Genomic DNA, 72,089 nt, shown 5'->3' on the forward strand with positions numbered 1-72,089 from the left:
CATGTTACACAGGACCCTTCTCTGATATCACCTGCACAGCACAAGTTACATGTTACACAGGACCCTCCTCTGATATCACCTGCACAGCACAAGTTACATGTTACACAGGACCCTTCTCTGATATCACCTGCACAGCACAAGTTACATGTTACACAGGACCCTTCTCTGATATCACCTGCACAGGACAAGTTACATGTTACACAGGACCCTCCTCTGATATTACCTGCACAGCACAAGTTACATGTTACACAGGACCCTTCTCTGATATCACCTGCACAGGACAAGTTACATGTTACACAGGACCCTTCTCTGATATCACCTGCACAGCACAAGTTACATGTTACACAGGACCCTTCTCTGATATCACCTGCACAGCACAAGTTACATGTTACACAGGACCCTCCTCTGATATCACCTGCACAGCACAAGTTACATGTTACACAGGACCCTTCTCTGATATCACCTGCACAGGACAAGTTACATGTTACACAGGACCCTCCTCTGATATTACCTGCACAGCACAAGTTACATGTTACACAGGACCCTTCTCTGATATCACCTGCACAGGACAAGTTACATGTTACACAGGACCCTTCTCTGATATCACCTGCACAGGACAAGTTACATGTTACACAGGACCGTCCTCTGATATCACCTGCACAGCACAAGTTACATGTTACACAGGACCCTCCTCTGATATCACCTGCACAGGACAAGTTACATGTTACACAGGACCCTTGTCTGATATCACCTGCACAGCACAAGTTACATGTTACACAGGACCCTCCTCTGATATCACCTGCACAGCACAAGTTACATGTTACACAGGACCCTCCTCTGATATCACCTGCACAGCACAAGTTACATGTTACACAGGACCCTTCTCTGATATCACCTGCACAGCACAAGTTACATGTTACACAGGACCCTTCTCTGATATCACCTGCACAGGACAAGTTACATGTTACACAGGACCCTCCTCTGATATTACCTGCACAGCACAAGTTACATGTTACACAGGACCCTTCTCTGATATCACCTGCACAGGACAAGTTACATGTTACACAGGACCCTCCTCTGATATCACCTGCACAGGACAAGTTACATGTTACACAGGACCCTTGTCTGATATCACCTGCACAGCACAAGTTACATGTTACACAGGACCCTCCTCTGATATCACCTGCACAGCACAAGTTACATGTTACACAGGACCCTTCTCTGATATCACCTGCACAGCACAAGTTACATGTTACACAGGACCCTCCTCTGATATCACCTGCACAGGACAAGTTACATGTTACACAGGACCCTCCTCTGATATCACCTGCACAGCACAAGTTACATGTTACACAGGACCCTTCTCTGATATCACCTGCACAGCACAAGTTACATGTTACACAGGACCCTTCTCTGATATCACCTGCACAGCACAAGTTACATGTTACACAGGACCCTCCTCTGATATCACCTGCACAGCACAAGTTACATGTTACACAGGACCCTCATCTGATATCACCTGCACAGCACAAGTTACATGTTACACAGGACCCTCATCTGATATCACCTGCACAGGACAAGTTACATGTTACACAGGACCCTTCTCTGATATCACCTGCACAGGACAAGTTACATGTTACACAGGACCCTCCTCTGATATCACCTGCACAGCACAAGTTACATGTTACACAGGGCCCTCCTCTGATATCACCTGCACAGCACAAGTTACATGTTACACAGGACCCTTCTCTGATATCACCTGCACAGGACAAGTTACATGTTACACAGGACCCTTCTCTGATATCACCTGCACAGCACAAGATACATGTTAAACAGGACCCTTCTCTGATATCACCTGCACAGGACAAGTTACATGTTACACAGGACCCTCCTCTGATATCACCTGCACAGCACAAGTTACATGTTACACAGGGCCCTCCTCTGATATCACCTGCACAGCACAAGTTACATGTTACACAGGACCCTCCTCTGATATCACCTGCACAGGACAAGTTACATGTTACACAGGACCCTTGTCTGATATCACCTGCACAGCACAAGTTACATGTTACACAGGACCCTCCTCTGATATCACCTGCACAGCACAAGTTACATGTTACACAGGACCCTCCTCTGATATCACCTGCACAGCACAAGTTACATGTTACACAGGACCCTTCTCTGATATCACCTGCACAGCACAAGTTACATGTTACACAGGACCCTTCTCTGATATCACCTGCACAGGACAAGTTACATGTTACACAGGACCCTCCTCTGATATTACCTGCACAGCACAAGTTACATGTTACACAGGACCCTTCTCTGATATCACCTGCACAGGACAAGTTACATGTTACACAGGACCCTCCTCTGATATCACCTGCACAGGACAAGTTACATGTTACACAGGACCCTTGTCTGATATCACCTGCACAGCACAAGTTACATGTTAAACAGGACCCTCCTCTGATATCACCGGCACACCACAAGTTACATGTTACACAGGACCCTTCTCTGATATCACTGGCACAGCACAAGTTACATGTTACACAGGACCCTTCTCTGATATCACCTGCACAGGACAAGTTACATGTTACACAGGACCCTCCTCTGATATCACCTGCACAGCACAAGTTACATGTTACACAGGACGCTCCTCTGATATCACCTGCACAGCACAAGTTACATGTTACACAGGACCCTTCTCTGATATCACCTGCACAGCACAAGTTACATGTTACACAGGACCCTCCTCTGATATCACCTGCACAGGACAAGTTACATGTTACACGGGACCCTTCTCTGATATCACCTGCACAGCACAAGTTACATGTTACACAGGACCCTCCTCTGATATCACCTGCACAGCACAAGTTACATGTTACACAGGACCCTCCTCTGATATCACCTGCACAGCACAAGTTACATGTTACACAGGACCCTCCTCTGATATCACCTGCACAGCACAAGTTACATGTTACACAGGACCCTCCTCTGATATCACCTGCACAGCACAAGTTACATGTTACACAGGACCCTTCTCTGATATCACCTGCACAGCACAAGTTACATGTTACACAGGACCCTTCTCTGATATCACCTGCACAGCACAAGTTACATGTTACACAGGACCCTCCTCTGATATCACCTGCACAGGACAAGTTACATGTTACACGGGACCCTTCTCTGATATCACCTGCACAGGACAAGTTACATGTTACACGGGACCCTTCTCTGATATCACCTGCACAGGACAAGTTACATGTTACACAGGACCCTCCTCTGATATCACCTGCACAGGACAAGTTACATGTTACACAGGAGCCTCCTCTGATATCACCTGCACAGGACAAGTTACATGTTACACAGGACCCTTCTCTGATATCACCTGCACAGCACAAGTTACATGTTACACAGGACCCTTCTCTGATATCACCTGCACAGCACAAGTTACATGTTACACAGGACCCTTCTCTGATATCACCTGCACAGCACAAGTTACATGTTACACAGGACCCTTCTCTGATATCACCTGCACAGCACAAGTTACATGTTACACAGGACCCTCCTCTGATATCACCTGCACAGGACAAGTTACATGTTACACAGGACCCTTCTCTGATATCACCTGCACAGCACAAGTTACATGTTACACAGGACACTTCTCTGATATCACCTGCACAGCACAAGTTACATGTTACACAGGACCCTTCTCTGATATCACCTGCACAGCACAAGTTACATGTTACACAGGACCCTTCTCTGATATCACCTGCACAGGACAAGTTACATGTTACACAGGACCCTTCTCTGATATCACCTGCACAGCACAAGTTACATGTTACACAGGACCCTCCTCTGATATCACCTGCACAGCACAAGTTACATGTTACACAGGACCCTCCTCTGATATCACCTGCACAGGACAAGTTACATGTTACACAGGACCCTCCTCTGATATCACCTGCACAGGACAAGTTACATGTCACACAGGACCCTTCTCTGATATCACCTGCACAGCACAAGTTACATGTTACACAGGACCCTTCTCTGATATCACCTGCACAGGACAAGTTACATGTTACACAGGACCCTCCTCTGATATCACCTGCACAGCACAAGTTACATGTTACACAGGACCCTCCTCTGATATCACCTGCACAGGACAAGTTACATGTTACACAGGACCCTCCTCTGATATCACCTGCACAGGACAAGTTACATGTTACACAGGACCCTTGTCTGATATCACCTGCACAGCACAAGTTACATGTTACACAGGACCCTCCTCTGATATCACCTGCACAGCACAAGTTACATGTTACACAGGACCCTCCTCTGATATCACCTGCACAGCACAAGTTACATGTTACACAGGACCCTTCTCTGATATCACCTGCACAGCACAAGTTACATGTTACACAGGACCCTTCTCTGATATCACCTGCACAGGACAAGTTACATGTTACACAGGACCCTCCTCTGATATTACCTGCACAGCACAAGTTACATGTTACACAGGACCCTTCTCTGATATCACCTGCACAGGACAAGTTACATGTTACACAGGACCCTCCTCTGATATCACCTGCACAGGACAAGTTACATGTTACACAGGACCCTTGTCTGATATCACCTGCACAGCACAAGTTACATGTTACACAGGACCCTCCTCTGATATCACCTGCACAGCACAAGTTACATGTTACACAGGACCCTCCTCTGATATCACCTGCACAGCACAAGTTACATGTTACACAGGACCCTTCTCTGATATCACCTGCACAGCACAAGTTACATGTTACACAGGACCCTTCTCTGATATCACCTGCACAGGACAAGTTACATGTTACACAGGACCCTCCTCTGATATTACCTGCACAGCACAAGTTACATGTTACACAGGACCCTTCTCTGATATCACCTGCACAGGACAAGTTACATGTTACACAGGACCCTCCTCTGATATCACCTGCACAGGACAAGTTACATGTTACACAGGACCCTTGTCTGATATCACCTGCACAGCACAAGTTACATGTTACACAGGACCCTCCTCTGATATCACCTGCACAGCACAAGTTACATGTTACACAGGACCCTTCTCTGATATCACCTGCACAGCACAAGTTACATGTTACACAGGACCCTCCTCTGATATCACCTGCACAGGACAAGTTACATGTTACACAGGACCCTCCTCTGATATCACCTGCACAGCACAAGTTACATGTTACACAGGACCCTTCTCTGATATCACCTGCACAGCACAAGTTACATGTTACTCAGGACCCTCCTCTGATATCACCTGCACAGCACAAGTTACATGTTACACAGGACCCTCATCTGATATCACCTGCACAGCACAAGTTACATGTTACACAGGACCCTCATCTGATATCACCTGCACAGGACAAGTTACATGTTACACAGGACCCTTCTCTGATATCACCTGCACAGGACAAGTTACATGTTACACAGGACCCTCCTCTGATATCACCTGCACAGCACAAGTTACATGTTACACAGGGCCCTCCTCTGATATCACCTGCACAGCACAAGTTACATGTTACACAGGACCCTCCTCTGATATCACCTGCACAGGACAAGTTACATGTTACACAGGACCCTTGTCTGATATCACCTGCACAGCACAAGTTACATGTTACACAGGACCCTCCTCTGATATCACCTGCACAGCACAAGTTACATGTTACACAGGACCCTCCTCTGATATCACCTGCACAGCACAAGTTACATGTTACACAGGACCCTTCTCTGATATCACCTGCACAGCACAAGTTACATGTTACACAGGACCCTTCTCTGATATCACCTGCACAGGACAAGTTACATGTTACACAGGACCCTCCTCTGATATTACCTGCACAGCACAAGTTACATGTTACACAGGACCCTTCTCTGATATCACCTGCACAGGACAAGTTACATGTTACACAGGACCCTCCTCTGATATCACCTGCACAGGACAAGTTACATGTTACACAGGACCCTTGTCTGATATCACCTGCACAGCACAAGTTACATGTTACACAGGACCCTCCTCTGATATCACCTGCACAGCACAAGTTACATGTTACACAGGACCCTCCTCTGATATCACCTGCACAGCACAAGTTACATGTTACACAGGACCCTTCTCTGATATCACCTGCACAGCACAAGTTACATGTTACACAGGACCCTTCTCTGATATCACCTGCACAGGACAAGTTACATGTTACACAGGACCCTCCTCTGATATTACCTGCACAGCACAAGTTACATGTTACACAGGACCCTTCTCTGATATCACCTGCACAGGACAAGTTACATGTTACACAGGACCCTCCTCTGATATCACCTGCACAGGACAAGTTACATGTTACACAGGACCCTTGTCTGATATCACCTGCACAGCACAAGTTACATGTTACACAGGACCCTCCTCTGATATCACCTGCACAGCACAAGTTACATGTTACACAGGACCCTTCTCTGATATCACCTGCACAGCACAAGTTACATGTTACACAGGACCCTCCTCTGATATCACCTGCACAGGACAAGTTACATGTTACACAGGACCCTCCTCTGATATCACCTGCACAGCACAAGTTACATGTTACACAGGACCCTTCTCTGATATCACCTGCACAGCACAAGTTACATGTTACTCAGGACCCTCCTCTGATATCACCTGCACAGCACAAGTTACATGTTACACAGGACCCTCATCTGATATCACCTGCACAGCACAAGTTACATGTTACACAGGACCCTCATCTGATATCACCTGCACAGGACAAGTTACATGTTACACAGGACCCTTCTCTGATATCACCTGCACAGGACAAGTTACATGTTACACAGGACCCTCCTCTGATATCACCTGCACAGCACAAGTTACATGTTACACAGGGCCCTCCTCTGATATCACCTGCACAGCACAAGTTACATGTTACACAGGACCCTCCTCTGATATCACCTGCACAGGACAAGTTACATGTTACACAGGACCCTTGTCTGATATCACCTGCACAGCACAAGTTACATGTTACACAGGACCCTCCTCTGATATCACCTGCACAGCACAAGTTACATGTTACACAGGACCCTCCTCTGATATCACCTGCACAGCACAAGTTACATGTTACACAGGACCCTTCTCTGATATCACCTGCACAGCACAAGTTACATGTTACACAGGACCCTTCTCTGATATCACCTGCACAGGACAAGTTACATGTTACACAGGACCCTCCTCTGATATTACCTGCACAGCACAAGTTACATGTTACACAGGACCCTTCTCTGATATCACCTGCACAGGACAAGTTACATGTTACACAGGACCCTCCTCTGATATCACCTGCACAGGACAAGTTACATGTTACACAGGACCCTTGTCTGATATCACCTGCACAGCACAAGTTACATGTTACACAGGACCCTCCTCTGATATCACCTGCACAGCACAAGTTACATGTTACACAGGACCCTCCTCTGATATCACCTGCACAGCACAAGTTACATGTTACACAGGACCCTTCTCTGATATCACCTGCACAGCACAAGTTACATGTTACACAGGACCCTTCTCTGATATCACCTGCACAGGACAAGTTACATGTTACACAGGACCCTCCTCTGATATTACCTGCACAGCACAAGTTACATGTTACACAGGACCCTTCTCTGATATCACCTGCACAGGACAAGTTACATGTTACACAGGACCCTCCTCTGATATCACCTGCACAGGACAAGTTACATGTTACACAGGACCCTTGTCTGATATCACCTGCACAGCACAAGTTACATGTTACACAGGACCCTCCTCTGATATCACCTGCACAGCACAAGTTACATGTTACACAGGACCCTTCTCTGATATCACCTGCACAGCACAAGTTACATGTTACACAGGACCCTCCTCTGATATCACCTGCACAGGACAAGTTACATGTTACACAGGACCCTCCTCTGATATCACCTGCACAGCACAAGTTACATGTTACACAGGACCCTTCTCTGATATCACCTGCACAGCACAAGTTACATGTTACTCAGGACCCTCCTCTGATATCACCTGCACAGCACAAGTTACATGTTACACAGGACCCTCATCTGATATCACCTGCACAGCACAAGTTACATGTTACACAGGACCCTCATCTGATATCACCTGCACAGGACAAGTTACATGTTACACAGGACCCTTCTCTGATATCACCTGCACAGGACAAGTTACATGTTACACAGGACCCTCCTCTGATATCACCTGCACAGCACAAGTTACATGTTACACAGGGCCCTCCTCTGATATCACCTGCACAGCACAAGTTACATGTTACACAGGACCCTTCTCTGATATCACCTGCACAGGACAAGTTACATGTTACACCGGACCCTTCTCTGATATCACCTGCACAGGACAAGTTACATGTTACACAGGACCCTTCTCTGATATCACCTGCACAGCACAAGTTACATGTTAAACAGGACCCTCCTCTGATATCACCGGCACACCACAAGTTACATGTTACACAGGACCCTTCTCTGATATCACTGGCACAGCACAAGTTACATGTTACACAGGACCCTTCTCTGATATCACCTGCACAGGACAAGTTACATGTTACACAGGACCCTCCTCTGATATCACCTGCACAGCACAAGTTACATGTTACACAGGACGCTCCTCTGATATCACCTGCACAGCACAAGTTACATGTTACACAGGACCCTTCTCTGATATCACCTGCACAGCACAAGTTACATGTTACACAGGACCCTCCTCTGATATCACCTGCACAGCACAAGTTACATGTTACACAGGACGCTCCTCTGATATCACCTGCACAGGACAAGTTACATGTTACACAGGACCCTTCTCTGATATCACCTGCACAGCACAAGTTACATGTTACACAGGACCCTCCTCTGATATCACCTGCACAGGACAAGTTACATGTTACACGGGACCCTTCTCTGATATCACCTGCACAGGACAAGTTACATGTTACACGGGACCCTTCTCTGATATCACCTGCACAGGACAAGTTACATGTTACACGGGACCCTTCTCTGATATCACCTGCACAGGACAAGTTACATGTTACACAGGACCCTCCTCTGATATCACCTGCACAGGACAAGTTACATGTTACACAGGACCCTCCTCTGATATCACCTGCACAGGACAAGTTACATGTTACACAGGACCCTTCTCTGATATCACCTGCACAGCACAAGTTACATGTTACACAGGACCCTTCTCTGATATCACCTGCACAGCACAAGTTACATGTTACACAGGACCCTTCTCTGATATCACCTGCACAGCACAAGTTACATGTTACACAGGACCCTTCTCTGATATCACCTGCACAGCACAAGTTACATGTTACACAGGACCCTCCTCTGATATCACCTGCACAGGACAAGTTACATGTTACACAGGACCCTTCTCTGATATCACCTGCACAGCACAAGTTACATGTTACACAGGACACTTCTCTGATATCACCTGCACAGCACAAGTTACATGTTACACAGGACCCTCCTCTGATATCACCTGCACAGGACAAGTTACATGTTACACAGGACCCTCCTCTGATATCACCTGCACAGGACAAGTTACATGTCACACAGGACCCTTCTCTGATATCACCTGCACAGCACAAGTTACATGTTACACAGGACCCTTCTCTGATATCACCTGCACAGGACAAGTTACATGTTACACAGGACCCTCCTCTGATATCACCTGCACAGCACAAGTTACATGTTACACAGGACCCTCCTCTGATATCACCTGCACAGGACAAGTTACATGTTACACAGGACCCTCCTCTGATATCACCTGCACAGGACAAGTTACATGTTACACAGGACCCTTGTCTGATATCACCTGCACAGCACAAGTTACATGTTACACAGGACCCTCCTCTGATATCACCTGCACAGCACAAGTTACATGTTACACAGGACCCTCCTCTGATATCACCTGCACAGCACAAGTTACATGTTACACAGGACCCTTCTCTGATATCACCTGCACAGCACAAGTTACATGTTACACAGGACCCTTCTCTGATATCACCTGCACAGGACAAGTTACATGTTACACAGGACCCTCCTCTGATATTACCTGCACAGCACAAGTTACATGTTACACAGGACCCTTCTCTGATATCACCTGCACAGGACAAGTTACATGTTACACAGGACCCTTCTCTGATATCACCTGCACAGGACAAGTTACATGTTACACAGGACCCTCCTCTGATATCACCTGCACAGGACAAGTTACATGTTACACAGGACCCTTGTCTGATATCACCTGCACAGCACAAGTTACATGTTACACAGGACCCTCCTCTGATATCACCTGCACAGCACAAGTTACATGTTACACAGGACCCTTCTCTGATATCACCTGCACAGCACAAGTTACATGTTACACAGGACCCTCCTCTGATATCACCTGCACAGGACAAGTTACATGTTACACAGGACCCTCCTCTGATATCACCTGCACAGCACAAGTTACATGTTACACAGGACCCTTCTCTGATATCACCTGCACAGCACAAGTTACATGTTACACAGGACCCTCCTCTGATATCACCTGCACAGCACAAGTTACATGTTACACAGGACCCTCATCTGATATCACCTGCACAGCACAAGTTACATGTTACACAGGACCCTCATCTGATATCACCTGCACAGCACAAGTTACATGTTACACAGGACCCTCCTCTGATATCACCTGCACAGCACAAGTTACATGTTACACAGGACCCTTCTCTGATATCACCTGCACAGCACAAGTTACATGTTACACAGGACCCTTCTCTGATATCACCTGCACAGCACAAGTTACATGTTACACAGGACCCTTCTCTGATATCACCTGCACAGCACAAGTTACATGTTACACAGGACCCTTCTCTGATATCACCTGCACAGCACAAGTTACATGTTACACAGGACCCTTCTCTGATATCACCTGCACAGCACAAGTTACATGTTACACAGGACCCTTCTCTGATATCACCTGCACAGCACAAGTTACATGTTACACAGGACCCTCCTCTGATATCACCTGCACAGCACAAGTTACATGTTACACAGGACCCTTCTCTGATATCACCTGCACAGCACAAGTTACATGTTACACAGGACCCTCCTCTGATATCACCTGCACAGCACAAGTTACATGTTACACAGGACCCTTCTCTGATATCACCTGCACAGCACAAGTTACATGTTACACAGGACCCTTCTCTGATATCACCTGCACAGCACAAGTTACATGTTACACAGGACCCTCCTCTGATATCACCTGCACAGCACAAGTTACATGTTACACAGGACCCTCCTCTGATATCACCTGCACAGCACAAGTTACATGTTACACAGGACCCTCCTCTGATATCACCTGCACAGCACAAGTTACATGTTACACAGGACCCTTCTCTGATATCACCTGCACAGCACAAGTTACATGTTACACAGGACCCTCCTCTGATATCACCTGCACAGCACAAGTTACATGTTACACAGGACCCTCCTCTGATATCACCTGCACAGGACAAGTTACATGTTACACAGGACCCTCCTCTGATATCACCTGCACAGGACAAGTTACATGTTACACAGGACCCTTCTCTGATATCACCTGCACAGGACAAGTTACATGTTACACAGGACCCTTCTCTGATATCACCTGCACAGGACAAGTTACATGTTACACAGGACCCTTCTCTGATATCACCTGCACAGCACAAGTTACATGTTACACAGGACCCTTCTCTGATATCACCTGCACAGGACAAGTTACATGTTACACAGGACCCTCCTCTGATATCACCTGCACAGCACAAGTTACATGTTACACAGGACCCTCCTCTGATATCACCTGCACAGGACAAGTTACATGTTACACAGGACCCTCCTCTGATATCACCTGCACAGCACAAGTTACATGTTACACAGGACCCTTCTCTGATATCACCTGCACAGGACAAGTTACATGTTACACAGGACCCTTCTCTGATATCACCTGCACAGGACAAGTTACATGTTACACAGGACCCTTCTCTGATATCACCTGCACAGCCCAAGTTACATGTCACACAGGACCCTCCTCTGATATCACCTGCACAGCACAAGTTACATGTTACACAGGACCCTCCTCTGATATCACCTGCACAGGACAAGTTACATGTTACACAGGACCCTTCTCTGATATCACCTGCACAGGACAAGTTACATGTTACACAGGACCCTTCTCTGATATCACCTGCACAGCACAAGTTACATGTTACACAGGACCCTCCTCTGATATCACCTGCACAGGACAAGTTACATGTTACACAGGACCCTCCTCTGATATCACCTTCACAATTCTTGCATCCATTGAATTTGTGAGAATTTGGACAGTTTCTGCTTGAATATCTTTGCAGGATGTCCGAATCGCCTCCCAGAGCTTCTGTTTTGATGTGAACGGCCTCCCACCCTCATAGATATTTTGCTTGAGGATGCTCCAAAGGTTCTCAATAGGGTTGAGGTCAGGGGAACATGGGGGCCACACCATGAGTTTCTCTGCTTTTATGCCCATAGCAGCCAATGACACAGAGGTATTCTTTGCAGCATGAGATAGTGCATTGTCATGCATGAAGATAATTTTGCTACGGAAGGCACGGTTCTTCTTTTTGTACCACGGAAGAAAGTGGTCAGTCATAAACTCTACGTACTTTGCAGAGGTCATTTTCACACCGTCAGGGACCCTAAAGGGGCCTACCAGCTCTTTCCCCATGATTCCAGCCCAAAACATGACACCGACACCTCCTTGCTGACGTCGCAGCCTTGTTGGGACATGGTGGCAATTCACCAACCATCCACTACTCCATCCATCTGGACCATCCAGGGTTGCACAGCACTCATCAGTAAACAACACGGTTTGAAAATTAGTCTTCATGTATTTCTGAGCCCACTGCAACCGTTTCTGCTTGTGAGCATTTTATAGGGGTGGCCGAATAATAGCTTCATGCACACTTGCAAACCTCTGGAGGATCCTACACCTTGAGGTTCGCGGGACTCCAGAGGCACCAGTGGCTTCAAATACCTGTTTGCTGCTTTGCAATTGCATTTTAGCAGCTGCTCTCCTAATCCTATTAATTTGTCTGGCAGAAACCTTCCTTATTATGCCTTTATCAGAATGAACCCGTCTGTGCTCTGAATCAGCCACAAATCTTTTCACAGTACGATGATCACGCTTAAGTTTTCTTGAAATATCCAATGTTTTCATACCTTGTCCAAGGTATTGCACCATTTCACGCTTTTCGGCAGCAGAGAGATCCTTTTTCTTTCCCATATTGCTTGAAACCTGTGGCTGCTTAATAATGTGGAACGTCCTTCTTAAGTAGTTTTTCTTTGATTGGGCACACCTGGCAAACGAATTATCACAGGTGTCTGAGATTGATTACAATGATCCAAAGAGCCCTAAGACACAGACACTATACCATCCATGAGTTTCATTGAAAAACGAATAATTAAATGTTTATGACACTTAAATCCAATGTGCATAATAATTTGGAACACGGTGTATATATATATAAGCCATGGTACGACACGTGGGCATTAACCCTTTCTTTTATGCATGCTGTCTCCCTGCTGGCCTCTTAAACCTGTAGTGAAGAAGAGACATGAGGATGATGATATCGATATCATGACATGGAATGGACGTGTATTACATGTTGTATCAGAAAGTGACTAGATCCGTACATTAGTAACGCAGAGACTCATAGACGCCAGGCTGTGGTTGATGGCGCTGCGCCATTTCATGACTCTTTGTGTACACAGCTCCTCGGTGGATTACATGTGGGAACTGTCATTAGTGTTTATCTAGTGATATAGAGACGGATACGCTTCTTATATTTGGGAAGTAGAGAAGGAAGCGATATCCATCCCAAACCGCATTCTCAAGGATTGCACATAGGCGAGTCGTGCTACACTGCCAGAAAGTGAGACCTTACACGTACGTATCTCTGGAAGGTTATACCAATATGAGGGTGACCTGGGGGAGCACTAAATACTAACGGCAGGCAGAGGGGGCTGTAAGGGAAAGATTAGGATGAAGCCAAATCCTTGCACTGACTTATGATGCCGTAATCCGCTGACCAACATAAGACCTGTTTCCTATTACCCTGGCCAAGGCGGAGTGGTGTGTCGATGCCCCCTGGCACTCAGAACCGGGTGCACATGCCCAGCTAACACCCCCCACTCCAGTCCATAGGCCAATAGCAGCATCATGGACTGTCACTAGGGTCCCTACATAAGGATTTTTAAGATTTTTTTTATTGTTTAGATTACCCTCTCCTTGGGGGCAAACATTGTTTTCCCCCCAAAGTACATGTCCACCTTTGAGCCCCATTTTACAGTTTACACATAACATTGATCTACATAAAAGTGACTTTCTAAATAGAATACATAACATATCTTATGCTACTCCAACATTCCCTGCTTGTGCACTGTTTGCTAAATCTGTTAGGGGGTGTCTGTCCACCATTTTGCTGACTGTCTCCAATAACAACCCTGAGTATAATACAGGATAAGTAATGTAAGCACACAGTGACTCCACCAGCAGAATAGTGAGTGCAGCTCTGGAGTATAATATAGGATGTAACTCAGGATCGGTACAGGATAAGTAATGTAATGTAAGCACACAGTGACTCCACCAGCAGAATAGTGAGTGCAGCTCTGGAGTATAATACAGGATGTAACTCAGGATCAGTACAGGATAAGTAATGTAATGTATGTACACAGTGACTCCACCAGCAGAATAGTGACTGCAGCTCTGGAGTATAATACAGGATGTAACTCAGGATCAGTACAGGATAAGTAATGTATGTACACAGTGACTCCACCAGCAGAATAGTGAGTGCAGCTCTGGAGTATAGTACAGGATGTAACTCAGGATCAGTACAGGATAAGTAATGTAATGTATGTACACAGTGACTCCACCAGCAGAATAGTGAGCAGAGCTCTGGAGTATAATACAGGATGTAACTCAGGATCAGTACAGGATAAGTAATGTAATGTATTATACACAGTGATTCCACCAGCAGAATAGTGAGTGCAGCTCTGGAGTATAATACAGGATATAACTCAGGATCAGTACAGGATAAGTAATGTAATGTATGTACACAGTGACTCCACCAGCAGAATAGTGAGTGCAGCTCTGGAATATAATATAGGATATAACTCAGGATCATTACAGGATAAGTAATGTAATGTATGTACACAGTGACTCCACCAGCAGAATAGTGAATGCAGCTCTGGAGTATAATACAGGATATAACGCAGAATCAGTACCGGATAAGTAATGTAATGTATGTACACAGTGACCCCACCAGCAGAATAGTGAGTTCAGCTCTGGAGTATAATACAGGATATAACTCAGGATCAGTACAGGATAAGTAATGTAATGTATGTACACAGTGACTCCACCAGCAGAATAGTGAGTTCAGCTCTGGAGTATAATACAGGATATAACTCAGGATCAGTACAGTATAAATACAAAGTTACTGATTTGTTCATGCAGATTTATTCTATAAGTGAAATGTAAAATGGAGTTAAGGTGTGAACACTCCTTCAACAAAAATATCCATGGTAATTTCTGCAGTTCTATTTCCTAGAACTGTCTCTATTAGAAATCAGATACTGCATTGCGGAGTATTGTAGACATTTTTACATGGTTATTGGGGTGCGGTAGTGGAACGGTTACCTGCTCTTAGTGAATATTTCCTGTGATAAAAGTTGACATTAGATTATAATTGAGTGGGGGTGGGGCGTATAATGTTGACACTTTTTTCTTACTTTTATTGCTTCATTAATTACTTCAAATAAATGTAATCAATTACTAAGAACCATCCGTCAAGAAAGCACGCAAGCGATGCCTGGAATTATTAGAGTAATAAATGACATGCAAATCACTCGTCTTCCTTTAATGAAACAAGTTGCACATATCAATTAAAGCTCAATTACCGGCATGAGGATCAGTTCATTGTGCACATAGTTTTCTTATAACGTGACGGCCTCGGGGGATCTGATATTTCCTTTTCATTACTCATGAGAGCTTTGCCGGAGCTCTAGAATATTAATCCATTAGATTAAGGGCTCACGGTAGAAAGTCTTGTATTGTACAGTAGTGTGGGTTCTGCACAGAAAATCTGCAACAAATACGTCACATGTGAACGTGGTCTTAATGTTCTCTTTATCTAGAGGGACTTAGTAGCAGTTTATCCAGTTTCCCCTATCATAGGTATCCTGGAAGCTGAGATATGGGGGGCTGTTTGTAGGGTCCTCACACTATAGAGCTGCTGTACCTACCTGTGACATGGGGGGAACAATGTGGCCACCACTGAACTTTTATCCTTTCGTTAGAAAACAATGGCTTTGCAAGGTCCATAAAACAATTATTTTTTTTACCCTATACAGCAACTTGTTTCTTGGGAAATTAAATTCATTAATGACCACCTTGTTCCTTCCATGTCGCATGCAGCACAGGGACAACTAAAGCATCTCTATAGTGTGAGGACCCTGCAAAACCATACTTGCCAACTGTCCCGAATTTGCCGGGACTGTCCAGAATTTACAGGGACAGTACCGCCAAATTACTGTCCCGGGACTTGTCCTGGCAACTGCTACATTCAATTGTATCTGCATCCTCAGGACACAGATACAATTGAATACTATGGCAGAGCTGGAAACTTTCCGCTTCCTGCTCTGCCATTCACTCCTCCTGGAGTGAAATCCCCGGCTTGGGCATCAGCAACGCTTTGGCCGGGGATTCCGGGGCTCCAGGAGTAGCCCATGACTTCACTGTCATTATAAGGGCAGTGACATCATGGACACCACCTGCAGCGGAATCACCGGCCAGAGCCACTGACGATTTACCTGTCCATATATGGACAATTAAGTCAGGGGCTCTGCCTGGAGCGCCGTAATCCCCAGCCAAAGCGTTGACAATGCCTGGCCGGGGATTCCGCTCATAGAGTGAGCCCATGACTTGACTGTCCATATAAGGGCAGTGACGTCAGGGGCACCTCCTGCAGGAAAATCACCGGCCAAAGCATTGCTGACTCCTGGGATTTCGCTCATACAGGGAGCCACAATAGCTCTATCTATGGGGAAGGGTGAGTATCTGCAGGGGGAGTATGTGGCACTATCTACAGAGGGAGTATGTGGCACTAGCTACAGGGAAGTGTGTGGCACTATCTACAAGAGGTCTGTGTGGCACCATCTACAGGAGGTCTGTGTGGCATCATCTACAGGGGATCGGTGTGGCATCATCTACAGGAGGTCTTGGTAACATCTGCAGGGGGGCTGCATGGCACTATCTACATAGGGCATTGTGGTATAATCTACAAAGGGCAGTGTGACACTAGCTACAGGGAGAAGTGTGTGGCAATATCTAATGCGGCAGTGTGGAGCACCATCTACAAGGGGCACTGAGTGTGGCACTATCTACGCTGGTTTTTACGCTACCAGTAGTAGTCAGCACATATCACCTAGTCCTAGTGATAAAGTGAGACATCACCTGCATGTAAAAAAACAGATAACCAGAAACATACCGGCCACCATAGTAGTTGTCAGCCAAACTACTGCAGACATTTTGTTTGTTTTCTTGTATACAGAAATTCTGGAAAGCCATGCCCCACTAGCCACACCCACCAGATGAACCACGCCCATAAGACACACCCACCAAAGACGCCACACCCTATGTGTCCCTGGAAAAAAAAATGAAATGTCGGCAACTATGCAAAACAGCTCCTTGTATCTCAGCTTCCTGGGCCATCGTGATTTTCTTTTGGAGGGAAGGGGAGATTTTGGAGTTCAGTGCACCCACACTATGAGTTTCAGACTTTGAGTGGAGTTAGACTTTAAAGGACATGTAAACCTATGAAAAAGATTATTATTATTATTATTATTATTATTATTATTTTAAATAAAAAGGCCAATCATTGTGTTTGGTGTAACTTTATAAATAGTTTTTATTAAAAATTATTTTTACTTTTTGAGATACAGCTGCTTTGTATCCTGTATATAGAGCAGCTGTATCTTGCGCTGAATCCTGTATCCGTCAGGTCAGCGGGACTGACGGGTTCAGTGTCAGCGGGTCCTGAGAGTCTCTGACAATTCATAACTCAGATGTGATAGATAACAGATGGATCCTGCGTGTCGACCCGCTGACACTGATCATGTCAGTTCCGCGGGATTGACGGATTCAGGTCATAGCGAATGATACAGCTGCTCTATATACAGAATACAAAGCAGCTGTATCTCAAAAAGTATTTTTTTTTTTAATGAAAACTAATTATAAAGTTGCACCAATCACACTGATACACCTTTTTAGGGAATATTTCCGTGAAGCTGACCTGAAGACGACGCATGCAAATGACGAGCAAGATGGGCATTTCTTGGATGCTTTGTGGACATTCCTGGGTGGAGCAATTCTCGGACTCAGATATAATAGGAGGAGTAGCCTATAAATATCTAAGAAACAATTCCCGGTTATCTTATAACCCTAAGCTCGATGGCACCATCTGCGGGAACGAAGGTGTAGATGAAAGCGGCCGGTAGCATCAATTTATTGTTCACATTGACAAACCTTGGCAGCAGGAAGAATAATACATGAGTCATTGGGAAGAAGGTGATCATATGGGAATGTCGCCAGAACAGTCCGTGAGGTATAATTCTCTGCTCCGTCCTGGAATAAACTCCTCCATAGAACTTAATAACACAGATAATAGCCGGTTCTTAATAGCATAATAACAGATACATCATCACACGTAGATTATAATATTCCCATAGGGAGATCGCCCGGTGAAAGGATTTCTATATTTTATGTCCTGATATCATGTAATACATACAGGAATACTGAATGCAGAACAAAATCTACAGCAACATAAAATCCATGGAGATAGTTCTGATCCGGACCATTTGGCCGGTCCGTGGTTGACGTGAATGTCCAGGTTGTCTGGGACGGACCGAGAATATTTTTTGGCCCAAGGTCAAAATATACTTTTTGTATTTTTTTTTTTTACATGGGCCCTTTGGGAATTGCCCTAATGGTCAGTGGTCTTCATTCTTCAAATTTGGCCTGATATCCTATAAATGTTGATTTTATTTGTCAACCGGGATTTTAGGGAATAAGAAAATGAATCCATAACGTGATTTAGTAAAATTTGAGACATTGCATTTGGTCTTAACCTGGCAGGTCAAACTGATGCTATGGGGAAATTCATCACCCTTTCTGTTCCCCTTGGCCATGAATTCTTTTAATGTACGGTCCCATTCTTCCTCTCTTTCTACATGCCCTATTAGGTTATATGGAGCTAATAGAGAGGGTCCCGTTAATCAGGCCCCCCTCCTTTATTAGCCTGAGTGGTGAGCCGCAGCACACAGAGGCTTTTGCTGTATATGGATTAGACGGACCACCGCTGATTTTATATGGTGCCATGTAATGCTGCTGAGAAAGTGATCACTCCCCCGAAGATCCTGCTGATTACAGGGGGACCCAGCAGCTCCCCGCATTTAGCGAGCACCAGGGAACCTGCTCAACAAAAATGCCTTGTCTGAACCTCAATAATATATGAACCCCGGCCCCTAATCTGTACAGTTCATAAATGTGTGTATTTTCACTGATGTCCATCGGGGGTGCTCTTCTTGGAAGAACTCTGTGGAGGAGACTCTTCTGCCTCCCTAAGAACTTCCAGTGACCACCACATGGGCTGACGGAGTAGTCACCGAAGACCTGCGTTAATTAGGCAAACTGAGAAGCTGCAATTTAATACTAGAAAAAAGCTTGAGACGATAAGGAGATAAAATCATAGTGAAATATATTACGTATTATAATTCATTTAGTTGAGTAAAGTGCCGTGATCCTTTAATTGTATGTAGACGCCAAATCCCAGGTGCCTGGTAGCGAACGTTCCTCTACAATTATCCCTGGCACCTAAGTTTTAGTTCTTTTGAAGTCGATGAGACATAAGGACTCCTGACTCCTGAGTGATTGACTGGCTCCTGGGATATGAACTATACATTACACTTGGTCTCCAGGTTCCCTCCTTGTTGAGGCTCATTCCCCTCAGTCCATGTGTAGCAGTTACCGGATAATCTTCTTTTTCACTGGTAGTCCAGATGTGGCTTTCAGACTACCACGGACTCCAATAGACAGTGCAGCTGAGCCGGAGTCACTGATCATCCTAATGGAACAGAGCTAAACCAACACTGAAGATAATGAATGGCAGGTCGGGTTTAGCTTCACAGCAAAAAATAAAGCCTAGGGCTCAATGGGGACATTTGGTCATCCGTGAGTCTCGGTAAAATGACGGCATTACCACGCTTTATCTGTAACATCAATGCTCCTTTATAAGGGTAACAGATGCAGGCAGTGCAACTTTTTCTTCCATTGGGAAACATTAAGGTCACATGTGAGTTTCATCGTTTTCATGTGTGCCGAAATCTTTGATGGTAGAATTTAAAGGGGAAGTACACTTTTAATACTTAATAACCTGGGCATCTGAGGTAGCTTCTAAGCAGGATCGCCCAGAGCTTCTTGTCTGTGGGTCAGGTTCAGTTGTGTGTTCTGATCTGTAGGTATATCATTTACCATGAGAGCTGCATACATGGACGTGGCTATGTACACAAATCCCAACTAGAAAACAAGTTCCATGGCAGTGGCAGGGACACATAAAACTATAGCAGAACTCAATGTTTCCCTAAGGACTGCTGCCTGACATAACGCTGAGAATCAATACAATGAAATAACACAAGGCTATAACTTCTAGAGTCAAAGCTTTACAATTGTGGACAATTGGCAGCCAACGCTTAAGGCGGTGTTCACACGTTGCAGTCATATCGCAATTATCTGGAAATTTTCTCAAAAAACGCTATATGATTGGGACCGATGAAGGTGAGGTTGAGTTCACACGTTGCAAACTCCATAGAAGATAAAGTAATTTCCACTTAGGGAGTGTTAGAAGTTTGTATTGGCGGTGGTCTATAAGACTGAACTACCACCACCATCATTGCTCCCCTTCGTTTTTAGTTTGGAGATCTGCGGACCACGAGCTAGTATTGATGGTCTGACCATAGGCTTCAATGGGACTCCAAAAATTTACATTTCAGTGTCTGACCTGACAACACAGAGAACCGATGATGTCCAAGCCAACAGTCAAAAGAGCATAACACTGGGACGTAGTTATATACCGCAATGTTTTTTAAGCAAAGATACAAAAAAAGAAACATATACATTATGTGAGTATTTGACGACTGCTTCAGGTAATAATATCAGCAGGTTTAGACATAAAACTGTGAATATTCACTTTTAAATATCATGTTGTTTTTAGATCCAACATTCTGTGCTTTATAGTCAATGGTCTATTTTTCAGATACAGAGCTCCAAATCCCCTGCATAGACAGAGTTAGATGGTAAAATTCTGTTTTCCTGCAGCCACCACTAGAGGGAGCTTAGGAGCTCATTTCAGACTGGTTATTCATTGATCTCAATAATATAACTGTATGTTCCTAAGCTCCCCCTAGTGGTGGCTGCAGGTAACTCTATGTCTATGCAGGGGATTTGGAGCAATATATCAGAAAAATGGAGCTCTGAGTGCTATAAAGATATATTAAGAATTAAGATGAAAAATCACAGAATTTTGCACTAATTTAGATATAAAAAAAACAAAAGGATGGACATGTAATTGCTATGGTCATTGTGCAGTTAACAGATATTACTTGAGTAAATGACCGCGTTGTTCCTGCTCTGCACAATCTGTGGTAACGAAGCAGCGTAAAAGTTATGCGTTCCTCGTCCGTTTTCTATCGTAATAAGAGTCGCAGAATTTGATTGCTTCATCATTTCTTTATTAATATCGCAATAAATAAGATCATTTAGCGTAAATCTCATACGCAAAACCTAAAAAGCATTCTGCATTTTTATGCATTTGCATAAACTGAATCATAAAAAATAAAATCATCTCATAAAAAATAAATTAGAACATTTACGTATGAACAGGCCGCTAGGGCGTAAGAAGGCGTGCGCGTGATACTTATCAACATTTGGGCAGTATTGCTCTCTGTAAACAGCGTATATGACTGATGTGTCCAATGGGCTGTTACCCTCTCGTGACACATGGGGGCGCTATTAGTCCCATCAGTTCCCATTCACATCAGGGAAGGTTTTCAGTGCAAGTCTCTTATATAAAGACACCCGATAAGTCAGACTCTCGGCAATAGGGGCTGTCCATATTGTTTGCTTCGTTAGGAGTACGTCTTCATTGCACGTGTCTCTTGGGCGAAGTGTAAACAGTCAAATTACTCAGTAATTTTCTCTCTTGTCTGAATCGTCTTCTTTTCTTGTGGCCACCTGAAGGATTTACATCATAAGAACCTCTCTGTAAGATTAATAACAACAAAGTCAGTAAGGTAAATGATCATGTCGCTCTCTGTACTTTAATGGGCCCTATGAAATAATGGTTTTCCTTGACAGGCAGAGCTGCAGTGTAAAGTATGGAGGAGGGACAGGGAATTCTGAGCCAATGATGAGACAGAAATTGGATTTCTGACTCCCATAGACTCCAATAAACGTTATAGCTAAGCTGGAGCCACTGATCACAGCGGCACTTATAATGGGGCAGAACTAAAAAGAAGCCAAGATACATAGAAAGTAAGCAGTAAACTGAGGTGTCTTTATTTGGTGTTATTGTCCCTTTAAGCAGGAATTTAGCTTATGTTCTAGAAAACAATCTCTCTTACCTTGGCAGTCGGCATTTGCACCCCAACATTTCGGACCCGCAATCCGGACTCTGGTACATCATATGCTGGAGCCTGAATACCCGGATAAGCTACTTGACTGCACAACCCCAGTCTGACAGCCTGGGGGGAAAAAAAAATCAAGCAATGGAGTCATGGAAAAGGGGAACAGCGAGACGTTTCTGCTGCTCGTCCCAAACAAAACGCTTCATCTAGATAAAGTCATCCAAGGTTAGAATGACCTTCAACTTGTTAAAAAACGCAGGAATCACAAGAAGTTGTATATTTATTACATGGCAGTATTACGTGGGGTGTGTATGGTAATGTTATTTTTACATTGTATGACACTGATATATTCACTACATGGCGGTATTATGTGGGGAGTGTATGGTAATGTTATTTTGCACTGCATGGCACTGTTATATATTCACTACATGGCAGTATTATATGGGGAGAGTAAGGTACTGTTATTTGTGCACTGTATGGCACTATGTGTTATAACCACCTCTATATATGGCAGTATCATGTGGGGACAATACGGTACTGATATTATGGTATTCTAAGTGTTCACTATATGTCAGTAACGTTGGATTAAAGACTTCCTAAACCGGTCATTTTGCAGAAATATATAAAAAAATCTGTGTTACAGTTAAATTGTCCTGTTCATTTATCTGGTGACAGATGCAGCATTAATGGCAGGCAATGAGTTAATTGTTGGGACATCTGGTAATCCGCTGTCATGTATGGGGGAGACAAGGCCCTCCAGTGCAGGAGCAGCTCTTCACTCTGGCTGACACTTAGGCTCCATTCACATCTGTGCTGGATTATAATTTAATTGGTTCCATCGGGTGTCATTGGTATTCGTTGTGCGAAGGATCCAGCAGAGCATTGTGTCTTCCATTATGAATGGACGACACAACACTAGCGTGAACATAGACTTAGACAGCCCCTTTGTATACTACTATATACTGTATATGATTTCACCTTTGCAAATATTTTCCTATCAGCATTTACTTACCATGAAAATTATTAACGGCAACAAGAGAATTGCCACGCTGATCATCACAATCAAGGCAATGGCAAAGGCAGGGAAGTTCGATACAGCACCAGCAACCGCAGCAAGACCACCAGCTGTCCCTAGACGTGGAGAAAAGAGTTGTGCTTGATATAATAACTGATACAGACAAATGAATGAAGATATGAACCCAATCCTCCGATGATTCACTTGGTATAAGTCAAACTATAACCTTGGAACGCACAAAGTGAATGCCTAAAATCTGGGAACGAGAGGCTACTGAGCAACGTCTTTCCCAGAACCACCACCCGGGCTTCTCTTGTCACCGCTCAACCAAATTCTGCTGCCTCACACCTGCTCTGTGAATGTTAGTAATTATTATTCACCATCATTAGTTTTACTGCCAAAAAATACTATCCCCCCCCTCCACTGTCTTCATAGGGATTAACATTTTTGGAATATTTCATGAATTACCTATTTACCTTTACTGATAATAAGATCTGTGTGCAATGATGAGAGAAGATGGATGTTGGGTCCTAAGAATAATTTCTTCCTGTTGGCCTATTGCCTCAAAAATTCTCCCATATTACACCTGGTCTGCCCCTTTCTACCAAAATTTCAAACATTGACCATGTCTACATTGATTGAAGCTTAGCATTACCTGAACCTGAAGAGGAGAGGATACATTGTGATTCTGATTGTTAAAGTCACCACAAGAGATACATTGTGATACTGATTGTTACAGTGACCACAGGGGGAGATACATTGTGATACTGATTGTTACAGTGACCACAGGAGGAGATATGTTGTGATACTGATTGTTACAGTGACCACAGGAGAAGATACATTGTGATACTGATTGTTACAGTGACCACAGGGGAGATACATTGTGATACTGATTGTACAGTGACCACAGGAGGAGATACATTGTGATACTGATTGTTACAGTGACCACAGGGGGAGATACATTGTGATACTGATTGTTACAGTGACCACAGGGGAGACACATTGTGATACTGATTGTTACAGTGACCACAGGGGAGATACATTGTGATACTGATTGTACAGTATAGTGTCCACAGGAGGAGATACATTGTGATACTGATTGTTACAGTCACCACATGAGGTGATACATTGTGATATTAACTGTTACAGTGACCACAGTAGGAGATTCATTGTGAAACTGATTGTTACAGTGACCACAGGAGGAGATAACTTTGTATCTTGTTAGAGAAAAATGCTTCTTTCTCCACTTATCAGATGCCTCTTTACCCCCATATCTTGCTACTGCCCTGTGTGTAACTGCTTAGAGTTTCTGCACTCACTGAAATCCAGGACAACTGTAAGGCATGAAAATAAACTGAGGATGATATTACACTGAGCAGTGCTGCTGAGCTTTGTGTGAGAGCTAATAGGGACTGCCGGCATAGATACTGAGACTGATCAAAATCCTCTGCTAGTTCACTAGAAGCAGGCACAGAATTGTGGGCTGAGGGTGCAGTGCTTCTGAGTGTGGGAGAACATGATAACAGGTAGAATCGGCCCCTTCTGGAGCTGAACTCAGGAGAAGCGGATACAAAATTACAAAATGGCAACACATACAGTTCTATCCTAACAAGTAATGGGTAAAAATGATATAACTCTTTAAATTATTAATGAATTGGTAGGGACAGGGTTAGATTGACACTCCTGGTGCGTGTAGGGACATCCGCTGACCTATAAATACTCAAGTCTTGGGCAATGGTATGTTCATTTATGCACTACATAAAACACATAATATAACATATGAACATATAAATCTATACGGTACCTGGCATGTTGGTAAGTGGCATGGTGGTGACCTCAGGTGTTGTGGTGACACTTGGTGTGGTGGTGATCAGAGTAATAGGATCTGTAGTCGATTGTACAAATAACACTGTACCTATAACGGAAAAAAAAATTATTAAGTGTTGTAGTGCAAAAACATTCTCTCCAAATAGGAAGAAAGGTCCACTGCACACACCCTATCGAAAGTAGTAATTTCACTTTATGTTAACATCTTCATGAAGTTGCACACAGGACACAAGCACACAATAACTGGCCAGTTAGTATGTTTGTAGGCATGGCGTATAGCCGCTGGGCCTGAGACTGTAGCAGGAGGGGTTACGTTTCAGGGTCCAATTGGTCCCTGGTCCAATTGCAAAAGCCTGTTCTTTTTAATAACTAGAGGGCTTTCCTAATTTTGGTGGGGTATATGGGAAGGGGCTCCCTGGGCCTTCTTTGACCGCGGTACTTGTTCCCGCTATCAGAATGTATTGGCAAGAGATCAAACAGGTAAGTAGGCTGCGTCTACAGTATCAGGGTGCCGTCTGGCTAAAGCCTCTGCTCCAGGAGACTACTGCGCCATGTCCCTCCTCATCCACCAGCTTACTTGCCTGGCGTTCTGCTCGGCCGCCCACCTCCCTCTCTCCTTCTGCGGCTGTGAGTAAGCGATCCACGGCCTTAAGGTTGCGTCGGATATGTCCCTCCCTCCCCCGACCTTCTATGCTTTGCAGGCTCCCACGTTCTCTGCTGATGCGGCGCCGGAGGCCGCATCCTCTCAATTTATCCCTCCATACCACGGTTTAAGTGCTCCCTCTGTAGTCCGCATGGAAGCCCAGGAGCTCAGGCTTCCTCTGCGGCCTCTGTACTCGCTGCCACCACTTTTGCGAGTTCTCGGTCTCATCACAGACGGCTGTCGCGTCGCACTGGACCATGCCATTTTTGTCATACACGAGGTCCATCCTCTTCCTCTGTTTCTTCTGGGTCGGCTATGTGGAGTTCCTTCACCGGCTCCTCCAGCAGTTCTCAGCGCGGTCACGGCTAGCGGCGGTGTCACATCAAGTCTTCTCGGAGATCCCGGAGGGTATCGGCTTGTTGAGGCTTCCACTTCCACATCGATACTTTCTTGTCTGGTATTCAATATGGCCATGGCATAGAGCAGGCCTTGTTTTTGTTGGCTGGGGCTCAGGGAATCGTGTAAGTAGGAATACACGTCCTCCTTGTGGCGGGTGGTAAGGAATTTCCAGTCTTACCTACATGCCCATTCAGTTGATAGGTCGGCATTCGGGTTCATTTGACCTATTGTTACTTGGTTTATATTGGCGTTTTATGTCAATACAAGTTAAACTAATTGTTAAACTAAATTATTAATAAAGCTGTGACCGACCCCGAGCCTACCCACGTGCAGACAGTCGCCTATGTCCCGTGTATAGCTGCATGAACATGGCGAAATAACGGAAAATTACTACTTTTAAGAAGGTGAGAACGGTTGATCCCTTTATCCTGTTTTTATATTATCTATGCTGCTTTCTCTTTCTGACGCTGAGCACCACCCTTATGCAAAATACTAGCAGGAGCCTATATCCAACTTGAAACTCCTGCGAGTCTGGTCTAGTATACCACGGGAATTTTGTTTCCAGGCAGAAAAGCCAGGACAGATTGAAGCCATCAGAGGAGAATGTGCCCAAGATCATCCCTTTTGTTCATCTCAATAAGCGAAATCAAATGTATATGGATTCCCAGGTCCTAGATGTAGAAGCTATAACTGGCCATCTACCCAACGCCAATGACATGGATCTAATGATGACAAGCTATATGGAACTTTATACAGTATATAATACATGACTTTATATAGTATGATAGCGCCGTCCAGCAACATTGACATTTTTTATTATTGAGCAACTAGGATAAGCCATTGCACCACCTTCCTCTAATCCTGTTTTCTTATGTGGCTGGGTTAGAGATCTGTTTGAAGTTGCTACCTCTGCCATCCCTATAGTGATATCACTGTGTATAAATTCTGTGCGACACTATTCCTACTTACTTGTAGAAACGGTGCTAATTCCCGGCTCAGTGCTTCTTAACGGCTGTGTTGTGGTGGCACTTGGTGTGGTCATGACCTCAGATGTTGTAGCACTTGGTGTAGTGGTGACTTTGGGTGTTGTAGTAGTTACTTCAGGTGTTGTGGTCGCACTTAGTATTGAAGTGACTTGAGGTGGTGTGGTGGTGACTTGAGGTGTTGTAGTGACTTCAGGAGTTGTGGTGAGACTTGGCGAGGTGGTGACTTGAGGTGTTGTGCTCACACTTGGTGTAGTCTTGACTTCAGGAGTTGTGATGGTGACTTGAGGTGTTATAGTAACGACTTCAGGTGTTGTGGTCGAACTTAGTGTAGTGGTGACTTCAGGTGTAGTAATAGTGACTTCAGGAGTTGTGGTGGCACTTGGCGTGGTGGTGACTTCAGGTGTTGTGCTCGCACTTTGTGCAGTTGTGACTTCAGGTTTTGTGGTGGCAATTGGTGAGGTGGTGACTTCAGTTATTTTAGTGGCAATTGGCGTGGTGGTGACTTCAGGAGTTGTGATCGTGCCTGGTGTAGTGGTGACTTCAGGAATTGTGGTGACACTTGGCGTAGTTGTAACCTCAGGTGTGGTGGCACTTGGTGTGGTGGTGACAGCTGGAGTTGTGGTGGTGACCTCAGGTGTTGTGGTGACACTTGGAGTGGTGGTGATTTCAATTGTTGTGGTGGGAGTTCGTGTGGTGGTTACTACAGGTTTTGTGGTGGTGTTGACGTCAGGAGTTGTGGTGGTGCCTAGTGTAGTGGTCACTTCAGGAGTTGTGATGGTGACTTGAGATGTAGTAGTGACTTGAGGTGTTGTGGTTGCACTTGGTGTGGTGGTGACTTGAGGTGTAGTAGTGACTTCAGGAGTTGTGGTGGGACTTGGTGAGGTGGTGACTTGAGGTGTTGTGCTCGCACTTGGTGTAGTCTTGACTTCAGGAGTTGTGATGGTGACTGGAGGTGTTATAGTAGCGACTTCAGGTGTTGTGGTCGCACTTGGTGTAGTGGTGACTTCAGGTGTAGTAATAGTGACTTCAGGAGTTGTGGTGGAACTTGGCGTGGTGGTGACTTCAGGTGTTGTGCTCGCACTTTGTGCAGTTGTGACTTCAGGTGTTGTGGTGGCAATTGGCGAGGTGGTGACTTCAGTTATTTTAGTGGCAATTGGCGTGGTGGTGACTTCAGGAGTTGTGATCGTGCCTGGTGTAGTGGTGACTTCAGGAATTGTGGTGACACTTGGCATAGTTGTAACCTCAGGTGTGGTGGCACTTGGTGTTGTGGTGACAGCTGGAGTTGTGGTGGTGACCTCAGGTGTTGTGGTGACACTTGGAGTGGTGGTGATTTCAATTGTTGTGGTGGGACTTCGTGTGGTGGTTACTACAGGTTTTGTGGTGGTGTTGACGTCAGGAGTTGTGGTGGTGCCTGGTGTAGTGGTGACTTCAGGAGTTGTGATGGTGACTTGAGATGTAGTAGTGACTTGAGATGTTGTGGTTGCACTTGGTGTGATGGTGACTTGAGGTGTAGTAGTGACTTCAGGAGTTGTGGTGGGACTTGGAGAGGTGGTGACTTTAGGTGTTGTGCTCGCACTTGGTGTAGTCTTGACTTCAGGAGTTGTGATGGTGACTGGAGGTGTTATAGTAGCGACTTCAGGTGTTGTGGTCGCACTTGGTGTAGTGGTGACTTCAGGTGTAGTAATAGTGACTTCAGGAGTTGTGGTGGAACTTGGCGTGGTGGGGACTTCAGGTGTGGTGGCACTTGGTGTGGTGGTGACAGCTGGAGTTGTGGTGGTGACCTCGGGTGTTGTGGTGACACTTGGAGTGGTGGTGATTTCAATTGTTGTGGTGGGACTTCGTGTGGTGGTTACTACAGGTTTTGTGGTGGTGTTGACTTCAGGAGTTGTGGTGGTGCCTGGTGTAGTGGTGACTTCAGGAGTTGTGATGGTGACTTGAGATGTAGTAGTGACTTGAGGTGTCTTGGTTGCACTTGGTGAAGTGGTGACTTGAAGTGTAGTAATAGTGACTTCAGGAGTTGTGGTAGAACTTGGCCTAGTGGTGACTATAGGTGTTGGTGTGGCACTTAGTGTAGTGGCTTCAGGTGTTGTAGTAGTGACTTCAGTAGTTTTGGTGGGACTTGATGAGGTGGTGACTTCAGGTGTTGTGGTCGCACTTGGTGTAGTCTTGACTTCAGTAGTTGTGATGGTGACTGGTGTAGTGGTGACTTCAGGAGTTGTGGTGACACTTGCCGCAGTTGTAACCTCAGGTGTGGTGGCACTTGGCGTAGTGGTGGCATCTGGAGTTGTGGTGACACTTGGAGTGGTGGTGATTACAAGTGTTGTGGTGGGACTTTGTGTGGTGGTTACTACAGGTGTTGGGGTGGCAACTGGCATGGTGGTGAGTTCAGGCATTGTGGTGGTGCCTCGTGTAGTGGTGACTTCAGGAGTTGTGGTGGCACGTGAAATAGTTGTAACCTCAGGTGTGGTGGCACTTGGTTTTGTGGTGACATCCGGACTTGTGGTGGCACTGGGCGTGCTGGTGACCTCAGGTATTGTGGTGACACTTGGTGTGGTGGTGATCACAGTAATTGTTGGCGTAGTCGATTGTACAAATAACACTGTACCTATAACGAAAAAATATATATTATTTATAGTGTAAAAACGTGCTCTCCAGATAGGAAGAAAGGATCCACAGCGCTCACCCCATTAAAAGCAGTTAACATCTTCATGCAGCTATACATGGGACATAGGCACATAACTGGCCAGCTGTTGTGTGTGTATGCCCGTGTACACCTGCATGAAGATGGCAATGGATACGATCTATACTGCGTTTTCTGTTTGACACTAAGCACCACCTGTATGCAAAATACTAGCAGAAGCCTACAGCGAATGTGAAACTCTGGCTGGTTTGTTCTCGTGTTTTGGGCAGTGCCAACCAATATCTCTACAGAAAAAACCAGGACAGAATGAAGCGATCAGAGGAGAATGTGCCCAAGATCATCCCTTTTGTTCATCTCAATAAGCGAAATCAAATGTATATGGATTCCCAGGTCCCGGATGTAGAAGCTATACCTGGCCATCTACCCAACGCCAATGACTTCCCATGGATCTAATGATGATAAGCTATATGGAACTTTATACAGTATATAATATATGACTTTATATAGTATGATAGCACCACCCAGCAACATTGACATCTTTTATTACCTTCCTCTAATCCTGTTTTCTTATGTGGCTGGGTTGACTAAGGAATCTTCAAAGTAGTGGAGATTTGGTTGAAGATGCCACCTCTGCAACCCCTATAGCGATACCACTGTGTATATTTTTAATCTGTGGGATACTACCCCTACTTACCATTAAATGTGATACTAAGGACCTCCACTACAAGATCTCCGAGAGTGGCTGATTGTCTCACACCCTCAAACAATTGTCGAATTTCATCAATATTCACAGGGAGAGTGGTGTTATCCGGCAAGATGATTAGTAAGGAAACAAACACTGACCCCAGGCTGTAGGAACAATGAATTATTATATACGTAAAAAGAGGCAGCGACACATGGAGTCACCTACATAATTCAACAGCCTAATTAGAAACTGGGTGGTGGAATCAAGACTTCTACAGGATGATGGGCCGCGAGCCGTCATAGACAACATGTAGTGGTTCAGAACGCACAAGATCCGGTAGGTGCACGAATAGGGTCCCAACCCAATTACGTAGTAAAGAAATATTCGGCACACAAGGTGATGATTTTAGCAAATCTTTCAGTTTTATTTTATCAAAAATTGATGCCAGAGGTTTAGTGCGACGTTTCGGTCGTATATTAGACCTTCATCAGGCACTTGTACCTCCTGGTGTCTGGTTCATCCAGTCGTTGGCGCTGCCTGTATTAGTAGCAGTTTACTGCTTTCTTATGGCGCCATAAGAAAGCAGTAAACTGCTACTAATACAGGCAGCGCCAACAACTGGATGAACCAGACACCAGGAGGTACAAGTGCCTGATGAAGGTCTAATATACGACCGAAACGTCGCACTAAACCTCTGGCATCAATTTTTGATAAAATAAAAACGAAAGATTTGCTAAAATCATCACCTTGTGTGCCGAATACGTCATACACAACAGTCCACCAAAGGGCTGCTCTTCAGACTTATATAAAATATATTATTTGTATGGTATAGCGCCATCCTGAGACCAGTAAGCACTTGATTCCAGCTCCTGCACATCCATCATAAAATCAGTCCACTCTCCATCCATAGCATCAATATATAGAGCGCAGAGCCCCTAAATACTGTACAGCAGAGTTTGTTATCAGATGGTCCTGCATTGGTTTACACAGGGGTGCACCTTTCTGCTGCCCGAGGCAAACAGTGAAACGGCATCCCCATGCTCCATATAGATAGTGCCAAACCCCCCTGTATATAGTGTCACACTCCCTGTAGATAGTGCCACACCCCCCTGTATATAGTGCAACATCCCCTGTAGATAGTGCCACACCCCCCTGTAGATAGTGCCACACCCCCTGTAGCTAGATAAAACCACACACCCCAGCTGTAGATACTGCCACTAATTTTTTGGGTCAGAGGGACATTTGGACTCCCTCAAGCACCAGGGCCATAGTATGACTGCGACCACTGCAACCCCTATTGCTATGCCCTTCATGGGTGTCCACTTCTTTCACTGAATATCTCAAGTCCTCTTGACTAAGGGCCATAGTCAACATAAAAGAAAATGTTTTTTAAAGGGGGGTCCTAGGCCGGGGACCCTTCTTTATTAGCTGAACATACTCAGATGTTGTTATTTAGATAGTTCTACTCACCTAAAGCTGACCACAGTTGTCACCGTCTTTCCAAACTTTCTTTCTAGGATTGTATTTATCTGCGTGGAGAAAAGATGTGAGATCGGTTGCAGTTCTTCTATCCAGTATGTGGACTTTACACATAAACAGAAACGTCTAATGTTCCTTTGGTCACCATCATCCAAAAATGTTTATTAACCATCTGATCCAGGGCTGGACATAAACCAGAGGCTGGGTGGTCAATACATCTACAATATCCTACTGAATTATTAGGGAGCCTTCTCTTTTGGTCTAACTTACCCCTAAAGTCTATAGCATTTTGTTCACCACCTGATTTCAGCTGATCCACAGTCAAAAAGACTTATATAGTAATCTATACATAGCAATTGGATGGTATAGATGTGATTGCATTACCAGTGATTACCTGATTCTCTATATCTGCTTTTAGTGTTTGATATCTCATTGTGCGATTGTCGTATAAATCGTCTGTGAATACTTCCTCGGGTAGTAAAAAAGTCATATTCGTTATGATCTGTTTTCCAGGACCCCCAGTAATCACTGGTGCAGACCTTACTGTAGAGGTTGTGGTAGTCATTGTGTCTATTGTCATTAAGGTGTTGGTTGAAGGCTCATAATTAGTTGTAGGAACGGTGCTAATTCCAGGCTCAGTGCTTCTTAAAGGTTGTGTTGTGGTGGCACTTGGTGCAGTCATGGTCTCAGCAGTTGTAACACTTGGCGTAGTGGTGACTTCGGTTGTTATATTAGTGATTTCAGGTGTTTTAGTAGAAGCTTCTGGTATTGTAGTGGCACTTGGTGTTGTGGTAGTAAATTCAGGTGTTGTGGTGGCAACTATAGGTGTTGTTGTGGCACTTAGTATAGTGGCTTGAGGTGTTCTAGTAGTGACTTCAGGAGTTTTGGTGGGACTTGGTGTTGTGGTGACTTGAGGTGTTGTAATGTTGACTTGAGGTGTTGCAGTAGTGACTTCTGGCATTGTGGCTGCACTTTGTGTAGGGGTTACTTTAGGTGTTGTGGTGACTGGTATGGTGGTGACTTCAGGAGTTGTGGTGGTGTCTTGTGTATTGGTTACTTCAGGTGTTGTGGTGCCTGGTGTTGTGGTTACTTCAGATATGGTAGAACTTGGTGTTGTGATGACTTTAGTTATTGTGGTGGCACTTGGAGTAGTGGTGACTTCAAGTGTTGTGGTGGGACTTGGTGTGGTGGTTACTACAGGTGTTGTGGTACCTGGTGTAGTGGTTATTTCAGGTGTTGTCGTGCCTGGTGTAGTGATTAATTGAGGTCTAGTCATGCCTGGTGTAGTGGTTACTTCAGGTGTTGTGGTGGCACTTGGTGTGGTGACTTCAGGTGTTGTGATGGGACTTGGTGTGGTGGTATCTTCAGATGTTGTAGGAGTGACTTCTGTTATTGTGGTGGCCCCTGGCATGGTGGAGACTTCAGGAGTTGTGGTTGTGCCTGGTGTAGTGGTTACTTCACGAGTTGTGGTGCCTGGTGTAGTGGTTACTTCAGATGTTGTGCTGGCACTTGGCGTGGTGGTGACTTCAGTTGTTGTGGTGTAACTTGGTGTGGTGGTGACTTGAGGTGTTGTAGTAGTGACTTTTGGTGTTGTGGTCGCCCTTGGGATTGTGGGAACTTCAGGAGTTGTGGTACCTAGAGTAGTGGTAACTTCAGGAGTTGTGATGCCTGGTGTAGTGGTGACTTCAGGAGTTGTGATGCCTGGTGTAGTGGTGACTTTAGGAGTTGTGGTGCCTTGGGTAGTGGTTATTTCAGGAGTTATGGTGTCTGGTGTAGTGGTGCCTTCAGGAGTTGTGGTGCCTGGTGTAGTGGTGACTTCAGGAGTTGTGTTGCCTTGTGTAGTGGTGACTTTAGGAGTTGTAGTGTCTGGTGTAGTAGTGACTTCTGGTGTAGTGGTTTCTTCAGGAGTTCTGGTGCCTTGTGTAATGGTGACTTCAGGAGTTGTGGTTCCTAGTGTAGTGGGGACTTCAGGAGTTGTAGTTCCTTGTGTAGTGGTTACTTCAGGAGTTGTGGTGCCTGGTGTAGTGGTGACTTCAGAACTTGTGGTGCCTGGTGTAGTGGTGACCTCAGGAGTTGTAGTTCCTTGTGTAGTGGTTATTTCAGAAGTTGTGGTACCTGGTGTAGTGGTGACTTCAGAAGTTGTGATGCCTGGTGTAGTGGTGACTTGAGAAGTTGTGGTTCCTAGTGTAGTGGGGACTTCAGGAGTTGTAGTTCCTTGTGTAGTGGTTACTTCAGGAGTTGTGGTTCCTAGTGTAGTGGGGACTTCAGGAGTTGTAGTTCCTTGTGTAGTGGTGACTTCAGGAGTTGTAGTTCCTTGTGTAGTGGTTACTTCAGGAGTTGTGGTGCCTGGTGTAGTGGTGACTTCAGAAGTTGTGGTGCCTGGTGTAGTGGTGACCTCAGGAGCTGTGGTGCCTGGTGTAGTGGTGAATTCAGAAATTGTGGTGCCTTGTGTAGTGGTGACTTCAGGAGTTGTGGTGTCTGGTGTAGTAGTGACTTCAGGAGTTGCGGTGCCTGGTGTAGTGGTTACTTCAGGAGTTGTGGTGCCTGGTGTAGTGGTGACTTCAGAAGTTGTGGTGCCTGGTGTAGTGGTAACTTCAGAAGTTGTGGTGCCTGGTGTAGTGGTGACTTCAGGAGTTGTGGTGTCTGGTGTAGTGGTTACTGCAGGAGTTATTGTGCCTGGTGTAGTGGTGACTTCAGGAGTTGTGGTGTCTGGTGTAGTGGTGCCTTCAGGAGTTGTGGTGCCTGGTGTAGTGGTTACTTCAGGAGTTGTGGTTCCTTGTGTAGTGGTTACTTCAGGAGTTGTGGTTCCTATTGTAGTGGGGACTTTAGGAGTTGTAGTTCCTTGTGTAGTGGTTACTTCAGGAGTTGTGGTGCCTGGTGTAGTGGTGACTTCAGAACTTGTGGTTCCTACTGTAGTGGGGACTTGAGAAGTTGTGGTTCCTAGTGTAGTGGGGACTTCAGGAGTTGTAGTTCCTTGTGTAGTGGTTACTTCAGGAGTTGTGGTTCCTAGTGTAGTGGGGACTTCAGGAGTTGTAGTTCCTTGTGTAGTGGTTACTTCAGGAGTTGTGGTGCCTGGTGTAGTGGTGACTTCAGAACTTGTGGTTCCTAGTGTAGTGGGGACTTGAGAAGTTGTGGTTCCTAGTGTAGTGGCGACTTCAGGAGTTGTAGTTCCTTGAGTAGTGGTTACTTCAGAAGTTGTGGTGCCTGGTGTAGTGGTGACCTCAGGAGCTGTGGTGCCTGGTGTAGTGGTGAATTCAGAAATTGTGGTGCCTTGTGCAGTGGTGACTTCAGGAGTTGTGGATTCTGGTGTAGTGGTTACTTTAGAAGTTGTGGTGCCTGGTGTAGTGGTTACTTGGGGAGTTGTGGTGCCTGGTGTAGTGGTGACTTCAGAAGTTGTGGTGCCTGGTGTAGTGGTGACCTCAGGAGTTGTGGTGCCTGATGTAGTGGTGAATTCAGAAATTGTGGTGCCTTGTGTAGTGGTGACTTCAGGAGTTGTGGTGCCTGGTGTAGTGGTGACTTCAGGAGTTGTGGTGTCTGGTGTAGGGGTTATTCCAGGAGTTGTGGTGTCTGGTGTAGTGGTGCCTTCAGGAGTTGAGGTGTCTGGTGTACTGGTGCCTTCAGGAGTTGAGGTGCCTGGTGTAGTGGTGCCTTCAGGAGTTGTGGTACCTGGTGTAGTGGTTACTTCAGGAGTTGCGGTGTCTGGTGTAGTGGTGCCTTCAGGAGTTGAGGTGTCTGATGTAGTGGTGCCTTCAGGAGTTGTGGTGTCTGGTGTAGTGGTGCCTTCAGGAGTTGTGATGCCTGGTGTAGTGGTTACTTCAGGAGTTGCGGTGTCTGGTGTAGTGGTGCCTTCAGGAGTTGAGGTGTCTGGTGTAGTGGTGCCTTCAGTAGTTGTGGTGTCTGGTGTAGTGGTGCCTTCAGGAGTTGTGGTGCCCGGTGTAGTGGTGCCTTCAGGAGTTGTGGTGTCTGGTGTAGTGGTGCCTTCAGGAGTTGTGGTGCCTGGTGTAGTGGTTATTTCAGGAGTTGTGGTGTCTGGTGTAGGGGTGCCTTCAGGAGTTGAGGTGTCTGGTGTAGTGGTGCCTTCAGGAGTTGTGGTGTCTGGTGTAGTGGTGCCTTCAGGAGTTGTGGTGTCTGGTGTAGTAGTGCCTTCAGGAGTTGAGGTGTCTGGTGTAGTGGTGCCTTCAGGAGTTGAGGTGTCTGGTGTAGTGGGGCCTTCAGGAGTTGTGATGCCTGGTGTAGTGGTTACTTCAGGAGTTGTGGCGCCTGGTGTAGTAGTGCCTTCAGGAGTTGTGGTGTCTGGTGTAGTAGGGCCTTCAGGAGTTGTGATGCCTGGTGTAGTGGTGCCTTCAGGAGTTGTGGTGCCTGGTGTAGTGGTTACTTCAGGAGTTGTGGCGCCTGGTGTAGTAGTGCCTTCAGGAGTTGTGGTGTCTGGTGTAGTAGGGCCTTCAGGAGTTGTGATGCCTGGTGTAGTGGTGCCTTCAGGAGTTGTGGTGCCTGGTGTAGTGGTTACTTCAGGAGTTGAGGTGTCTGGTGTAGTGGTGACTTCAGGAGTTGTGGTGTCTGATGTAGTGGTGCCTTCAGGAGTTGTGGTGTCTGGTGTAGTGGTGCCTTCAGGAGTTGTGATGCCTGGTGTAGTGGTGCCTTCAGGAGTTGCGGTGTCTGGTGTAGTGGTGCCTTCAGGAGTTGAGGTGTCTGGTGTAGTGGTGCCTTCAGGAGTTGTGGTGTCTGGTGTAGTGGTGCCTTCAGGAGTTGTGGTGTCTGGTGTAGTGGTGCCTTCAGGAGTTGTGGTGCCTTCAGGAGTTGTGGTGCCTGGTGTAGTGGTGCCTTCAGGAGTTGTGGTGTCTGGTGTAGTGGTGCCTTCAGGAGTTGTGGTGCCTGGTGTAGTGGTTATTTCAGGAGTTGTGGTGTCTGGTGTAGGGGTGCCTTCAGGAGTTGAGGTGTCTGGTGTAGTGGTGCCTTCAGGAGTTGTGGTGCCTGGTGTAGTGGTGCCTTCAGGAGTTGTGGTGTCTGGTGTAGTAGTGCCTTCAGGAGTTGTGGTGTCTGGTGTAGTGATGCCTTCAGGAGTTGTGGTGCCTGGTGTAGTGGTTATTTCAGGAGTTGTGGTGTCTGGTGTAGGGGTGCCTTCAGGAGTTGAGGTGTCTGGTGTAGTGGTGCCTTCAGGAGTTGAGGTGTCTGGTGTAGTGGTGCCTTTAGGAGTTGTGATGCCTGGTGTAGTGGTTACTTCAGGAGTTGAGGTGTCTGGTGTAGTGGTGACTTCAGGAGTTGTGGTGTCTGGTGTAGTGGTGCCTTCAGGAGTTGAGGTGTCTGATGTAGTGGTGCCTTCAGGAGTTGTGGTGTCTGGTGTAGTGGTTACTTCAGGAGTTGCGGTGTCTGGTGTAGTGGTGCCTTCAGGAGTTGAGGTGTCTGGTGTAGTGGTGCCTTCAGGAGTTGTGGTGTCTGGTGTAGTGGTGCCTTCAGGAGTTGTGGTGCCTGGTGTAGTGGTGCCTTCAGGAGTTGTGGTGTCTGGTGTAGTGGTGCCTTCAGGAGTTGTGGTGCCTGGTGTAGTGGTTATTTCAGGAGTTGTGGTGTCTGGTGTAGGGGTGCCTTCAGGAGTTGAGGTGTCTGGTGTAGTGGTGCCTTCAGGAGTTGTGGTGTCTGGTGTAGTGGTGCCTTCAGGAGTTGTGGTGTCTGGTGTAGTAGTGCCTTCAGGAGTTGTGGTGTCTGGTGTAGTGGTGCCTTCAGGAATTGTGGTGCCTGGTGTAGTGGTTATTTCAGGAGTTGTGGTGTCTGGTGTAGGGGTGCCTTCAGGAGTTGAGGTGTCTGGTGTAGTGGTGCCTTCAGGAGTTGAGGTGTCTGGTGTAGTGGTGCCTTTAGGAGTTGTGATGCCTGGTGTAGTGGTTACTTCAGGAGTTGAGGTGTCTGGTGTAGTGGTGACTTCAGGAGTTGTGATGTCTGGTGTAGTGGTGCCTTCAGGAGTTGAAGTGTCTGATGTAGTGGTGCCTTCAGGAGTTGTGGTGTCTGGTGTAGTGGTGCCTTCAGGAGTTGTGATGCCTGGTGTAGTGGTTACTTCAGGAGTTGCGGTGTCTGGTGTAGTGGTGCCTTCAGGAGTTGAGGTGTCTGGTGTAGTGGTGCCTTCAGGAGTTGTGGTGTCTGGTGTAGTGGTGCCTTCAGGAGTTGTGGTGCCTGGTGTAGTGGTGCCTTCAGGAGTTGTGGTGTCTGGTGTAGTGGTTACTTCAGGAGTTGCGGTGTCTGGTGTAGTGGTGCCTTCAGGAGTTGAGGTGTCTGGTGTAGTGGTGCCTTCAGGAGTTGTGGTGTCTGGTGTAGTGGTGCCTTCAGGAGTTGTGGTGCCTGGTGTAGTGGTGCCTTCAGGAGTTGTGGTGTCTGGTGTAGTGGTGCCTTCAGGAGTTGTGGTGCCTGGTGTAGTGGTTATTTCAGGAGTTGTGGTGTCTGGTGTAGGGGTGCCTTCAGGAGTTGAGGTGTCTGGTGTAGTGGTGCCTTCAGGAGTTGTGGTGTCTGGTGTAGTGGTGCCTTCAGGAGTTGTGGTGTCTGGTGTAGTAGTGCCTTCAGGAGTTGTGGTGTCTGGTGTAGTGGTGCCTTCAGGAATTGTGGTGCCTGGTGTAGTGGTTATTTCAGGAGTTGTGGTGTCTGGTGTAGGGGTGCCTTCAGGAGTTGAGGTGTCTGGTGTAGTGGTGCCTTCAGGAGTTGAGGTGTCTGGTGTAGTGGTGCCTTTAGGAGTTGTGATGCCTGGTGTAGTGGTTACTTCAGGAGTTGAGGTGTCTGGTGTAGTGGTGACTTCAGGAGTTGTGGTGTCTGGTGTAGTGGTGCCTTCAGGAGTTGAAGTGTCTGATGTAGTGGTGCCTTCAGGAGTTGTGGTGTCTGGTGTAGTGGTGCCTTCAGGAGTTGTGATGCCTGGTGTAGTGGTTACTTCAGGAGTTGCGGTGTCTGGTGTAGTGGTGCCTTCAGGAGTTGTGGTGTCTGGTGTAGTGGTGCCTTCAGGAGTTGTGGTGTCTGGTGTAGTAGTGCCTTCAGGAGTTGAGGTGTCTGGTGTAGTGGTGCCTTCAGGAGTTGAGGTGTCTGGTGTAGTGGGGCCTTCAGGAGTTGTGATGCCTGGTGTAGTGGTTACTTCAGGAGTTGTGGCGCCTGGTGTAGTAGTGCCTTCAGGAGTTGTGGTGTCTGGTGTAGTAGGGCCTTCAGGAGTTGTGATGCCTGGTGTAGTGGTGCCTTCAGGAGTTGTGGTGCCTGGTGTAGTGGTTACTTCAGGAGTTGTGGCGCCTGGTGTAGTAGTGCCTTCAGGAGTTGTGGTGTCTGGTGTAGTAGGGCCTTCAGGAGTTGTGATGCCTGGTGTAGTGGTGCCTTCAGGAGTTGTGGTGCCTGGTGTAGTGGTTACTTCAGGAGTTGAGGTGTCTGGTGTAGTGGTGACTTCAGGAGTTGTGGTGTCTGATGTAGTGGTGCCTTCAGGAGTTGTGGTGTCTGGTGTAGTGGTGCCTTCAGGAGTTGTGATGCCTGGTGTAGTGGTGCCTTCAGGAGTTGCGGTGTCTGGTGTAGTGGTGCCTTCAGGAGTTGAGGTGTCTGGTGTAGTGGTGCCTTCAGGAGTTGTGGTGTCTGGTGTAGTGGTGCCTTCAGGAGTTGTGGTGTCTGGTGTAGTGGTGCCTTCAGGAGTTGTGGTGCCTTCAGGAGTTGTGGTGCCTGGTGTAGTGGTGCCTTCAGGAGTTGTGGTGTCTGGTGTAGTGGTGCCTTCAGGAGTTGTGGTGCCTGGTGTAGTGGTTATTTCAGGAGTTGTGGTGTCTGGTGTAGGGGTGCCTTCAGGAGTTGAGGTGTCTGGTGTAGTGGTGCCTTCAGGAGTTGTGGTGCCTGGTGTAGTGGTGCCTTCAGGAGTTGTGGTGTCTGGTGTAGTAGTGCCTTCAGGAGTTGTGGTGTCTGGTGTAGTGATGCCTTCAGGAGTTGTGGTGCCTGGTGTAGTGGTTATTTCAGGAGTTGTGGTGTCTGGTGTAGGGGTGCCTTCAGGAGTTGAGGTGTCTGGTGTAGTGGTGCCTTCAGGAGTTGAGGTGTCTGGTGTAGTGGTGCCTTTAGGAGTTGTGATGCCTGGTGTAGTGGTTACTTCAGGAGTTGAGGTGTCTGGTGTAGTGGTGACTTCAGGAGTTGTGGTGTCTGGTGTAGTGGTGCCTTCAGGAGTTGAGGTGTCTGATGTAGTGGTGCCTTCAGGAGTTGTGGTGTCTGGTGTAGTGGTTACTTCAGGAGTTGCGGTGTCTGGTGTAGTGGTGCCTTCAGGAGTTGAGGTGTCTGGTGTAGTGGTGCCTTCAGGAGTTGTGGTGTCTGGTGTAGTGGTGCCTTCAGGAGTTGTGGTGCCTGGTGTAGTGGTGCCTTCAGGAGTTGTGGTGTCTGGTGTAGTGGTGCCTTCAGGAGTTGTGGTGCCTGGTGTAGTGGTTATTTCAGGAGTTGTGGTGTCTGGTGTAGGGGTGCCTTCAGGAGTTGAGGTGTCTGGTGTAGTGGTGCCTTCAGGAGTTGTGGTGTCTGGTGTAGTGGTGCCTTCAGGAGTTGTGGTGTCTGGTGTAGTAGTGCCTTCAGGAGTTGTGGTGTCTGGTGTAGTGGTGCCTTCAGGAATTGTGGTGCCTGGTGTAGTGGTTATTTCAGGAGTTGTGGTGTCTGGTGTAGGGGTGCCTTCAGGAGTTGAGGTGTCTGGTGTAGTGGTGCCTTCAGGAGTTGAGGTGTCTGGTGTAGTGGTGCCTTTAGGAGTTGTGATGCCTGGTGTAGTGGTTACTTCAGGAGTTGAGGTGTCTGGTGTAGTGGTGACTTCAGGAGTTGTGATGTCTGGTGTAGTGGTGCCTTCAGGAGTTGAAGTGTCTGATGTAGTGGTGCCTTCAGGAGTTGTGGTGTCTGGTGTAGTGGTGCCTTCAGGAGTTGTGATGCCTGGTGTAGTGGTTACTTCAGGAGTTGCGGTGTCTGGTGTAGTGGTGCCTTCAGGAGTTGAGGTGTCTGGTGTAGTGGTGCCTTCAGGAGTTGTGGTGTCTGGTGTAGTGGTGCCTTCAGGAGTTGTGGTGCCTGGTGTAGTGGTGCCTTCAGGAGTTGTGGTGTCTGGTGTAGTGGTTACTTCAGGAGTTGCGGTGTCTGGTGTAGTGGTGCCTTCAGGAGTTGAGGTGTCTGGTGTAGTGGTGCCTTCAGGAGTTGTGGTGTCTGGTGTAGTGGTGCCTTCAGGAGTTGTGGTGCCTGGTGTAGTGGTGCCTTCAGGAGTTGTGGTGTCTGGTGTAGTGGTGCCTTCAGGAGTTGTGGTGCCTGGTGTAGTGGTTATTTCAGGAGTTGTGGTGTCTGGTGTAGGGGTGCCTTCAGGAGTTGAGGTGTCTGGTGTAGTGGTGCCTTCAGGAGTTGTGGTGTCTGGTGTAGTGGTGCCTTCAGGAGTTGTGGTGTCTGGTGTAGTAGTGCCTTCAGGAGTTGTGGTGTCTGGTGTAGTGGTGCCTTCAGGAATTGTGGTGCCTGGTGTAGTGGTTATTTCAGGAGTTGTGGTGTCTGGTGTAGGGGTGCCTTCAGGAGTTGAGGTGTCTGGTGTAGTGGTGCCTTCAGGAGTTGAGGTGTCTGGTGTAGTGGTGCCTTTAGGAGTTGTGATGCCTGGTGTAGTGGTTACTTCAGGAGTTGAGGTGTCTGGTGTAGTGGTGACTTCAGGAGTTGTGGTGTCTGGTGTAGTGGTGCCTTCAGGAGTTGAAGTGTCTGATGTAGTGGTGCCTTCAGGAGTTGTGGTGTCTGGTGTAGTGGTGCCTTCAGGAGTTGTGATGCCTGGTGTAGTGGTTACTTCAGGAGTTGCGGTGTCTGGTGTAGTGGTGCCTTCAGGAGTTGAGGTGTCTGGTGTAGTGGTGCCTTCAGGAGTTGTGGTGTCTGGTGTAGTGGTGTCTTCAGGAGTTGTGGTGCCTGGTGTAGTGGTGCCTTCAGGAGTTGTGGTGTCTGGTGTAGTGGTGCCTTCAGGAGTTGTGGTGCCTGGTGTAGTGGTTATTTCAGGAGTTGTGGTGTCTGGTGTAGGGGTGCCTTCAGGAGTTGTGGTGCCTGGTGTAGTGGTGCCTTCAGGAGTTGTGGTGTCTGGTGTAGTGGTGCCTTCAGGAGTTGTGGTGCCTGGTGTAGTGGTTATTTCAGGAGTTGTGGTGTCTGGTGTAGGGGTGCCTTCAGGAGTTGAGGTGTCTGGTGTAGTGATGCCTTCAGGAGTTGTGATGCCTGGTGTAGTGGTTACTTCAGGAGTTGCGGTGTCTGGTGTAGGGGTGCCTTCAGGAGTTGAGGTGTCTGGTGTAGTGGTTACTTCAGGAGTTGTGATGCCTGGAGTGGTGGTGAGTTCAGGAGCTGTGCTGGCTATTGAATTGGTGGTAGGTTCAGATGTGCTGGAAGTTGTCATTGACTGAGTATTTGTTGGTACAAATAGTGTTGTACCTATAAAATATAAAACATACATTTAAATATTTTTGTCCTAAAGGACCGTAGAGTAAACAGTTGTCTTATCGCTGAGCTTAGATATGGCAAATTGTGCAAGTGTTACATATCTATGCATTGCAAAGGGTGAAATCAGAAAGTGAAAATCTGCAACAGAGTTGACAAGCTGCGGATTTGAAAATCTGTAGCATTGCCTGATTTCCGATTCGTGCGAATGGAGTTAAAAAACCTTATCCGCATTGTACTGTAATTGTCACAGATTTTCAGTGTGTGTAAAGTCAGCCTAAGATTACAGGGTGTCTATAACCATAGCACTGACTAAAATTATGCGCTGATTAATTAGTTGATATATCTTTATAGGGGCAGAGACTCATTTATTTGAAAGCTCCAAATCCTCTACATAGCCATAGTGTGAAATGATGACGTTCCGTCTCTCTGCAGCCCCCACTAGGGGGAGCTCAGGAGCATACTGCAGACTGTTATACACTGAACGCTATAATAACACAGTATGCGGAATGCTCCTGAGCTCCCTCTAGTGGTGGCAGCAGGGAGAAATCCTTTTATCATTTTATATATGTCTATGCATGAGATTTGGAGCTCTGTATCAGGAAATTTGAGCTCCTACCGCTATAAAGATAAATTATGAAATTAATCAGCACAGAAATTTTGACCTAAAAATAACATGGTTACCAGAAGTCAGAGGACTTGGTGCCTATACTTGTTATGATCAATGGAATAAATATATAAAACAGAACCTGATTGTTTTAGTATTATAGAGACAGCATATATATGATACAGTCAGCGTATAAGATTTAGAATCCTTTACCATTAAATATGATGCTGAAAGGATCTACTGTAAGATTTCCAAGCATGCCCGTCCTCCTCACTTCCTCAAACAGCTGTTGGATTTCTGTTATATTCAGAGGGACCGCAGTGCCATTGGAAAAAAGGATTTGTAAGTCGGTGATCACTGATCCAGGTCTGTTAGAAACAAGATAAGGTTTAGATTATAGGAAAATCAGAGACTCATTATTAGTGATTTTATTAGATACGTTTGATTTCCTCTGCAAAATACATCATATAATATTGTTATTGTCAATGTCCTATTTCAGGGGCAGCCGCATGACAATGTCTGGGTTTTCCCTCATACTATAACGCTGTATGTCACACATGTCACTGTTTTTACTCACCCGAATGAGATTATAGATACTTTCACATTTCCAAATCTTTTCCTTAGTATGTCCTTTATCTATTGGGGCACAAAATAATAAGAAATAAAACAAATGTACAACATGTGGAACCTGGTATCTACCACTACAGTGAGAATGTATTAACACACAGATTAGTTACAATGGGTCCAAAAATGTCTCTACTTTAGCCTTTCCATGGCAGTATTAGGTTAATATACTTCTAGGGGTTGTTCCATCCGTACAGCCCTGTCTATACAGATGTGTCCTTCCTTACCTTTCCTCATATCTCAACATATCCGTGGCGTAAGACGACCAGCTTTGAAAAAAATCATGATTTTGCGATATTCTAACACGAGATATCTATGATATTGATGTCTATGTGTGGCCACCGAGTGGTTGTGATGTGAATTACAGCCTGTCAATGGTTTTGCTAGCATGTCACGATAACGTATTGAATTTGTTTAATGAGAAAATTAGAGTCCTTAACCAAATGCAAGCAAAGGTAAAGGGTGGACACATCTGTATATATATCAGGACAGATGTACCTTATAGAATGTTTTTTTACCATTAAGGAACCCCCAGGACACAGAGTGGAAAGTAACTGCAAAGAGCGGCTCCCACTCCAGCGGACTCATTTGAATGGACAGCGTGTTATACTACATTTTCCCACTCCAACCACTGCAGGTGAAAAAAAGGAGCACCCCCTGGTAATAACAGCGGATTGCCTGGATGACTTAAGTCTGAGAAGAGGTGGTCCTGACAGGCTGCCCCTTTTAAAAATAATAATAATATAAAAATGAATAGAAATAAAATAATTGTATTCACACTTCATTAACCTTCTACCTCATCAGGTATATCTAGAGATATAATAGTGGTACTCACATCTTGCCCTATGTATCTCTGTAGCTGCTGGTATCTCTCAGAGCTGCGATTAGTAAGATCATTTTCAAATACTTCCTCAGTTAATTTAATAGTCATATTTGCTGTTATATTACCCATCTCATTACTATTTGGAGGACTTTCAGTTAATTTTTCAGATTTAACAGTGCTGATTATATTCAATGTAGTTGTTGGTGGCTCTGTTGTTGTCGTTGGAGGCTGTATGGTTATAGTAGGTTGTGTCATTGTTGTAGGTTCTGTGGTTGTTGTTGTTGTTGTTGTTGTTGTTGTTAGAGCCTCTGTGGTTGCTGTAAGTTCTCTTGCTGTTAGAGCCTCTGTGGTTGTTGCAGGTTTCGTGGTTGTTGCAGGTTTTGTGGTTGTTGTAGGTTCTGTGGTTGTTGCTGGTTTTGTGGCTGTTGTAGGTTCTGGGGTTGTTGGAGTCTTTGTGGTTGTTGCAGGTTTTGTGGTTATTGTAGGTTCTCTTGTTGTTGTAGGTTCTGTGGTGGTAATTGGTTCTGTGGTTTTTGGAGGCTGTGTGGTTGTAGTAGGTTCTGTTGTTGTTGAAGCCTCAGTGGTTGTTGTACGTTCTCTAGTTGTAGGTTCTGTGTTTGTTGTAAGTTTTATGCTTTGAATTGGTTCTGCTGGTGTTGTTGTAGGTTCTGTCGTTTTTGAAGGCTCTGTGGTTGTAAGTTTTGTGGTTTGAATTGGCTCTGTGGTTGTTGTAGGTTCTGGAGTTGTTGTAGGTTCTGTGGTTGTTGAGGGTTTTGTCATTGTTGGTTCTGCTGTTGTTGTAGGTTCTGTAGTTGTTGAAGGCTCTGTGGTGGTCGTTGCCTCTGAGGTTGTTTTAGGTGCTGTAGTTGTTGGAGCCTCCATGGTTGTTGTAGATTCTGGAGTTGTTGTAGCTTCTGTGGTTGTTGTAAGTTTTGTCGTTGTTGGTTCTGTGGTTGTTGTAGGTTCTGGAGTTGTTGAAGGCTCTGTGGTGGTCATTGGCTCTATGGTTGTTGTAGGTTCTGGAGTTGTTGAAGGCTCTGTGGTGGTTGTTGCCTCTGAGGTTGTTTTAGGTTCTGTAGTTGTTGGAGCCTCTGTGGTTGTTGTAGATTCTGGAGTTGTTGTAGCTTCTGTGGTTGTTGTAAGTTTTGTATTTGTTGGTTCTGTGGTTGTTGTAGGTTCTGGGGTTGTTGAAGGCTCTGTGGTGATCATTGGCTCTGTGTTTGTTGTAGGTTCTGTAGTTGGAGGCTCTATGCTGGTTGCTGGCTCTATGGATGTTGCAGGTTCTGTGATTGTTGTAGGTTCTATAGTTGGAGGCTCTGTGGTTGTTTCTAGATATGTGGATGTTGGAGGTTCTGTAGTTGTCAGAGGCTCTATTGTTGTTGGGTGTTCTATAATTGTTGTAGGCTTTCGGGTTGTTTGTTGCTCTGTTGTAGTTGTTAGTGGTGGCTTTGTGCTTGTTGACTGTGTAGTCGCTGGTGCTTCTTTAGTTGCTGATGTTGTTGTTGGCTCTATGGTTGTTGTTGTTGGATTTGTTGTTGCTAATGGCACTGTGGTTGTTGTTTGGTTGGTAGTTGTTGTTTCTATAGTGGTTGGTGTCTCAGTGGCTGTTATTTGTACTGTCATTGTTAACGGCTTTGTGGTTGTTGGTGGCTCCGTGGTTGTTGGAGGTTCTGTAGTTGTTGGACCCTCTGTGGTTGTTGCAGGTATTGTGGTTGTTCTAGATTCTGGAGCTGTTGTAAGTTGTGTGGTTGTTGAGGGCTTTGTGGTTGTTGATGGTTCTGTGGTTGTTGTAGGTTCAGTAGTTGCTGAAGGCTCTGTGGTGGTTGCAGGTTCTGTGATTGTTGTAGGTTCTATAGTTGAAGGCTTTGTGGTTGTTTGTTGCTGTGTTGTAGTTGTCAGTGGCTTTGTGGTTGTTGGCTCTGTGGTCGTTGGTACTTCTGTAGATGCTGTTGTTGTTGTTGGCTCTATGGTTGTTGTTGTTGTTGTTGTTGGATTTGTTATTGTTAATGGCTCTGTGGTAGTTGTTAGCTCTGCAGTTGCTGTCTCAATGGCTGTTGTTTGTACTGTCATTGTTGTAGGCTTTGTGGTAGTTAGTGTCTCTATGGTTGTTGGAGGTTCTGTAGTTGTAGGTTCTGTGGTTGTTGATGGCTTTCTTGTTGTTGTTGGTTCTGTGGTTGTTGTAGGTTCTGGAGTTGTTGTTGGTTCTGTGGTTGTTGTGGGTTTTGTGGTTGTTGTAGGTTCTGTAGTTGTAGAAGGTTCTGTGATGGTCATTGGCTCTGTGGTTGTTGGAGGTTTTGTAGTTATTGGAGGATCTGTGGTGGATGCTGGCTCTGTGGTTGTTGGAGGTTCTGTGGTTGTTATAGATTCTGTGGTTGTTGCAGGTTCTGTGATTGTTGTAGGTTCTATAGTTGGAGGCACCGTGGTTATTTCTGGATAGGTGGTTGTTGGAGGTTCTATAGTTGTCAGAGGCTTTGTTGTTGTTGGAGGTTCTGTAATTGTTGTAGGCTTTGTGCTTGTTGGTTGCTCTGTTGTAGTTGTTGGCTCTGTAGTTTTGGGAGGCTCTGTGGTGGTTGCTGGCTCAGTGGCTGTTTGTTCCGTGGTTGTTAGAGAATCGGTGGTTGTTGCAGGTTCTGTGATTGTTGTAGGTTCTATAGTCTGAGGTTCTGTGGTTGTTTCTGGATATGTGGTTGTTGAAGGTTCTATAGACAGAGCCTCTGTTCGAGGTTCTTTAATTGTTATAGGCTTTGTGGTGGTTAGTGGCTGTGAGGTTGATGGAGGTTCTGTAGTTGTTGGAACCTCTGTGGTTGTTGCAGGTTCTGTGGTTGTTTTAGATTCTGGAGTTGTTGTAGATTCTGTGGTTGTTGTGGGTTTTGTAGTTGTTGTTGTTGGTTCTGTGGTTGTTGCAGGTTCTGTATTTGTTGAAGGCTCTGTGATGGTCATTGGCTCTGTGGTTGTTGGAGGTTCTGTAGTTGTTGATGGCTCTGTTGTTGGGGGTTGTGTAATTGTTCCAGGCTTTGTGGTTGCTGGTTGCTCTGTTGTTATTGTTTGTGGCTTTGTGGCTGCTGGCTGTGTAGTCGTTAGTACTTCTGGGGTTGTTGTTGGCTCTATGGTTGTTGTTTTTGTTAATGGCTCTGTGGTGGTTGTTGTTGGCTCTGTAGTTGTTGTCTCTATACTGGTTGGTGGCTCAGTGGCTGTTTGTTCTGTTAATGTTATAGTGTTTGTGTTTGGCTCTGTGGTTGATTGCTCTCTCTTTGTTGTAGGTTTGGTAGTTGTTTGTGGCTCTGTGATTGTGGTAGTTGGCTTTATAGTTGTTGACTCTTTAGTTGTTGATATCTCTGTGGTTGTTGGTTGATCTGTTGTTATTGTTTGTGGCTTTGTGGCTGTTGGCTGAGTAGTCGTTGGTACTTCTGTGGTTGTTGTTGGCTCTATGGTTGTTGTTGTTGTTGTTGTTGTTGTTGGCTTTGTTGTTGTTGTTAATGACTCTGTGGTAGTTGTTGGCTCTATAGTTGTTGTCTCTATACTGGTTGGTGGCTCAGTGGCTTTTTGTTCTGTCAATGTTATAGGGTTTGTGGTTGGCTCTGTCGATTGCTCTGTCGTTGTAGTTTTTGGTGGCTCTGTGGTTGTGATAGTTGGCTCTATAGTTGTTGACTCTTTAATTGTTGATTTCTCTGTGGTTGTTGGTTGCTCTGTTGTTGTTAGTTTCATTGTTGTTGGTGCCTTAGTTGTGATTTCTGGCTCTGTAGTTGTTGATGGTTCTATTGTGGTTGGAGGCTCTGTGGTTGTTGATGGCTCCGTGGTTCTTGTTGGCTCTGTAGTTGTGGTCTTCGTAGTTGTTGTTGACTCTGTTGTCATTGTTGGCTGCGTAGTTTGAGACTCTGTACTTATTCGTGGTTCTGTTGTTGTCAGATCTGTGGTTGTAGTTGGCTCTGTAGTTGTAGTTGTAACTTGCCCTGTAGTTGTTAGTTTTGTAGTTGTTGTTGTCTCTGTAGTTATGGTTTCCGTAGTTGTTGGCTCTGTTGTTGTTAGTTCTTCGGTGGTTGGAGGCAGTGTGGTGGTTATTGTAGGTTCTGTAGTTGTGTGTGCCTCAGTAGTTGTTAAAAAACGTGTTGTTGGCATAGTACTCGTTATAGGAACAGCAGTGGTTGTATTTGGGTTTATTTTTTCACCTGCAGAATGAAAGTAAAACTCAATGTTATAATCTAATAATGTATAAAAAAAAAACACACAGTCATCAGATGGTTGCAGATCCACCTAAAACATATTTTCCCCTATTTATAAAATTAGTGGAACCAGAAGATATTTACTGTAATGTTGAGGAAACAAATGTTTGTAGTTTGACCCAAAATACTACTCTTATACTCTAAAATCACAGAGTTTAATGGAACAAGGTGGCAGTGTTTTTGAGGTGGACAATGTGGCTAATTGGCACACTTCCAAATGGCAACCTGTGGCATACCCTCATCCTCCACCCAAGCTATGCCTCTGGTTGGATTTCCTGGGAAAAGTCTATTTATATGTAAAATGTAACACGGCCATTGGATGGCAATTCTTAAATTAAAGTGTTACATTTTCTATATAAATAGAAACCTACATAAGTAGCAAGAAGCAGAAATTATTTACCTGAAGATTCAACACTAAGAGCATCCAAAAGAAAGTCAGCTACAGAAGAATTCATTTTTTTTAACTCTTCATATATTATTTGAATTAGTTCTTCAGGTAGAGGAACTTGTGTTCCATTCTTAAACACCAGCAACATTTCTGCGATCACTGATCCATTCCTAAACGAAAAAAATAATACAATGTCACATATAAGCAAAAAGCAGTGCTGTTCTGATCAATGTAGCAGAGCTGGGTATGTAGCTTGGTACAACTCATTGTGGCATCTCTACGTGCTATCTGTGGTTTGCCATAGGGCTAAACGCACTGCATTATCTTAACCAGTTAAATTACAAATTCTTCTCTGCTATTCGACTCTGAGTCCTTGTATTTGATGGTGCCCAATGGTTCCACTGCAACATAAAATGGCAGCAGTATTATAAATGGCATGTGGTAGTTGGGAAACCCCTATTAAAGATTTTACATCGAGGCTGGAGAGATTCACGTTACCTCTGTATAGGTGATGGGAGTGTATTTACCTGTATGTGAAAACATGTAGAACAACATACTGTACCTGCGGTATACAAGGTCTGTGGGTACAGATACAATATTTGTGGGCATGTGGCTTCAGATGATGGACTTGCGCATATTACTGGCTACCTTTACTTTTTCATGTTCTTGATACAGAAACCATATACTTACTTAAATGTAATATTTTGGATTTTTTCTAGGTCTCGGAAGATTTTATTCAGGACTTGGAAAAACTATAACAAATAAAACAGACAGCGTGAGACTTTGAATTGTAAAATGAAATGAAAATAATAAATATGAGATGAAATTTGTTACTCACATTATTTTCCAGTTTAGAAGACAAATTCTTATAATGATCAGAATCCTTGTTTTTGAGACTTTCAGTATAATTTACGTTTAGAATTCTTATGCTCAGTGGCAACATGTTTAGTTCTGAGTGTGCTGTGAATTTAGCCGTTGTGGTTGTTGGTGACTTTGTAGTAGTAAGATTATCTCTGGTTGTTGTTGTTGTTGTTAGCTCTGTGGTGGTTGGTTTTGTTGTTGTTGTTGGTTCTTTGGTTGTTGTTGGATTTGTGGTCGTTGTTGTTTCTGTTGTTGTTGATAGCTCTGTGTTTGTTGGTTTTGTGGTTGTTGGTGGCTTTGTTGTTGGCTCTTTTGTTATTGGTGGCTCTGTGGTTGTTGTTATTGTTGTCGTTGTTGTTTTTGTAGTTGTTGATAGCTCTGTGACTGTTGTAGGTTTTGTAGCGGTTGAAAGCATTGTCATTGTTGATGGCTCTGTGTTATTTGGAGATTTTGTTTTTAACTCTGCAGTTGTTGTAGGTTTTGTGGTGGTTTCAGGTTTTGTGGTTATTGGAGGTTCTGTTGTTGTTGCTTTTGTTAGCTCTGTAGTTGTTGTAGGTACTTCGGTGGTTAGAGGCTTTGGGTTTGTTTTAGGTGGCTCTGTGATTGTTGTTGTTGTTGTTGTTGTTGTTGTTGTTGTTTCTGTAGTAGTTGATGGCTCTGTGGCAGGAGGAGTTTCTGTTGTTGTCAGCTTTGTAGTTATAGGTTCTGTGGTTGTTAGAGTCACTGTTGTTTTTGTTGTTAGCTCTGAAGTTGTTGGGAGCTCTGTCGTTGTTGTTGGCACTGTAGTTCTTGGTGGCTCTGTGGTTATTGTATTTGTAGCCATTGGTGGCTCTATGGTTGTTAAAGGCTCTGCTGTTAGCTCTGTAGTTGTAGGTTTTGTGGTGGTTGGAGGCCCTGTAGTTGTTGTTTTTGTAGTTAATAGTGTCTCTATAGTTGCTAGAGGCTCTGGCATTATTATGTCTGTAGTTGTAGGTTTTGTGGTTGTTGTTGACTCAGTGGTTGTTTTTGTAGTTAGTGGTGTCTCTGTAGTTGCTAGAGGCTCTGGCGTTATTATCTCTGTAGTTGTATATTTTGTGGTGGTTGGAGGCTCTGTGGTTGTTATTGGCACTGTAGTTGTTATTGATGCTGTGGTTGTTGTTTTTGTAGTTAGTGTTGTCTCTGTAGTTGCTAGAGGCTCTGTTTTTATTATCTCTGTAGTTGTAGGTTTTGTGGTGTTTGGATGCTCTGTGGTTGTCGTAGGTGGCTCTGTGGTTGTTAGAGTTTCTGTAGTTGTTGGCTTTGTAGTTGTTGGAGGCTGTGTGGTTGTTGTTGTTGTTGTTGTTGTTGTTTGCTCTGTGGCTGTTGTTTCCACAGTTGTTGTTGGCTCTGTAGTTGTTGTGGTTTCTGTAGTTGTTGTTGGCTCTATGGTTGTTTGAAGCTTTTTGGTCGTTGTTGTTTCTGTAGTTGCTGGAACTTTATTGCTCTCTGTAGTTGGAAGTTCAGCACTCTCTGTAGTTGTTGGAAGTTTAGTACTCTCTGTAGTTGTCATAAGTTCAGTACTCTCTGTAGTTGCTGGAAGTTCAGTACTCTCTATAGTTGTGTGAAGTTCAGTACTTTCTGTAGTTGTTGGAAGTTTAGCACTCTTTGTAGTTGTTGGAAGTTCAACACTTTCAGTAGTTGCTGGAAGTTTAGTACTCTCAGTAGTTGCTGGAAGTTTAGTACTCTCAGTAGTTGCTGGAATCTTAGTACTCTCAGTAGTTGCTGGAATCTTAGTACTCTCAGTAGTTGCTGGAAGTTTAGTACTCTCAGTAGTTTCTGGAAGTTTAGTACTCTCAATAGTTGCTGGAAGTTTAGTACTCTCAGTAGTTTTTGGAAGTTTAGTCATCTCAGTAGTTGCTGGAAGTTTAGTACTCTCTGTAGTTTCTGGAAGTTTAGTACTCTCAGTAGTTTCTGGAAGTTTAGTACCCTCAGTAGTTGATGGAAGTTTAGTACTCTCAGTAGTTGCTGAAAGTTTAGTACTCTCAGCAGTTTCTGGAAGTTTAGTACTCACAGTAGTTGCTGGAAGTTTAGTACTCACAGTAGTTACTGGAAGTTTAGTACTCTCAGTAGTTGCTGGAAGTTTAGTACTCACAGTAGTTGCTGGAAGTTTAGTACTCTCAGTAGTTACTGGAAGTTTAGTACTCTCAGTAGTTACTGGAAGTTTAGTACTCTCAGTAGTTGCTGGAAGTTTAGTACTCTCTGTAGTTGCTGGAAGTTTAGTACTCTCTGTAGTTGCTGGAAGTTTAGTACTCTCAGTAGTTTCTGGAAGTTTAGTACCCTCAGTAGTTGATGGAAGTTTAGTACTCTCAGTAGTTGCTGAAAGTTTAGTACTCTCAGCAGTTTCTGGAAGTTTAGTACTCTTTGTAGTTGCTGGAAGTTTAGTACTCTCAGTAGTTGCTGGAAGTTTAGTACTCACAGTAGTTGCTGGAAGTTTAGTACTCTCAGTAGTTACTGGAAGTTTAGTACACTCAGTAGTTGCTGGAAGTTTAGTACTCTCAGTAGTTGCTGGAAGTTTAGTACTCTCTGTAGTTCCTGGAAGTTTAGTACTCTCTGTAGTTGCTGGAAGTTTAGTACTCTCAGTAGTTTCTGGAAGTTTAGTACTCTCTGAAGTTGCTGGAAGTTCAGTACTCTCAGTAGTTTCTGGAAGTTTAGTACCCTCAGTAGTTGATGGAAGTTTAGTACTCTCAGTAGTTGCTGAAAGTTTAGTACTCTCACCAGTTTCTGGACGTTTAGTACTCTCTGTAGTTGCTGGAAGTTTAGTACTCTCTGTAGTTGCTGGAAGTTTAGTACTCTCAGTAGTTGCTGGAAGTTTAGTACTCTCAGTAGTTTCTGGAAGTTTAGTACTCACAGTAGTTGCTGGAAGTTTAGTACTCACAGTAGTTGCTGGAAGTTTAGTACTCTCAGTAGTTACTGGAAGTTTAGTGCTCTCTGTGGTTTCTGGAAGTTTAGTACTCTCAGTAGTTGCTGGAAGTTTAGTACTCTCAGTAGTTACTGGAAGTTTAGTACTCTCAGTAGTTACTGGAAGTTTAGTACTCTCAGTAGTTGCTGGAAGTTTAGTACTCTCTGTAGTTGCTGGAAGTTTAGTGCTCTCTGTGGTTTCTGGAAGTTTAGTACTCTCTGTAGTTGCTGGAAGTTTAGTACTCTCAGTAGTTGCTGGAAGTTTAGTACTCTCTGTAGTTGCTGGAAGTTTAGTACTCTCAGTAGTTTCTGGAAGTTTAGTACTCTCCGTAGTTGCTGGAAGTTTAGTACTCTCTGTAGTTGCTGGAAGTTTAGTACTCTCAGTAGTTGCTGGAAGTTTAGTACTCTCTGTAGTTGCTGGAAGTTTAGTACTCTCAGTAGTTGCTGGAAGTTTAGTACCCTCAGTAGTTTCTGGAAGTTTAGTACTCTCTGAAGTTGCTGGAAGTTCAGTACTCTCAGTAGTTTCTGGAAGTTTAGTACTCTCTGTAGTTGCTGGAAGTTTAGTACTCTCTGTAGTTGCTGGAAGTTTAGTACTCTCAGTAGTTTCTGGAAGTTTAGTACTCTCCGTAGTTGCTGGAAGTTTAGTACTCTCTGTAGTTGCTGGAAGTTTAGTACTCTCAGTAGTTGCTGGAAGTTTAGTACTCTCTGTAGTTGCTGGAAGTTTAGTACTCTCAGTAGTTGCTGGAAGTTTAGTACCCTCAGTAGTTTCTGGAAGTTTAGTACTCTCTGAAGTTGCTGGAAGTTCAGTACTCTCAGTAGTTTCTGGAAGTTTAGTACTCTCTGTAGTTGCTGGAAGTTTAGTACTCTCTGTATTTTCTGGAAGTTTAGTACTCTCAGTAGTTTCTGGAAGTTTAGTACCCTCAGTAGTTGATGGAAGTTTAGTACTCTCAGTAGTTGCTGAAAGTTTAGTACTCTCAGCAGTTTCTGGAAGTTTAGTACTCACAGTAGTTGCTGGAAGTTTAGTACTCACAGTAGTTACTGGAAGTTTAGTACTCTCAGTAGTTGCTGGAAGTTTAGTACTCACAGTAGTTGCTGGAAGTTTAGTACTCTCAGTAGTTACTGGAAGTTTAGTACTTTCAGTAGTTTCTGGAAGTTTAGTACTCTCAGTAGTTGCTGGAAGTTTAGTACTCTCAGTAGTTTCTGGAAGTTTAGTACCCTCAGTAGTTGATGGAAGTTTAGTACTCTCTGTAGTTGCTGGAAGTTTAGTACTCTCAGTAGTTTCTGGAAGTTTAGTACCCTCAGTAGTTGATGGAAGTTTAGTACTCTCAGTAGTTGCTGAAAGTTTAGTACTCTCAGCAGTTTCTGGAAGTTTAGTACTCTTTGTAGTTGCTGGAAGTTTAGTACTCTCAGTAGTTGCTGGAAGTTTAGTACTCTCAGTAGTTGCTGGAAGTTTATTACTCTCAGTAGTTGCTGAAAGTTTAGTACTCTCAGTAGTTTCTGGAAGTTTAGTACTCACAGTAGTTGCTGGAAGTTTAGTACTCTCAGTAGTTACTGGAAGTTTAGTACTCTCAGTAGTTGCTGGAAGTTTAGTACTCTCAGTAGTTGCTGGAAGTTTAGTACTCTCTGTAGTTTCTGGAAGTTTAGTACTCTCTGTAGTTGCTGGAAGTTTAGTACTCTCAGTAGTTTCTGGAAGTTTAGTACTCTCTGAAGTTGCTGGAAGTTCAGTACTCTCAGTAGTTTCTGGAAGTTTAGTACCCTCAGTAGTTGATGGAAGTTTAGTACTCTCAGCAGTTTCTGGACGTTTAGTACTCTCTGTAGTTGCTGGAAGTTTAGTACTCTCAGCAGTTTCTGGACGTTTAGTACTCTCTGTAGTTGCTGGAAGTTTAGTACTCTCAGTAGTTGCTGGAAGTTTAGTACTCTCAGTAGTTTCTGGAAGTTTAGTACTCACAGTAGTTGCTGGAAGTTTAGTACTCACAGTAGTTGCTGGAAGTTTAGTACTCTCAGTAGTTACTGGAAGTTTAGTACTCTCAGTAGTTGCTGGAAGTTTAGTGCTCTCTGTGGTTTCTGGAAGTTTAGTACTCTCTGTAGTTGCTGGAAGTTTAGTACTCTCAGTAGTTGCTGGAAGTTTGGTACTCTCAGTAGTTGCTGGAAGTTTAGTACTCTCAGTATTTGCTGGAAGTTTAGTACCCTCAGTAGTTGCTGGAAGTTTAGTACTCTCAGTAGTTGCTGGAAGTTTAGTACTCTCAGTAGTTGATGGAAGTTTTGTACTCTCAGTATTTGATGGAAGTTTAGTACCCTCAGTAGTTGCTGGAAGTTTAGTACTCTCAGTAGTTGCTGGAAGTTCAGTACTCTCAGTAGTTGTTGGAAGTTTAGTTCTCTCTCTAGTTGTTGCTGGAAGTTCAGTACTCTCTGTAGTTGTTGGAAGTTCAGTACTCTCTGTAGTTGTTGGAAGTTCAGTACTCTCAGTAGTTGTTGGAAGTTTAGTTCTCTCTCTAGTTGTTGCTGGAAGTTCAGTACTCTCTGTAGCTGTTGGAAGTTCAGTACTCTCTGTAGTTGTTGCAGGCTGAGTGCTGGTTGTACTTTCTGTAGTTGCTTCAGACTTAGGACTAGTTGAAGGTTCTGTAGTTATTGAACTTCCAGTACTGGTTAGTTGTTCAGTAGGAGTTTGGGATTGGTTAGTGGTTAGAGGCTCTGAAGTGTTTAGCGTCTTTGTAATATTTGTTATTCTCACTGTGGACTTTTCATTGAGGTTTTCAGTTTCATCTAGAAAATGCCAAAAATAATATATTTTTTTTTAAATATGTTAAAATAACATCAGAAAGATGCAAACATCACGCTCCGCCCAATCCACATAATCAGCATCAGGTGTTTTTTTTCCCCTTTTTTGGTGATTTCATTGTGTCAATCCCTTTTTTTTTTTATAAATCTTTGGGGAAAAAAAAAGCTTCAGGTCAATTCTTTGGTGCGTAAAACGTGCTAAATGTTCCAAAAGTCAATAAGAGTCCTAATTACGCGTCAGAAAACGTGCCAAAAATTACTTTTAAAAAGCGCTTTACAAAAACGCTACTTTATTTGACACGTTTACATGTCAGAATTTTTAAGTGTGATCATGCTCTAATAGATGGAAGCAGATTTAAGGGCGCAGTAACGTAAAGGCGCACTTGTAGTACGTGTCCTGTACGATTTATTTGCAGGTTCTCTGCTATTAAATAAGTGCGTTCGGGTGATGTAAGAAAGTTTCACTTACTAGTCGTCACAGAGTTTGTGGTACCAGTTGTGGTTTGTGCTCCGGCTCCTGCACACAAGGCTGTATACAAGAAACACAGGATATACGTCATGTTTATATCGCTGAAGATGAAATGTTGTTGAAATTGTCATTAACTTTTACATTTCATTGTGCGTTGTGATACGTCTCTGAGCTAAGATAATGCACTGGATGATTCTGCAGCATTATAATAAACCTCAGTACAGTTATATATAATTGAGAATACTCTTTTGTCCCCTGTTATCAGCCATTTTATTCTGACGAGAGGTCAATGGTATGGTTTCTGTGTTGTTTAACAGAAGGTGCAAAGATCTCCCCCCCCCCCCCTCCGTGTCCCCTACTTTATATCACACATCTCCAGTGCTGAGAAACTCCAGCGACATTTACATCATATGTGACTGATATCAGCCGCTCCTCTTATATCACTCCAGTACTATTATATCCTCCAGAGACATTACATCATATGTGTGACTGATATCAGCCGCTCCTCTTATAACACTCCAGTACTATTATATCCTCCAGAGACATTACATCATATGTGACTGATATCAGCCGCACCTCTTATATCACTCCAGTACCATTATATCCTCCAGAGACATTACATCATATGTGTGACTGATATCAGCCGCTCCTCTTATAACACTCCAGTACTATTATATCCTCCAGACATTACATCATATGTGACTGATATCAGCCGCTCCTCTTATAACACTCCAGCACTATTATATCCTCCAGAGACATTACATCATATGTGACTGATATCAGCCGCTCCTCTTATATCACTCCAGTACTATTATATCCTCCAGACATTACATCATATGTGACTGATATCAGCCGCTCCTCTTATAACACTCCAGTACTATTATATCCCCCAGAGACATTACATCATATGTGACTGATATCAGCCGCACCTCTTATATCACTCCAGTACTATTATATCCTCCAGAGACATTACATCATATGTGTGACTGATATCAGCCGCTCCTCTTATAATACTCCAGTACTATTATATCCTCCAGACATTACATCATATGTGTGACTGATATCAGCCGCTCCTCTTATATCACTCCAGTACTATTATATCCCCCAGAGACATTACATCATATGTGTGACTGATATCAGCCGCTCCTCTTATAATACTCCAGTACTATTATATCCTCCAGAGACATTACATCACATGTGACTGATATCAGCCGCTCCTCTTATATCACTCCAGTACTATTATATCCTCCAGAGACATTACATCATGTGTGACTGATATCAGCCGCTCCTCTTATATCACTCCAGTACTATTATATCCTCCAGAGACATTACATCATATGTGTGACTGATATCAGCCGCTCCTCTTATATCACTCCAGTACTATTATATCCTCCAGAGACATTACATCATATGTGTGACTGATATCAGCCGCTCCTCTTATAATACTCCAGTACTATTATATCCTCCAGAGACATTACATCACATGTGACTGATATCAGCCGCTCCTCTTATATCACTCCAGTACTATTATATCCTCCAGAGACATTACATCATGTGTGACTGATATCAGCCGCTCCTCTTATATCACTCCAGTACTATTATATCCTCCAGAGACATTACATCATATGTGACTGATATCAGCCGCTCCTCTTATAACACTCCAGCACTATTATATCCTCCAGAGACATTACATCATATATGTGACTGATATCAGCCGCTCCTCTTATATCACTCCAGTACTATTATATCATCCAGAGACATTACATCATATGTGTGACTGATATCAGCCGCTCCTCTTATAACACTCCAGCACTATTATATCCTCCAGAGACATTACATCATATATGTGACTGATATCAGCCGCTCCTCTTATATCACTCCAGTACTATTATATCATCCAGAGACATTACATCATATGTGTGACTGATATCAGCCGCTCCTCTTATATCACTCCAGTACTATTATATCCTCCAGAGACATTACATCATATGTATGACTGATATCAGCCGCTCCTCTTATAATACTCCAGTACTATTATATCCTCCAGAGACATTACATCATATGTGTGACTGATATCAGCCGCTCCTCTTATATCACTCCAGTACTATTATATCCTCCAGAGACATTACATCATATGTGACTGATATCAGCCGCTCCTCTTATAACACTCCAGCACTATTATATCCTCCAGAGACATTACATCATATGTGTGACTGATATCAGCCGCTCCTCTTATAACACTCCAGTACTATTATATCCTCCAGAGACATTACATCATATATGTGACTGATATCAGCCGCTCCTCTTATATCACTCCAGTACTATTATATCCTCCAGAGACATTACATCATATATGTGACTGATATCAGCCGCTCCTCTTATATCACTCCAGCACTATTATATCCTCCAGAGACATTACATCATATGTGACTGATATCAGCCGCTCCTCTTATATCACTCCAGTACTATTATATCCTCCAGACATTACATCATATGTGACTGATATCAGCCGCTCCTCTTATAACACTCCAGTACTATTATATCCCCCAGAGACATTACATCATATGTGACTGATATCAGCCGCACCTCTTATATCACTCCAGTACTATTATATCCTCCAGAGACATTACATCATATGTGTGACTGATATCAGCCGCTCCTCTTATAATACTCCAGTACTATTATATCCTCCAGACATTACATCATATGTGTGACTGATATCAGCCGCTCCTCTTATATCACTCCAGTACTATTATATCCTCCAGAGACATTACATCATATGTGTGACTGATATCAGCCGCTCCTCTTATAACACTCCAGCACTATTATATCCTCCAGAGACATTACATCATATGTGTGACTGATATCAGCCGCTCCTCTTATAACACTCCAGTACTATTACATCCTCCAGAGACATTACATCATATGTGTGTCTGATATCAGCCGCTCCTCTTATAATACTCCAGTACTATTATATCCTCCAGAGACATTACATCATATGTGTGACTGATATCAGCCGCTCCTCTTATATCACTCCAGTACTATTATATCCTCCAGAGACATTACATCATATGTGACTGATATCAGCCGCTCCTCTTATAACACTCCAGCACTATTATATCCTCCAGAGACATTACATCATATATGTGACTGATATCAGCCGCTCCTCTTATAACACTCCAGTACTATTATATCCTCCAGAGACATTACATCATATGTGACTGATATCAGCCGCTCCTCTTATATCACTCCAGCACTATTATATCCTCCAGAGACATTACATCATATGTGACTGATATCAGCCGCTCCTCTTATAACACTCCAGTACTATTATATCCTCCAGAGACATTACATCATATGTGACTGATATCAGCCGCTCCTCTTATAACACTCCAGTACTATTATATCCTCCAGAGACATTACATCATATGTGTGACTGACATCAGCCGCTCCTCTTATATCACTCCAGTACTATTATATCCTCCAGAGACATTACATCATATGTGTGACTGATATTAGTCGCTCCTCTAATAACACCCCAGCACTATTATATCCTCCAGAGAGTAGTTCATAGTTATGTACGATGCTAGGAGTCTCTGCCTCTCCGTGTAACTACTGTCCCGTACTGAAAACATGATTAAAGTACGGGACAGTTGTCCCGCAGCAAGGAGGGGACTGCTAGCGTCGTACATAACTATGACGCTAGGAGCCCGGCTCCCTGTCGTGTGTTCGGGCCGGGACTTGCGGCCGAAATACGTTCCAACATGCTCGTGTGAGCCCAGCCTTAGATTACTACACCCTGTGTCATAAGAAATTGTGCCAATTTTGGACTGCGACCAGTAGGGGGCGCTGCTGATGTTGTTATATTCTATCATTCTCATTTGGCGTTCCTTGCAAGGTAAATTATAGACAGGAACATATCTATAGATGGCAATAAAAGCTTTACTCCACCCAAAGACTGAAAATTCAAGTGTATCTGCAGCTCTTCCTCCAATATCACACACAGTGGTCCAGGAAGCTGAGATATAGGGAGTTGTTCATTGGGGGTCATCACACTGTAGAGTTACATTCGCTGCCCCTGTGCTGCTTGTGACACTATAGTTATTGGTGATTTTTCTTCCCCGAGTAACAAAACACCAGCTCTGTGTGGTTAAGGAGACTTAATAGATTCATGAACTTATGGAGCACCTTGTGCTAGACTGAGAACACGCCACATACAGACACGAGGACAGTAACAGCCGCTCTACTGTGTATGAACCCCATCAAACAGCCCCCAATATCTCAGCTTTCTGGGGATACCTGCAGTCAAAGTTGAATGTTCAGGTTTTTAGGTTCCGTAGTTGGGTTTTAGTTTCCATCTTTAGTGTCTCCTCCTATGTGACCTTGATGACACTTTCTTCTCTTACCTACTAGAAGAAGCCAGAGACTGCATCGTGTTTTCCAGTTCATTCTAAGCTCAGAGTCTCAGGATTGATCATTCGGTGCCCCCAGGATCTGTCAGGGTTAAATGGAGACTCAATGGTTAATTCCACATCACACATCGGTTATAAACATTACAACAAATACACACAAAATGTAACATACAAAACTGCAAAGGACGATAAAGGCCAAGACCATGAAGATACAATATGATGTGTCACTCTGCTTCTTAACTACATAAACACTGTTGCATGTGCTAGTAATGTCCTCATGTGTTCCTCAACCTAGGGGTAACAGTCAGACACCTCAACACGTCACATACATCACAACTCTACATGTAACACCACAATACGTCACCTACATCACAGCGCTACATGTAACATCACAACACGTCACATACATCACAGCTCTACATGTAACATCACAACACGTCATATACATCACAGGTCTACATGTAACAACACGTCACATACATCACAGCTCTACATGTAACATCACAACACGTCATATACATCACAGGTCTACATGTAACACCACAACACGCCACCTACATCACAGCTCTACATGTAACATCACAACACGTCACATACATCACAACTCTACATGTAACATCACAACACATCACAAACATCACAGCTCTACGTGTAACATCACAACACGTCACATACATCACAGCTCTACATGTAACATCACAACACGTCACATACATCACAACTCTACATGTAACATCACAACATGTCACATACATCACAACTCTACATGTAACATCACAACACGTCACTTACATCACAGCTCTACATGTAACATCACAACACGTCACTTACATCACAACTCTACATGTAACATCACAACACGTCACATACATCACAGCTCTACGTGTAACATCACAACACGTCACCATACATCACAGCTCTACATGTAACATCACAACATGCCACCTACATCACAGCTCTACATGTAACATCACAACACGTCACATACATCACAGCTCTACATATAACAGCACAACACGTCACATACATCACAGCTCTACATGTAACATCACAACACGTCACATACATCACAGCTCTACACAGTGGCGGACACAGACTGCAAAAGGCCCCTGTGCAGATAATGTGCCAGGGCCCCCCCGCCCCCCCCCCAATACCGACAAAGTTACCTAAACATATATATGCATATAAAAATAAACCTTACTAATAAAAATTATGAAGGAAGATTTATATTGTACATTTTATTACCAGTTTAGAACACAAGTAACACATTTTTTTCCGGGTTAAATTCTTATCTAAACTAAGTCCCTAAATGTGGGCAAAGAAAATGAAAAACCTATACTCACCTCCTCCGGCGCCTCCGTTCCCCCTCCGCAGCCCCTATCCCTTTCTGTGTTTACAAAGCTGCTGTGGTGACGCGCGGTCGATGGCACATGACCGCTGCAGCCAATCAATGCCCTCAACAGCGATTTGCTGTGGAACTACTGTCCTCAGCAGCACACCAATGAGGAGTTATTGGCAGCAGCGGTCACGTGCCATCGGCAGCGCGTCACCAGTGCAGCCTTGTACACTTGTAACACAGACCGAGACAGGAGGATGGGGGCTGCGGCGGGTGAACGGAGGCGAGGGAGGAGGTGAGTATAGTTTTTTTATTTTCTTTGCCCACATTTAGAGACTTAGGTTAAATTGAATCATTGAATATAACACAAAGCACTCATGCAACTGAGATGCAATAATTTAGATGATCTTATCATGCTTAGCTTACTGCACTGTTACCTATCAAGCAGGACTGAATCTCAAGATATCTACAGAGGGGGCTGTATGGCGTTATCTACAGGGGGGACTGTATGGCGCTATCAACAGAGGGGGCTGTATGGCGTTATCTACAGGGGGGACTGTATGGCGCTATCTACAGAGGGGTCTGTATGGCGCTATCTACAGGGGGGTCTGTATGGCGCTATCTACAGGGGGGACTGTATGGCGCTATCTACAGGGGGGACTGTATGGCGCTATCTACAGGGGGGACTGTATGGCGCTATCTACAGGGGGGACTGTATGGCGCTATCTACAGGGGGGACTGTATGGCGCTATCTACAGGGGGGACTGTATGGCGCTATCTACAGGGGGGGCTGTATGGCGTTATCTACAGGGGGGCTGTATGGCGTTATCTACAGGGGGCTGTATGGTGTTATCTACAGGGGGGACTTTATGGCGTTATCTACAGTGGGGTCTGTATGGCGTTATCTACAGGGGTTCTGTATGGCGTTCCCTACAGGGGGGGTCTGTAGGGAAAGTCATACAGCCCCCCCCTGTAGGGAACGCCATACAGACCCCCCTTTAGGGAACGCTATACAGACCCCCCTGTAGGGAACGCCTTACAGCCCCCCCCTGTAGGGAACGCTATACAGCCCCCCCCCTGTAGGGAACGCCATACACCCCCAATCACTCAAAAAAATGCGACCTACAGTGTGAAAAGACAAAAGACATGTATCCCCTATCCACAGGATAGGGGATACATGTGTGATCGCTGGCATTGATAGGGAGAGCGGGGGACCGAAAGTCCCCCGAAGTTCTCCATCACTCACCTCTGACTTCCGGTGTCTGCGCAGCTCAAGTGTGACCGGCGCTCCATTCATTTCTACGGAGCTGCCGACACAGACCCCGGAAGTCCGAGGTTTGTGATGGAGAACTTCAGGGGACTTTCGGTCCCCCGTTCTCCCTATCAATGCCAGCGATCACACACGTATCCCCTATCCTGTGGATAGGGGATACATGTCTTATGTTTAATGGCAGAGCGGGGAGATACTCCCTGCTCTGCCGTAGTGTTCCGTGGCATCGCGCTGTAGCAGCCATAGCGGCAGCTAGCGGAGATTCCGGCCAAGGTGGGGGCCCGTGCCGGCAGGTGACGCGGGCCCCCTCATGCCGCGGCCCCGTAGCAGCCGCTACGGCTGCTATAGCAGTAGTTACGCCCCTGTGTTAGGGGGAGTTCACACTGAGGTTTTTTTCGCGAAAAACGTCAGAAAGTGCCTCCCATTGAAATCCATGAAATTTTTCCTGCGAGCAGTAAAAACCGCATGCGGGAAAAAGAAGCGCAATGCCCTTTCTTCGGGCGTTTCTGTCTCTGACTTCCCATTGACAACAATGGCAGGCAGAAAATGCGTTTTTTGCTGCGTTTCCCTGCCCACGGCCCGATGGCCGAAAAACGCCACAAAAAAACGCAATGAAAAACGCGGGAAGTGTTCTACCGGCAGGTCAAAATATGCCTCAAAATTCCGGAAGGAATTATGAGGCAGATTTTTCTACATAAAAACTTCTCCCTTCTGACATGAACTTTTTAACTTCATCTACCTGTCCTCTGCAGTCTGCACGTCCTCCACTCGTCCTGTGTCTGTCCTCCGCTCATCCTATGAGTTCTCCGGCAGTCCTGACTGTACTGTCCAGCCGCCCGAAGTCTTACGTCGCACCGCCCCCTGTCCTCTCCCCTGCCTGAGCGCTCCTCCTACCACCAGCATCGCCGTCCTGTCCTATTCATCTGTGCCAGATTGGCAGTGCAGTGTAGCGGCTATCACCGGGCCCGGGCACCCGCCCCCTCCCTCCCGATTGGTAGTGCAGTGTGGCGGCTATCACCGGGCCCCCGCCCCCTCCCTCCCCTCATGCCTAGTGTTGTGATGCTACTAGGCATGAGGGGGCCCGTGCCGCCAGGCCTGGTACATAAAATGTAATGTGCCTGTCAGGGCGACACGGGCCCCCCCATGCCGCGGGCCCCGTAGCAGCTGCTACGGCTGCTACTGTGGTAGTTACGCCACTGAACGGGCCCCCTTCCCACGCGGGGCCCTTGTGCAGCTGCACCGGCTGCACATGCGGTATGTCCGCCCCTGGCTCTACATATAACAGCACAACACGTCACATACATCACAGCTCTACATGTAACATCACAACACGTCACATACATCACAGGTCTACATGTAACACCACAACACGTCATATACATCACAACACGTCACATACATCACAACTCTACATGTAACATCACAACACGTCACATACATCACAACTCTACATGTAACATCACAACACGTCACTTACATCACAGCTCTACATGTAACATCACAACACGTCACTTACATCACAACTCTACATGTAACATCACAACACGTCACATACATCACAGCTCTACGTGTAACATCACAACACGTCACCATACATCACAGCTCTACATGTAACATCACAACACGTCACATACATCACAGCTCTACATATAACAGCACAACACGTCACATACATCACAGCTCTACATGTAACATCACAACACGTCACATACATCACAGGTCTACATGTAACACCACAACACGTCATATACATCACAACACGTCACATACATCACAGCTCTACATGTAACATCACAACACGTCACATACATCACAGCTCTACATGTAACATCACAACACGTCACATACATCACAGGTCTACATGTAACATCACAACACGCCATATACATCACAGCTCTACATGTAACATCACAACACGCCACAAACATCACAACTCTACATGTAACATCACAACACATCACATACATCACAGCTCTACATGTAACATCACAACACGCCACCTACATCACAGCTCTACATGTAACATCACAACACGTCACATACATCACAGGTCTACATGTAACATCACAACACGCCATATACATCACAACTCTACATGCAACACGTCACATACATCACAGCTCTACATGTAACATCACAACACGTAATATACATCACAACTCTACGAGTAACACCACAACACGTCACATACATCACAGCTCTACATGTAACACGTCATGTACATCACAGGTCTACATGTAACACCACAACATGTCACATACATCACAGCTCTACATGTAACCTCACAACACGTCACATACATCACAGCTCTACATGTAACATCACAACACGTCACATACATCACAGCTCTATATGTAACATTACAACACGTCACATACATCACAGCTCTACATCTAACACCGCAACACGTCACATACATCACAGCTCTACATGTAACATCACAACACATCACATACATCACAGGTCTACATGTAACAACACGTCACATACATCACAGCTCTACATGTAACATCACAACACGTCACATACATCACAGCTCTACATGTAACACCACAACACGTCACATACATCACAGCTCTACATATAACACCACAACACGTCACATACATCACAGCTCTACATATAACATCACAACATGTCACATACATCACAGCTCTACATATAACATCACAACACGTCACATACATCACAGGTCTACATGTAACATCACAACATGTCACATACATCACAGCTCTACATATAACATCACAACACGTCACATACATCACAGGTCTACATGTAACACCACAACACATCATATACATCACAGCTCTACATGTAACATTACAACACGTCACCTACATCACAGCTCTACATATAACATCACAACACGTCACATACATCACAGGTCTACATGTAACACCACAACACGTCACATACATCACATCTCTACATGTAACATGTCATGTACATCACAGGTCTACATGTAACACCACAACACGTCACATACATCACAGCTCTACATGTAACATCACAACACGTCACATACATCACAGCTCTACATGTAACACCACAACACGTCACATACATCACAGCTCTACATGTAACCTCACAACACGTCACATACATCACAGGTCTACATGTAACACCACAACACATCATATACATCACAGCTCTACATGTAACATTACAACACGTCACCTACATCACAGCTCTACATATAACATCACAACACGTCACCTACATCACAGCTCTACATATAACATCACAACACGTCACATACATCACAGGTCTACATGTAACACCACAACACGTCACATACATCACATCTCTACATGTAACACGTCATGTACATCATGGGTCTACATGTAACACCACAAAACGTCACATACATCACAGCTCTACATGTAACATCACAACACGTCACATACATCACAGCTCTACATGTAACACCACAACACGTCACATACATCACAGCTCTACATGTAACACGTCATGTACATCACAGGTCTACATGTAACACCACAACACGTCACATACATCACAGCTCTACATGTAACATCACAACACGTCACATACATCACAGCTCTACATGTAACACCACAACACGTCACATACATCACAGCTCTACATATAACATCACAACACGTCACATACATCACAGGTCTACATGTAACACCACAACACATCATATACATCACAGCTCTACATGTAACATTACAACACGTCACCTACATCACAGCTCTACATATAACATCACAACACGTCACCTACATCACAGCTCTACATATAACATCACAACACGTCACATACATCACAGGTCTACATGTAACACCACAACACGTCACATACATCACATCTCTACATGTAACACGTCATGTACATCACAGGTCTACATGTAACACCACAACACGTCACATACATCACAGCTCTACATGTAACATCACAACACGTCACATACATCACAGCTCTACATGTAACACCACAACACGTCACATACATCACAGCTCTACATGTAACCTCACAACACGTCACATACATCACAGCTCTACATGTAACATCACAACACGTCACATACATCACAGCTCTACATATAACATCACAACATGTCACATACATCACAGCTCTACATATAACATCACAACACGTCACATACATCACAGGTCTACATGTAACACCACAACACATCATATACATCACTGCTCTACATGTAACATTACAACACGTCACCTACATCACAGCTCTACATATAACATCACAACACGTCACATACATCACAGGTCTACATGTAACACCACAACACGTCACATACATCACAGGTCTACATGTAACACGTCATGTACATCACAGCTCTACATGTAACACCACAACACATCATACACATCACAGCTCTACATGTAACACCACAACACATCACATACATCACAGCTCTACATATAACATCACAACACGTCACATACATCACAGCTCTACATGTAACACCACAACACGTCACATACATCACAGCTCTACATATAACACCACAACACGTCACATACATCACAGCTCTACATGTAACACCACAACACGTCACATACATCACAACACGTCACATACATCACAGCTCTACATGTAACACCACAATACGTCACATACATCACAACTCTACATGTAACATCACAACACGTCACATACATCACAGCTCTACATATAACATCACAACACGTCACATACATCACAGCTCTACATGTAACACCACAACACGTCACATACATCACAGCTCTACATGTAACATCACAACACGTCACATACATCACAGCTCTACATGTAACATCACAACACGTCACATACATCACAGCTCTACATGTAACATCACAACACGTCACATACATCACAGCTCTACATGTAACATCACAACACGTCACAGCTCTACATGTAACATCACAACACGTCACATACATCACAGCTCTACATGTAACATCACAACACGTCACATACATCACAGGTCCACATGTAACATCACAACACGTCATATACATCACAACTCTACATGTAACATCACAACACGTCACATACATCACAGCTCTACATGTATCACCACAACACATCACATACATCACAGCTCTACATGTAACATCACAACACGTCACATACATCACAGGTCCACATGTAACATCACAACACGTCATATACATCACAACTCTACATGTAACATCACAACACGTCACATACATCACAGCTCTACATGTATCACCACAACACGTCACATACATCACAACTCTACATGTAACATCACAACACGTCACATACATCACAGCTCTACATGTAACATCACAACACGTCACATACATCACAGCTCTACATGTAACATCACAACACGTCACATACATCACAGCTCTACATGTAACACCACAACACGTCACATACATCACAGCTCTACATGTAACACCACAACACATCATATACATCACAGCTCTACATGTAACATCACAACACGTCACATACATCACAGCTCTACATGTAACATCACAACACGTCACATACATCACAGCTCTACATGTAACATCACAACACGTCACAGCTCTACATGTAACATCACAACACGTCACATACATCACAGCTCTACATGTAACATCACAACACGTCACATACATCACAGGTCCACATGTAACATCACAACACGTCATATACATCACAACTCTACATGTAACATCACAACACGTCACATACATCACAGCTCTACATGTATCACCACAACACATCACATACATCACAGCTCTACATGTAACATCACAACACGTCACATACATCACAGGTCCACATGTAACATCACAACACGTCATATACATCACAACTCTACATGTAACATCACAACACGTCACATACATCACAGCTCTACATGTATCACCACAACACGTCACATACATCACAACTCTACATGTAACATCACAACACGTCACATACATCACAGCTCTACATGTAACATCACAACACGTCACATACATCACAGCTCTACATGTAACATCACAACACGTCACATACATCACAGCTCTACATGTAACACCACAACACGTCACATACATCACAGCTCTACATGTAACACCACAACACATCATATACATCACAGCTCTACATGTAACATCACAACTATTACCTATTACGGATTATGGCGGAAGGTCATGTTCTGGGCATCCTGCGGGCCGTTGCTCTGGTGTATGGAGATTTTCCTGCTCACCTCATTTACAGGATTTGTTTAGGAATAATTTCTCTATTTGCATCTGTGTCATTTTACTTTGTTCTCATGCAAAACTGTAAAAGCTGCAATTATTCCCGTATTACACTGGAGGTCATGAAGAAATGGCAAATCCACCCATGAGCCTCTTGGACAGTTACGTATCGTAAAATTTTGAAAAATTATGGAAACAGGAGAATTTTTTTTTATTTAATGTGTAATGAGTCCGATCTTTGGCTCCATCTCTCCCTCCGCTCTGTTGGGGTATGTTCACACGACCTATTTTCAGACGTAATTCGGGCATTTTACGCCTCGAATTACGCCTGAAAAGACGGCTCCATTACACCTGCAAACATCTGCCCATGGCTTGCAATGGGTTTTACGATGTTCTGTTCAGACGAGGCGTAATTTTACGCGTTGCTGTCAAAAGACGGCGCGTAAAAATACGCCCGCATCAAAGAAGTGCAGGACAGTTCTTTGGACGTTTTTGGAGCCGTTTTTCATTGACTCCATTGAAAAACAGCCCCAATTACGTCCGTAACGAATGCCGCGAAAAACGCGAGTACATGCAAAAACGTCTGAAATTCAGGAGCTGTTTTCGCCTGAAAACAGCTCCGTATATTTCAGACGTATTTTGCGTTTGCGTGTGAACATACCCTTACAGGTAAACGCCGTCTGTTTTGCTGCTGTGGACAACATTGTCCTGCAGCATTTGCTTAAATGTCGCCTATTGTGTTTCACCCATTACCCCCCCCTCCCCCCTCGCATTTATGATTCCCACTGCTCCACCGTCATCCATTACCGGACTGTTGTGCTGGAGTAACAATGCAGTTCACTGATTCTATAGGTTATAGGAACAGACAATTATAGAAGAGAGAACTTAAGAACCAAGTACAATGAGTAACAATATCATATTATAATACAAATAATAATAATAATAATAGTTATAATAAAAAAATCCATAGTAAAGTTCCTTTAATCCAACATCCATTAAACCATAAATTCTGATAATCCAGCACAGAAAAGCAAAATAATCTGAAAGCTCCGAAAACTATAAACCAGATCCAGCGAGAACCAATGATGAGCCCCAACAAAGGGATATCAGCAGAAGTTAGATATTATATTATCCGCTGTCTTCCTGCAGGTCCCCGAACGGTAATTAAACTTTCAGAAAACTTCTGACCTGTCATAGTGACATGTCAGAAGATTTGATCGATGGGGGTCCGAGCACTGAGACCCCCACCAATCACTAAAACAAAGCTGCAGAAGCGCTCGGCCACTTAGTTTCTGATCGGCTTTTCTCGGAACGCTGATGTAACGGTGTTAATAGAAAGTCTTTGGGCCCGTACACCGTTACATCGACATTCCAAGAAAAGCCGATCAGAAATTAAGCTGCTCAGCGCTCACCTGAGAACTTCTGCAGCTTCGTTTTAGCAATCGGTGGGGTCTCAGTGCTCGGACCCCCAGCGATCAAAACTTCTAACATGTCAACTATGACATGTCGGAAGTTTTATGAAAGTTTATTTACCATTTAAATTCTTTATACCATTATATGTTCAAGATGATCTGATAATTTGGCTTCTCTCCAGGTCCTTTTCATGGTGGATTACAGGAGTTTTGTTATAATAGTGGTTATAAATATCACAAGAGCTGAGACCTGATAATAACTCATCCGTTGTGATCCAGTCACTGACATCTATTGTCTCCTACTATCCCACCCCTGATCTTTCCAGGTCTCCTCTAGTGCTGCACCTTTGCTCTGGACTTCTCTCCCTCCTCCAGCCACTGCCGCTCTGCCACCTCTGTGCCACTCTGTTCCCCAGAGCACCTTTTATTTATGCTTCCAGACATTACAGCTGCTGGTTCATTCATCATCATTTATTAGGTTTCTGGCTGGTTCACAGTGCCAAACTACGGAAACCTCACACTCATTCCTATTAGATTGTAAGTTCTTGTAATTAGAGCCTCAACCCTTGTGTCTCATTGTTTGTAGAAGGTCTTTTTTTGTGCATACCCCTGTCTATATTATCTGTCATTTGTATCTATTCTTTCATTTGGAAAGTCTTTGAAATATGTTATATTATGAAAATAAAAAAATAGGAAAAATCTCTTTGTTGAAAATCGTGAAAAACAATCCTACTATTAGATATAATGAAAGAAGATCATCATTCCTTGTTGTATTCTGGATGGACATGCATATTTAATCCCCAATTACTCATTTATGGTGAAATGAAAAAATAAGGAAAAACTGGAGTACCATGTCTAACCAGTAGATGGTGCTGCCCATGC

At 44.6% G+C, this 72,089-nt stretch overlaps 3 protein-coding genes across 3 annotated transcripts; all 3 read right to left on the reverse strand.

Annotated features, from left to right (window-relative positions):
- Positions 1-22,068: 22,068 nt before the first annotated feature.
- LOC142656995 (uncharacterized) lies at positions 22,069-31,949 on the reverse strand. Its single transcript, XM_075832046.1, has 7 exons — positions 31,888-31,949; positions 31,051-31,205; positions 27,699-30,320; positions 25,665-25,775; positions 23,858-23,976; positions 22,843-22,962; positions 22,069-22,481 (listed from the first exon to the last, which is right to left on the reverse strand). The coding sequence occupies exons 1-7, from the start codon at positions 31,947-31,949 to the stop codon at positions 22,362-22,364; spliced, it is 3,309 nt and encodes a 1,102-aa protein (XP_075688161.1). The 3' UTR covers positions 22,069-22,361.
- Positions 31,950-32,271: 322 nt separating this feature from the next.
- LOC142656996 (uncharacterized) lies at positions 32,272-44,725 on the reverse strand. Its single transcript, XM_075832047.1, has 9 exons — positions 44,636-44,725; positions 44,091-44,149; positions 43,727-43,881; positions 42,442-42,900; positions 41,255-41,451; positions 41,089-41,170; positions 32,915-36,234; positions 32,512-32,570; positions 32,272-32,395 (listed from the first exon to the last, which is right to left on the reverse strand). The coding sequence occupies exons 1-9, from the start codon at positions 44,723-44,725 to the stop codon at positions 32,272-32,274; spliced, it is 4,545 nt and encodes a 1,514-aa protein (XP_075688162.1).
- Positions 44,726-44,921: 196 nt separating this feature from the next.
- Positions 44,922-48,665, reverse strand: LOC142656997 (uncharacterized). The gene has a single exon (XM_075832048.1). The coding sequence runs from the start codon at positions 48,663-48,665 to the stop codon at positions 44,922-44,924; it is 3,744 nt and encodes a 1,247-aa protein (XP_075688163.1).
- Between the last annotated feature and the right edge of the window lie 23,424 nt (positions 48,666-72,089).

Source organism: Rhinoderma darwinii, chromosome 7 (genome assembly GCF_050947455.1).
Source record: "Rhinoderma darwinii isolate aRhiDar2 chromosome 7, aRhiDar2.hap1, whole genome shotgun sequence".
Lineage (NCBI taxonomy): Eukaryota > Metazoa > Chordata > Amphibia > Anura > Rhinodermatidae > Rhinoderma > Rhinoderma darwinii.

Excerpts from the sequence above, each read along its gene's own strand:
- LOC142656995 (XM_075832046.1), bottom strand. The coding sequence starts at position 31,949 with ATGGATGGAGAGTGGACTGATTTTATGATGGATGTGCAGGAGCTGGAA. Across the intron at positions 31,206-31,887 it reads CTGGAATCAAGTGCTTACTG|CCTGGGGTCAGTGTTTGTTT; the intron begins GTCTCAGGATGG and ends TTGTTCCTACAG. Across the intron at positions 30,321-31,050 it reads CCTTAGTATCACATTTAATG|GTACAGTGTTATTTGTACAA; the intron begins GTAAGTAGGGGT and ends TTTTCGTTATAG.
- LOC142656996 (XM_075832047.1), bottom strand. The coding sequence starts at position 44,725 with ATGAGTCCGCTGGAGTGGGAGCCGCTCTTTGCAGTTACTTTCCACTCT. Across the intron at positions 36,235-41,088 it reads AGGCACCACAATTCCTGAAG|GCACCACTACACCAGACACC; the intron begins GCACCACTACAC and ends CAACTCCTGAAG. Across the intron at positions 32,396-32,511 it reads ACAACTGTGGTCAGCTTTAG|TCAAGAGGACTTGAGATATT; the intron begins GTGAGTAGAACT and ends TATGGCCCTTAG.
- LOC142656997 (XM_075832048.1), bottom strand. The coding sequence starts at position 48,665 with ATGAAACTAACAACAACAGAGCAACCAACAACCACAGAGAAATCAACA.